Raw genomic sequence first — 72,089 nt, 5'->3', positions numbered from 1 at the left:
TTTGAAGAAAACAGCATTGCTTTTATTTAAGTTTGCACTATATTAATTCATTCAAGGAAATTTGATGTGGGTTAGGGAGGCAAACAGATGACACTGATACGGTTATAGTTAGATCAACTAATGCATATGAAAAGAGATCTTCTGTAGGAAAAATATACAAATATAAACATATAAATTGGTTAAAAAGATAAGACTTAAAAATGCTTTTTTTACAACAGCAATATGGAACTATTTGCATTAACATTTTGAAACCTTTGTTACACCATACTGCTCTTAAACATTTACTGCTATTAGAACAAATGAAAATGATGATTAACACTGAGAGCTCTAACAAGCTCATCAAGCTTTCAGTTCACAATATGTGCATTTAGTTCTACATGCCTGTATCTGTTGAAACCAATTAGGTAAATTGAAAGTCCCATTTTCAAATGTTACTTTTTTTTTTTTAATGCATTTTAAAACATGCACTAATTGCTTAAAAGCTCTCTTTGCAAAAGTACCCGAAACAGATTACTGTTCTATCAGTCTTATGCTATCACGTACCATACCTTTTCTGATTTATTTTTTTGGGAAGTGGAATATTGAGACAATTGTTCTAGCCATATTTACACCTTTGTAGGTAAACAGATTTATTTGATTCTAACTTAAAAATAAGAAAGTCTTTCACATTCTGATTTAAATTTTTGAAGAAGGAACACAAAACTGAATCCATGTTTGCATTGCATATTTGAGACTCTTGCCACACTTAATTTTCACCTTAGAAATAAATCAACAGCAGACTAAATATGTTAAATACACTGAATGTTGGCAATTCATGTCTGGCCTACCTCACACTAAGCCCCACAGGACAAATACATCCCCTCGGTCAAACAATATTAACAAACAGTGAGTAGATAGTAAATTTTTGTCCCCACTTCAAATACCTAAAGGAAAAATGAGTTGATTTTTTTGTTGTTGTTTGTTTGTTTGTTTTCTTAAAAATATGTGCAAGTTATGATAATATTGAAGACAGACAAAATCTTGCTTTTGAGTTCAGGCCACAAAACAGAAACAAAACCAGCAAAAACATATATTTCAAGTATTAACACAGCTTTTATTTTCCTTTCATTCATTGCCTGCCTTAACTCCACAAATAGCAATTTTTAAATTTCAATTGAATTTTAACAGTGTGATGCTTAATTCCTTCACCTTTTTACCTGAATCAAGTTTCTAGTTCTCCATCTTTTTCAGAAGAAAACAGTAGCATGGTGTTAATTAGAGGAATAAGTCAAATCATAAACAGCAACAGACAAACACAGTGCAAAAGAAATTTGGCATCTGGGGTCCAATACACAGTGAAATTTTGTGTAAGGAGTGAGCTTTTAATTTTTAGCAGGTATATGGGCAAACAACCTTTGAACTTTTAGTGTTCCTTTAACAAGAAGCTTTCTCCTTAAGTACACATCAGAAATAAGACATCTCTTGAATGTGTAATTAATAGAACCGGTTGTGGTGATGATTTTTAGTTTCTGTGTAACTGAAAACATTTAGTTACTGTGTAAGAATGTGTGCCTAAATGCAGAATGTTTATAACAAACAATGATGAAGTAGAAATTTATTGCAAGTCCATGCATCTATCCATAGTTACCAGCTTGCTAATGCATTTTAAGGCTTCAATATATATACCCAAACAGCATTCATCTGTACAGTTTACAGATCTGTATTGGACTGTATCAACATCCATGTGCTAGAATAAATTAAAATTAAAAAGCCAGTAAACCATTTTCCATGTTTGAGCAAGACATTTGCTGAATTAGACTAGAAGACTCAGCAATACTGAGTAGTGGTATACATATCCTTGTGGCTACATATTGTAACTTTTAAAATATTTTCTTCTGCTGGATCACCTCTATAGTTTTGTTTGGTTGTTTGATTGGTTTTGTTTGTTTGTTTGTTTTTCGCATATAGCAACAGGAATTGCAAGAATCAATGGTCTATCTTACAGCTGGTCCAAGCTGCTGAACTGCATATACATGATCATAAAAGAACAAATCAAAAATATAACAACATACGAGCTACTATGAAGAAAATTGAGTCTATTCCAGACAAAACCAGTCATGAAAACTGCCAGAAGACTCACCTAAGAGTACCCTTACTGCCTTAATTTAGGAATGAATCTTATGGTGGCTGGTTAGAATCTTAGTCCCTGGTGGAAGAGAGAGAAAGAGACAAAGTCTTCCAGAGAGCAATTAAAACCATCCAAATTAGTCTTCATTCTTAATTCTGGAGAAATTAGTAAAACAGAGACATTGAATAGTAAGTATTAGAACATGTTTTTCTTTCCTCTACCAATAACAACCTTAAGTACATTATTAGAATCTAAATACACAATTTCATTGGCAAAGGAATGTGAGGAGATTAAATGATCTCTGGTTTTGCAAAAGAGAACTAATCAGGGAATTGGGCTAGTGAGAAAAGGAGAACCTTCAACAAACGAACACAGAAGAAAAAACTGTAACAATTACTTTTACTGCACTGATGATCTTTCCTCTTCCAGGTTCCCTAGAAAAATTAGAATATGACTGAAAATTCTGTTGTTATGAAAGAAAATCTAGTTGAGTGGGTTTTGTTTGTCCTTTTTTTTTTTTTTTTTTTGTTAGCAGGATAAAACAAGATCTATTAGGGTGCATATCAGAACACAGAACATGATATTAATAAATGAAAAGAACCAGAAAACTAGTCTAAGGAAGCTGCTTTAAGAATGCTGCAGGCAAACTATGTTGACTTTCTTTATAGAAAAAGAAAGGAGCTTAATGGGTAGGAAAATCCATATTTTCTCTCAGGTTTACAGTTTTTGAACAGACTTTGTTCGTAAAAGCTTAACAAGGCAAATTGTTGGACAAACATATAAATAAAAGCTCTTGTATATTTAATCGTAATTTAGAAATGGAAGATTTATTTCTGAAAAAGATAAATCCCCTTAAAGAACATAATTATATGAGGGGACTAGAGTTTTTTATTGATGTAAGCAAAAAACAGTAAAATCTATTTGGGCAGTGTGATTTAAAAGTTGAAATATTTCATTTTGTTGGAAACAGACTCTAATGTATTCTTAAATACGAGTGAAGAAGGGGACAAAGAAGTGTGATTCAAAACCAAAATGATAGATTTGTATCTGCTCTCTGTCTAACATCTAGTTTCATACGTAGAAGACAAAACAATACAGTAGACTGACTGGAAAAACAACAACAAAAAAAGTATTTTTAAATATTTCTCTTTTATGTTGTTTAACAATTGAAATAAAAATTTATTTACACAAATTCACTTCCAGATGCAATACAGTTTCCATAATGTTACGGAAAAGAGTTTTATTGTGTAGAACTACAAAGGGAAATATTTAATATATTTGGAATTTTACCTCGAAGGCAAGAGGTTATTTTTCTGCCATCTGCCTCTGCCAGAGATGCAAATTGCTACCCAATCTCACGACCTCCTTTTCAATACAAAAAAGCATATCCAGATAAAAGAATCTCTACCTATTGCTCATAGACAGCCTTTAATCCAATTTGCTACATTCATGGAGTCAGTCCATGTCTATTAACTTTGCCATGCGTTCCTAAATTAGCATTCTAGAAACCAAAGCCAAGTTTTGGGTGGTTTAGTTGGATTTTTTTTTTTTTTTTTAAATTTTTATTTGAAAGGCTTTTGTACTTCAGTCTTTAGCTGCCTTTGCAGCCATTAGTGGCTATAAGCCATTAAGGGAAAAACTCTTTTAGTCCATCCTTAACAGAAGTTCTTACTAACTGCTTTAATACCATGGCCAAAATTTATTTGGGGTATGTTGGACCTAATAGATATGGAAATCCATGTTTTATAGAGGGAAACTCAGCTGCCAAGAGCACATTTCTCTTTCTTCTTACTTCCATGTTTAACACCATGGAGTGGTATTTTGGTATACAAGGGCATATGTTCTAATTATTTTCTGAAATTATCTAATGCTGTTTTCCTTCTCCTTTTCTTTAATAGACTTTGTAATTTTTTCTGTGTAAGCATAATTAATGACTATGTGGGACTCATCATCTTTAACAGCTGTTTCTTCTTTGATACTGGGTAACCTCTATAGGCTAATTTCCCTTGTCCAGTTTGAACTACTATATTTAAATTGAGCAGAAATCTGATGTAGCAACTCGTATTTGAATGTTAAATATGACACAGAAAACTCCATGATGAGAGTGCTTAGAGGTTTAAATTTGGTTCATTTAAAAAAAAAAAAATCTTGAAAAGCAAACCAACTCTTTATTCCTTAACAACACATTCCGTGCTAATGGTTAATTCTTAATCACTATCACCATTTATCACTGCATGTAAAAAACAGTTAGCTCTTAACACTTACGTTCTAAATTAACTGTGAGCATACATTGCAACAGGGGTGATGCTAAAGCACTTACAACTGGTTGACAATGTAATACCTTATCTAAAATATGCAACCAAATGTACTGCTGAAAATCAATAGCCTTATTTTCAGATGATGCAAATAAGTGTTCTACCTGTCACTGAAACCACACTAAGCTGACCTAAATCCACTTAGACAACAATGTTATATTACTTTGTACTTTCCATAGCTCCTAACTTGTTTACAGGTCCATTCTGTGATGGTATTTTGTGACAACAGAACAGAATAAACTTGAAAAACAAACAAACAAAGAAAATTGAGAGTGGTTCAGTCACTCCAAGTTTCATAGTGGCATTGTTTTCTAAGCCACCTCCCTGCTATGATATTGTGTCTGGAGCATTAATTGGTGTAAAGATCCCAGACCTCTTTTATGAAATTAAAAATTGACTGGATCCCTGCTCTTCTTTGTTTTCAGTATCTTGTGACAGAATATTGAATAAAATGTAGTGTAGTGGAACCAATTGAACTAATCTGATGTTAGCAGGATTGCATTAATACTGAGAGGCAGGGGTTTTCCCCAAAAACATCTTTTCTGTATTGTCTGAGTTCTATCTTATACCACTGTGTTCATCTAAGAAAGCTGCAGTATCTATGTAGAAGAGAGTATATTTACATATTTCTATTCCCTTATTTCACTGCAAAACGTATTTCAGACTCTCCACATAATTGTGCTCAAGTGCCAAGTTGGTGCATTTAGGGGCAGAGTGGTTTATCACACCATAGTAAAGACTTCATAACATCTTGTGGTCATCAAATAATTCAGGGATCTTAGGTCTCTTGTCTGACCTCCTACTCAAAACTAGATTAGGAAGCTCAGATATTTTCCACTTGGGTCTTGAAAACCTCTGAAGACAGAGATTGTACAACACATTTGATCAACCTGTTCCACTGCTTGAAGCCTCTTATATTTCCATTGAACAATTAAAAGTTTTTTGTCTTTTCTGAACTTTATGCAACTAAAACAAAACAAATGAACAAAAAAAACCCAAACAAACAAACCAAAAAAAAAAACCAAACCAAACCAAACCAAAACAAAAACCCCCACACAATAGTGTTTTAATGCTGCTACTGCAGGAATGTACTCGTGTTCTGAATTACTCTCTCTATTCAATTCTGCATTGAGCAGATCCAAATAAAAGAAAAATTCATTAGAGAGAAAAGGATAATCTGTTCTTGCAAATATTCTTGAATAGCATAGCCTTTGGTTACAGAAACAGAAATTATAGTATCTTTCTTGGATAAATTTACTGTCCATTTAAGTTTCTGCCTTACATGCTGTATTCTCACCTGTGGAAAAACTTATTTCAGAAGTTGTTTTCAGTGTTAGTGGAATTAATTGCCTACTTACAAGATAAAAATTATCAATCTGCCTACGAAGTCTTTAGTCAAATGAACAGTAAAGAGCTCTTAAATCTGTTGTGTGTTACTGCTAGGAGTAAATTGAAGATGTCAGATGAGTTTATTCACTCAAAATATATTCATATAAGTGCTTTGGTTTGTGTTAGGTAAAACAGTAATTTTAAAATATTCTGTTATGAATAGTAGCTGTGCTTTTCTCCATTGCATTAACATTAAAGGTAAAACACCCATCTGCAAAGCTGCATTAATGAACATTTTCATCTGTAGTTTTGACATTTAGCTCGACAGCAGTGCAGAGAAGCTTTTACAAGCTTACTTGAAGTACTTCCATAAATGCATAGCTTTGGTGTCATATGTGTACTTGTGGTTGTCTTATTAACATACACTTTTGTTCCTTTTAATTTAAAATGCATCCTCTACACAATTGAATTTGAAGATCTTTGCCCAACATTCCTTAACTGATTCTGTGACACAAATCACAGTTAATGAATTCATGTGAACAGTGTTCCTACAGATAGAAGAGCATCCTTTAAAAATACTGTAGCTCTAGGTACAGATAAGAAAAACAACTAAGTAATCACATTGAAGATATCTATTGGAATTTCAGATTTCATCTGCACTCTTAGTTGCTTTCATTTGTGAAGTTAAGTCCTCCTTTACACCAAAATCTTTGCTGCATTGATACCTAAGTTGCAAACAGGACAATAGACACAAGCCCAGACAGCCACAACCTCTCCTCCTCTTGGGCTGGCAAAGGCAGAAGGTCACTAGTGCAGCACACACACACACACCACTCATTAGGTTCACAAGCACATGAACATTCATTGATGCCCTGAGTACTGACATGGCCCCTCTGCCCACCCAGCACCCCTGCCCAGATCCCAGCATCTCTTACCCACCCCAAGGGTCCCTGACTCAACAGCTGGTCCAGTGTAACGCTCACTGCAAACATGCAGCACTCACATACTTGTCCAACAGGCACCCTACAGCAGGACTGCCTGCTTGACTAATACCTCAGCCCGTAACCAGGCCCCCCTACTCACTGTTTAGCTTAAAGTTTTATATGGAATACACACACCTTGAGCACACTTGATTTGGGGAAGATATGGACGCTCAAACCCAGCAGCTGGCACCAGACACACAGGCTGTGACCTGCAGTCCTGCTCCCACCTCCTGCACTGGGCCCGTTACTTGCCTGACTCACTCCAGTCCCTTCAGCAGCTAGTTTTAGGACACACACAGTTGCCAGTCCCGTGACTGGGGGTTAACAACCCCCCACACACACACTCCAGTAGCCAATACTGAGACCTCATGGACTCCAGCAGCTGACACCACAGCCAAGGGCACCCACACCCCTAATCTGATGCCAGGCAATGACCTCAGCAGCAGGCCACAGTACCCTCAGCAGACAAACAGAACAGAATGTTGATAGGAATAGGTTCTATTGACAGTTCAAGAACTGTCAGACAAGATAGGATAGGAGGCAAAGTCCGACTGGAAGTCCAAACCACTGAGCAAGTTTATTGTGAAAAGGCAGATATGAGGTTTATCCAGGAAGTCTATCCACAAAAAGGTTAAGGTCAGGCCCAGAGACCACTAGGCAGGTGACTATGGTAGCTAAATGGCAGTCTACAGCTTTAGGTCTGGTTCAACCAGGTATATAGATACGGGATACTAGAGAGGAGTGTTCCTTCAACATACTTCAGCTGAAGAAATTAAACCCAGGACTGAACTTAAAGAGATCTCCTGTGCTCATAGGTAGGGTGTGTGAGTGGGAAGCCCCAGGTGAAGCTGATTACAGTCATTAAGTCTTATTAGTGTACTCAGAGCACTAGCAATAAAGATACTATGGGAGAGCATGTCAAACATATTGCTAAAGTGAGGATCAGTGTCATCCTCTGTTTTCTTATTGTGCACACATGTAGTCAACACACCATAGTATACAATCAAGTTGTTTAGGCATGATTTGTCCTTGGTAATTTCATGCTGTCTGCTAAAAATCACTTTGTTCTTCATGTGTTTGGAAATGGCTTCATAGAAGACTTTTCTATATAACTTTCCCAGGGCTGAGGTCAGGCTGACTGGCTCATACTTCTCTGAATCCTATTTTGTCTCTCCTTGAAGTCAGATTTGACATTTAATTTTTTTCCCCTAATTACTAAGACTTTTCACAGATAATAGAGAGCAACCTCCCAGTGACATAAGCCAACTATTTTAGCATCTCCAAATGTATCACATCTGGTCTCATGGACTTGTGTTTGTTCAGTTAGTTTAAATGATCCATAACTTAATCATAATATACCATGGGAAGTGTTTCACTTCTTCAGACTGTGCCATTGGATATATAAACCAGATCTGTGTACCAGACCTAAAACCTTCCAAAGCGGAAGAATTGTTGTGGAGAAATTACAGTGACTCAAATTATCTAAGGGAATCAAAATGACTACCCTGAACTATTGAGTTGACATGTTTTAAATCTTGAATTTGTCATGAAATTAATTAAGCTTAAGATTTGTGTGTTTATTTCTAACTGATTGCAAAGGAAACCTAGGATATCTAGGCTGTTCTGTTTCAGATGAATATTCTGGCTGCCTTATGGATTAGCAATGCACGATGAGAATTTTCCTGTTCTTTACTTAGGCATGTAAAGTATGGGTCAAATGATATATGACTACCTAAGGCTTTTTATGACTAATTCCCTGTTATAATATAGTCACTATAATGCAAACAATCTTTGTGATTTTCTAATAATGTTCATTTTATGGGGTACTAATGAAAAGCAATAATCTACTTGGTAGAAGTGCAAAGTCAATGGACTTTGAATATATAGAATACTGCACACTAAATAGTCTGAAAAATCATGCCCTACGTTTGTCGAATTGGGTAGTTGAAAATAATGCTTTGGTCTGTCTTCATTCTTCATAAAATGCGGGTATTAATAACTCCTTCACAGTCATGTAGCTACAATATATGCTGCCAAATTATCAGAGTATTCCCATACTGTTTCAAAAAAAATGTTAGAGGGACCACGTGAAAGAATTATTTACAATTTAGAACACTATAGCACAAGGTAAATAAAGTGTACCGTCATACATTGAATATTGGGGAAACAAAATAATTGAGGAACTGCTTATTAAGGGAACATTGTCCATGTCATGGGAGTAATCTGGAAAGTTCATGCAGATATATGCTTTCTTCATATAGTCTTTCTTCATGTTTTCTAAGCAAAGACTCTACATTGTTTGAAATTTGACTCACGTTTGCTGAAATTCTACTGGAAATTCAGCCTCTATAGACAGGAGATCTCAAGGAAATTGCATTTAATTTGAAGGAGAAAACTTGTAAAAACTCTGTTAATAACATGCTTAGTATGAGTACTTGTTATCAAGTTGATGATACAAAGCTAGATAAAATTGTTGAAGTTAAAAGTGTTCAACTACCATCATTCCTGATTAGAAACATACACAGATTTTCTTATTTATTTTGAGTATCTTTAGGGTGCAGTTAGTTTTGCACACCATTCAATTGCATCAATACCGAATTATCTTGTTTTTTCCCCTCAACATGTTTTACTTTATAAGACATGTTTCCTGAAATGGAAGAAGAGATTTCTGAAACTGATTTACTAGTTGTTAGGTCCTTACAGTTGTACAGAACTTTCCTATTGCAATATTTTAGGCATATATTTATGTGTATGGTGGGAAGTTGCAGAGGACCCATTTGGTACAGTGCAAAGTTTGTAGATTTTCCTTTGATATTTTGTCAAGGAACAATAAACAAAGTTTAAGGTCATTTTAGTTTCATGCTTAAAATTCTAATTTAATTAACCTTCCACTCCATTTAATAATTCACTATGTTTCCAGAAAAGTAGTGACTCTTTCATACACACATATTTCTTATGTGCAGTGTTACCAGTCATTGTGTGTAAAAGAGGCAATGAGAAAAATAATTGCGTTAACTGCTTTGTCAGGTAGTGGGAAGCTCAGACTTCATGAGCTTTATTAAACTTCAGTAGTGAGAAAAAAAAAGGTTCTTTTGTTGACTGAAGTTGAAACTCCTCCAGTACTCAGATCCAGAAGTAGGTTTATGTACCAATTAACATCCAAATACACTCTCAGAATGTGTGGTCTAAGTAGATGTATTGTTAGTTTCTTTTAAAATTAAATTTCCTTGTGAAAAACTAACAACATTTAGCCAACTGTAGCTAAATTTTTTTATGCCATTGAAACTATCTTGATTTAACAGACTAGAAGAAGACATATAGTAAGGGTGGGATAATTAGCCTAAAGTAGTCTAGCAAACAAACTGTAAGTCTTGTCTACTGTGGATAGGTTTCTATTAGATAGAGATTTGTTATTGAACTAGCCAGGGCCAAAGGAATTTCAAGGCCACCTTGGAAAGCTGAAAACAGGATCTGCTGTGGAAGTAAAACATTTCAGCAGCTGCAAGGCAGAAACACGACGTAAATCAACAGACTTTTAAATATTGTGCTTAATCACCAAAGGAATCATCAAAGAACAGACTGCAAAAATAGAGGTAAGGGCTGATTTTAGCTTTTGATTCTTATTCAAGCACATCTGCAGCTGCTGCTGATCCTTGCATGTCACTACAAGACAGTTCTGTCGTTTATTTACTCCTAAAGTTTTCAGAGGCAACTCAAGTGCCTGGACAGCTCATGAACATAGATGATATCCAATCAGTTAATGCATGCTTGGAGCGTGGACGCGTGATTAGGAAATAACTGCATATATAAAGAGGCTTGTTTCTGTAATAAATTGGCTTTGCATGATTCACATTGAATCAGAATGCTGAGTCCTTTATTCGCTGAACAGTCTACAGGCACTAGTCCACTGTCCTATGCACTATGAGATAATATTCCTCATAAATATATATTCAATACTTTTCCTTCAATAGTTTGCTACAAGTGCAGATTATTTTTTTTTAATCTTTTTTTTCTTCCCTCAAAATGGAAAAATAAATCTCCTTTACCACTGAATTCCATCTTATTTAATTAGCCTAGTATTTCCTAATGGCTTCTCAAATGAGTAAAATTAGCAGCAACAATGGAATAGCTAAATGGTATTAAAAGGGAAATGACTGAGAAATTAAAAACACATGTAAATAATATAAGGGAGACAGCTGTAATTAAAGACATGTCATGCCTTCCACTACCATACGAATGATCAGGTAAGAGGATTTACCTTGGAAAGTCTTCCAACATTTGAAGACAGGGAAGGAAAAAAAAAAAATGAGAACAACTGAGTTATAAGGACAAAAGAAAGAGGGCAGAAAGTGTGAGAAATGGAACTCTGTGAGGTATAGTAAGAGTGTGATGAGATCTTATTTATGTCTTATTTTTACTGAAAGAGGAATATAAGGAAAAACAAAAATACAATTTTACATGGGTAAGAGATTTTGTTGTTGTTGTTGTTCATAACAGATCTACCTGTCCAACTTCATATCTAAGTTCTCACTTTAATTTTTGATTTTTAGTTTAAAAACATGCACAGTAATAGATTTTCCATCTTTTAACTCACACGAGCCATATATCTCTCTATCAGAATAAACACAGCAACGAAGGGGCACATCAAATCACTTGGCCTTTCCTTCTCATCTATTTTACAACACATTCAGAGTACCTTACCAGAGTTTTATGGAACAGCATGCAAATTGTCACTAGCTGATATGTATGGAAGGGCAAACTGACTGACAGTAAAATCATAACTTGGCTGCCTCCATGAAACTTGTTTATGAATAGAAATGAAAAAAGTACCACAGACAGATGCAATAAACTTATGAGTTGTATGCTGATTCTCCACTGTAAGCAAAATTTATTTGATAGCATATCTTTTTCTTCAGTTCTAAATCTCATATACCTAGCTCATTCAGTGAGGATGAAAATGTCATAAACTCTTTAAGAAAAAAACCTCTGTGTGTGCGTGTGTGTGTTTTTATAGGCATGCTTGTATTCTGAAGTATCAAAATGTGTTTCTCTTTCTGTTCTCATGCTGCTTCAGACTACTGAGTATAAATATCTCCATCTTGAGATAAAAGGAATAAAATAGCAGCTTGTATAGCTAAGAAACCAACAGAATGCTGATAGCTCCATGGAAGCTATACACTCGGAAACCTGAAATTTTGAAACATTTCCTTTAAAACAGCTGATATAAAGAAAGCCTGCATTGTTTTTTTCAATAAAAAAGTAATTTTTGTTCTTCTAGGGAAAGTGAATAGATCACACTTTTATTTTGCCACTGTTATTAGGCTCTGTTATGATACAGAATTTTTTAATAAATAAACATGTTGATTTCCAGACTCTAATGAAAAACTGTTTCTAATACTCTTGTTCATATAGCTGAGAGGCTTTATCTTTTTGGAACAACTTTTATTTATGCCCAGAAACTATTTAAGGAGTAGTGTGAATTAAAAAAAAAAAAAAAAAAAAAAAGGTAGATTTAATAACTTAATTAATAACTTCGTTGGCATCCTTAGGGCAGCAGTGAATATTAATAATACTTATGCAACATATTTCATCTGAAGATCTGGAAGTGCTTTATAGAGGAATGTAAGTCTCACTATCTTCCTCAAAACGAAAAAAAAAACAAAAATAGAGGATTTACAACAAGCTACAGTGCAACTTTGACCAGAATTCAAATATGTAAACTCCGTTCATGGACACCTGTCACAGATAATTCACCTTTTGTTTCAGTTACCAACATAGTAGTCAGATTAAATTCCCATTATAAACAGTAGATTCTGTGTAGATGGAGTAGGTATGTTCAAACGTGTGATTCAGTTACTTAAGTTCAGATGTTGAATATAATTTCTCGTGACACCTTGGTTTATTCAATGTATTCACATGGAGCTGACAGAGGATCCAGCTTATCTATGATCTTCTGGGGCAGCAGCTAGAGACCAGATGGAGCAAATTAGAATATCTGAAACAGCCGTAGGAAACTGTATTTAAGGAATAGACTCCTGCCACAGCTAAATAGATTCAGGAGTGTAATGTAGGGCAACTTAATAACTCACAATGATCATAGTGGAAGATTAGACATTTGACTTGAATATATCTGAAGCTCAAATCTATCCAAATAGGCCCAGTTCCACTTGAAAACTCAGCATTTATCTGACTATCTGCTAAGAGAAATAAAACCTGTTAGTCTTTTACTTTTGTGCAGAATATTTCCCTATACTAGGATTCTCTGTTTTCTGCAAAGGCACTTCGGAGTGTATAAATGACCCAGATAAGCTCATCACGCTGAACTGTGTGGTAAGTGCTCCTTGGAAGTTAACTAAATCTTTAGCTGTCCTAATTCTTCCTTGCTTATGCATATCTCTGGGAAAAAAAAAAAAAAAAAAAAAAAAGAAACAAAATATTATTATACAAGATAGCCCAATCTTCTAATGAACTTTTTACAATATGTCTAAAATAACTCTGAAAAGGGAATGAAATTTATCCAGCTTTATAGATGGTGAATCTAATGCAGAGAGAAGGAAATAACATGTTCAAACAACAAAAGACCTCTCTTTACCAGTGTCACAGAGGCACCCCGAAGTTAGTTTAGGTGGACAACAAGGTCCAAAACAAACTTTTATTATAGTCAGAAAGGTACAGCAAATTAACAGGTAAAGAGCGGGGTTTTAGTACTCCAGTAACGTAAATACAGGTTCAAATATCAGTTGAGAAAATTATTGAGGTGCAGCAAATAATAACAATGGAGATCCACAGTGTGCATACATGTGGCTCACAAAAACAATGTCAGTGCTGTCCCTGACTTCAGGAAACAAATACTTATGCTCATATTTAGTCATGGAATACCCTCACTTTGGCTAGTGAGGAAAAAAAAGAAACACCTGCAAATTCTGCAAGGAAATATTAAGTAGGTTATCACTCACCCACACAGTTTGGTAAGGCAGTCCCAGTCCTGGGATACTACCTTAGGCAGCGATCTTGCCTAAGGGGAGGGCTCTTAACAACAGCATGTGGCCTGCTCTCCGAGAGAACCACACAAAAGGCAGCCTTGGTGGACCCTGTTTTATAGCCGTGTCAGATCTGACTGTGGGCATTCCAGAGGCTTCTCTGCACCCCCACTCTGGCTGTGGGTGCCCTGAAACTTCTTGGTTCCTTAGTGCCTCTGCACCCCCTCCTCTTCTCTCTTAAGGACCCTGGCCAACAGTCTCTGGGATCAAAAAAAAAGAAGCTGTTAACCCCATTGCAGGTGGTGGAGGGGGGATGTGTTGAGGGAGAGCGGATGTGCTTGCACCTTCAATCTAGAAGGAAGGGGGCTGGGATAGAGGGGGGTGTGCAACTGCCACAACCAGTCAAAGGTTCTGTTCCAACTTTGTAAAGGATGTAAGTGAACTGAACAACTAAAGGGAGTCAAAGTCTACATTGGTACCTCATTTTTCTCTTACGAATTCCCACTCATGTTTGTTTTAATGCCAGTCAGAATGTCACGAAGAATCAATAATTGTATTTTTGCTACATCAACCCTGACCAAGATAGTTACCCTTAACTACCTGTGATGGTACTGTATTCCTGATGGAAACCTGAACTTCAACGCACATAAATATATTTAAAAAAAAAAAAAAAGATGTTTCCAAAATAATGAAAATTGTCCACTCTACATCTTTAAGTATCATAGGCTAACAGATCTGTTCTGTAGAGAAAGGACCTCAGGAGGCCTCTAGTCCAACTTTCTGCTCAAAGCCAGGTCGGCTCTGAGGTGAGACCAGGAAGCTCAGGGCTTTTTCCAGTCCACTGTAAAGCACTTTCAGATGAAAAATATTGTCTAAGAACTATTAATATTATTCAGTGCTGCCCTAGGAATGCCAATTAGGTGCTTAATTCTACTATTATGTATGTTTCTGTTGTCTGGGATTTCCTCCAGTATCCAACACCTTTGAAAGATGGTATAAAGATGCTTCACAAGGAATTCTAACAGGTCTCTCAGCATTCTGTGACACATCCCATTGGGTGTCAGGGAACTGTACAGGTCTATTTGTCTCAAGTAACCTCTGACTTAATCTCATCCACTGCTGGTTGTTCTCCTTCTCTGTAGACACTTCAACTAATCACAGAGGCTTGGGAAACCTTCTTGATGAAGAATGAGTTAAAGAAGGCACTGAATACTTCATCCTTCCTGTGCCTACTGTCACTGAATTCACCCACCCCATTCTGTAATGATCCTACTTTTGCTTTGTTTTGTTTTGTTCAACTTTTTGATATTAACATCATGGTAAAAGTTATTCTTGTTATGCTTGATATCCCTTTAAAGTCTGAAGTTTAGCTGAGCTTTAATTTTCCTAATATCATCCCTAATATTTCAAGCAATGTCTTCAATTTTAGCAGGAGTGATATAGAGCAGGACTCCAAGTCTCCCTATTTTTTAAATCACAGTCAGCTACAAAAACATTGGGAACAACCAGTCTAGACCCTTCAAGTCATGTTAGAAGATCTATTCCAAGCCAAGTTGAATATGGGCAAATTGATATCCATTTATATATTACACAAACTATTAGGCTTTCATTGGTGATATTTTAGGTGTTTTTTTTTTTTTTTTTTTTTTTTTTCAGTAAACATGGTGAAGACACAACCTTTTCCATTTTCCCTTACATTTGTATGCAAAAAGAAAATAATTTTCTCTCTCTTTTGAATAGAAAATAAATAACACTTTCATTGAAAGTACATAAATTACTGATGTCTCCATCACTCTACTATGTGTGTTTCATAAAATCTCTGTTGCCTTCATCTTCCAGAGGCAGAAGAGTCGGAAAACGAAAGAAGGAAGCTGGGGAGGAGATTGGTCAGAAGAAGGTGATTTTGGTTTTGTCTGTTTCTTTCATCTAACTCTATTTTTAATTGGTCATTAATTACATTATTTTTCCCCAAGTTGAGTCTCTTTTACTAATGACAACAATTCATAAGCAAACTCCCTCTGTTTATTGCAGCTGTGAAACTTTTCCATCTTATTTTCTCCACTGTCCTGTTGAGGCGGGGGTGTGAGAGAGCAGATGGGTGAGTGTCTGGCAGCCAGCCAGGGTCAACCCAGCACAACATACCAGGTTAGAAAAAATACATGAGATCAGGAATTCTTTAATGTGTTTTGATGCTATTGCAACACTACTTGTAGTAAGAATTAGAATAATGCTGGTAATTTGGCTTTTTAATATTATCAAATCCCTATCAAAATTTTGATTTCTCTTCTTTAGGATGAAGGTAGAAGGAAAAAAGTTGAATAAGAGAGCTAGAGTGGATATAATGTTGTGAGATAATTGTATACAGTATTTAAGTACAAGCTGCAAGCAGTGAGGTAGAGAGAAAAATACAAGACTTGCCTGGTTTTGATGGTTTTCTAAAGTCAGAATAAAAAATACTTTGGAGAATTCTTCCAAAGTTAGACCTAAAACACTGCCTGTCTTTTTTTGTTTGCTTGTTTTTGTTTTCTTCTGATTTCAAATTGATAAGATTTATGTTCTATTATATACTTCTCATTTTGATCTGGATGAGTGGCTAGGGGAAAAAAAAAAAGATACAGGATGGGCAAATAAACCATTACATTCACTTATTCATTGTAACTCAGCTCTAGGATACAAACATTCTTTTTTCCATTTTTTCCAGCTCTCCAATTTTTTCTTTCCTGTTTTGTTTTCTGCTGCAGTGTTAACTTCTAGTTTTCCTTTCACTTTCCTCAGTTTCACTGGATTGAGTGTGTGTGTACCTGTGGGAAAGGGTATCAGGTTTCATATCACTGCATGTATTCTCCTCTTGTTTATATTTAGTAGCTCTTCATATTGATCTGATGAAGTCACAAGGCTAGGACATCTTTTTACACTTGAAACTGTTTGTGAATCTTTTGACTGGAACTCTGTTGCATCACGAATGAAACACATACAGTTCTTAATCCAGCTGAGTCAGGAGGTAATCTTGCATTCATGCCACTCTAACCTCAAAAATCCGAGCTAAAAAAAAAAAAAATGCCAAATCAGATAACGTAAAAAACATAGATATGTCTATGAATAACTACTAGCTAACAGGCCAAATGAGAGGGATGCACGAAGTAAATCAAAACTAACAAAGCCTACACAGGACAGCTTTTAGAAAGAAAACAACAAATGTCCAAACTGACAATCTGAGACATATAACTGGGATTTAATAAAAAATGCTGTTAGTTTTTTTGACATCTAAATGTGTGCTCAGGATATGTATTATAGAATTAACCACTTTACAAACATATGAGGTACATGCTTAACAAGTGAAATAATGAAACAGTCCATACATTATTAAATGAAAAAAGAACTGCATCTTGCATTCATTGGACTTGTGTCAGTGGATATTTGGGATCAACTTTGGAAAGCTACTGTTAACAGTGGACCAACATAAATCACGATTTCAGGAATGATCAAGAGATGATCAGTCTTTTGTGTTAGAAAGATTCTAGTGGGAAAGAGAAATTGCTCTTCTTTGCTTTTCTTTACTGCACTGGGTTTAAATGGTAAGGTTTTGTTAGCAGCTGGTGGGGTGGGGGTGCTGCAGGGGTGGCTTCTGTAAGAAGATGCCAGAGCTGCCCCCATGCCTAATAGCCAGTATCATCTGCCTCCAAACCAGACATGGTGCTGCCAAAGGTAAGCCAACCAGCAACAGTGGTAGCATGTCTGTGATATTTAGGAAAGGGTAAGAATTACTACACAATAGCAACTGGAGAAAAGAGTGAGAATATGTGAGAGAAAAAACTCTACAAACACCAAGGTCAGTGAAGAAGGGGGGGGAAGAGGTGCTTCAGGCTCTAGAGCAGAGATTCCCCTGCAGACTGTGGTGAAGACTGTAGCGAAGCATGTTGTCCCCCTGCAGCCCATGGAGGTTCACAGTAGGGCAGATATCCAGCTACAGTTCACGGAAGATCATACACTGGAGCAGAAGGATGTGGCCTGAAGGAGGCTATGACGCCCTAGGAAGCACCCACTGGAGTAGATTTTCTGGCAGGACTTGTGACCCCATAGAAAGGATCCACACTGAGCATTCCATTCAGGAAGGATTTCACCCTGTGGAAAGAGTCCATGTCAGGGTGGTTCATGAAGAACTGCAACCCCATGGAAAGGACCCACACTGGAGAAATTTGTGGAGGTTTGTCTCCCATGGGATGGACCCCATGCTTGAGCACAGGAAGAGCTTGAAGAGGATGGAGTGGCAGAGACAGTGTGTGATGAACTGACCACAAGCCCCATTCACCGTCTTTTTGAGCTGCTTGCAGGGAGAAGGTAGAGAATTCAGGGGTGAAGAACCCAAGAAGAAGGAAGAGTTTGGGACATTTTAAGAATTGGTTTTATTTCTCATTAGCCTATTCAGACTTCAGATTGAAAATTAATCAACTTAATTAACCTGAGTGGAGTCTGTATTGCCCATAATGATAATTTCTAAATGTTCTCTCTGTCCTTATCTTGACCTACAAGCCTTTCATCATATTTTCTCTACTCTGTCCAGCTGAGGAGGGAGAGTGATAGAGCAGCTTGGTAAGCACCTGCTTGCCAGCCAAGGTCAATCCAACACATTTGCTGAAAAATTCCCATCACCAGTACTGTTCATTTAAACACTTTTTAACCTGTTAAAGTTAGCCAAGTTCCTAAAGATTTCCTCTTTGAACAGATGAAGCCACTACTACCCATTTTGACTGAAGAGGATTAGAAAGAACTTATATAAAAAGATTTTGTTTAAAGATTATTGGTACTGTTTTTGCAATCATATTTTGTGACTTGGAAAGAGAAGGCAACGGTATACATAGTATCAAATCGTCACTTCTGTTCTAAAAGGAGAGAGAACAGAAGGGAGGGATATTTACAAGTATAGAATGGAAGCGAATGATATGTAGAACTATAAGCAAGGGAGTGTGCCAGAGATCAGGGTGTTCTGCTCTTCTGTCCATGAGAGATGGAAAGGAGGGAACTGGTGCTTGTTATTCTTCTAGATGGTATCTAGTGTATTAAACAATGCAACAACTCCCTCAGCAGAAGAAGTAATCCTACTTTGTAATGCCTAGTCAGTCTTTGCTGACACAGAAGTTGGTACATATCACTGCCAAAATGCCAGAGGTGATTGTTGGCATTAGACAACTGGTGGTGAAAGTCCTCCTGCTTCCAGAACTGCACAGGGAAGGGTTTATCTGTCCAGAGCCTACCTTGCTAATATTCTGTGACCTTTAAATTTTATTTAAAAAAAATAAATAAATCTACTAGTTTGATTCTTAGATATCTTTCTGGTTATGTCCTGGAAAATTAATAGATATCTTAATGAAAAATTATAGATACTATAAATAATGATTTAATTTTATCTAGATTAAATTTAAAAAAAAAAAAAGATAAAAGACAGAAAAAAGAAAAAAGGAACTAAAAATAAAAAATTATATTTCTTTTCTTTTTAACTCCATGAGTTGAAAATAATTCTATTACCTAATTTATTGCAACAACATTACTTGAATTAATGTATGCATGTTTGGTAGTCACATTTATGTTGCTTCTTTGGAAATTAATTAATCTTCTTTTATTTATTTATTTATTTATTTCTGTGGCTGTCCTATTTTCTGAGAGAAGATTGTAATCTTTTGAGTATATTATTTTCTTTTTTACATAGTGTGTACAAAATTCTGCTAAATAAAGGTGTAGAGATATGAGTTGAAGAAGCGGATCTGTATTTGCATTGCTTAGCTGCTGGTAAAGTGTCTGAGTCAGTCTGGAATCTGTTATCCATTCCTAAAAGTACATCCATAGTACATCCATACAGCTCAAAAATAGATAAAAATAAAAAGAAGAGATGTCCTTATTCTTGTTCATACATCAGGATCTTAATATATTTATGTATATTCCTGGTAAGGGAGTTATCACTTTTGCTTGTTTCACAGACAAAAAGAGAAAGAATGTTACAAATTTTGTCATACTAATTTGTAATATAAGTGAAGTCACGTCTGGTTTTCAAAGGCTGCTCAGAGGAAGTTAATGGAAAAGAATAAAATGTAGAATAAAATGGCATTAGATTAAATACTGTATTATGGTACAGTGCAATATGTTGTTTGTAAAGACTTCTTGTTTTGTTTTGTATTACTTTGAATTCCTTCTTGGAGTGACAAAAGTTGTAAGACTGCATAGGAGTGTTAAGTGTGATTCTTCAATTAAAACTATAATGATTTATTAAAAAAAATCTGGCATGCTATGGCAAATTCTAAATGATTTTTTCAAAGTTAAAAAACCGAAACCAAAACCAAACCAAAACAAAAAAAACACAACCAAGAAACCTGCCAATGTAGGTAACTTAACTGTGTTAAATCAGTAATGTGACATAGAAATTATACAAAACTATTGCTAGGATAGTATTTTAAATGAAAGTTTAATTACATTTGGGTGCATACTGAGATTTGGTACTCCCTGCAGATGGCTGTGAAAGTCTCATACAGTTCTGGAAAACATAAGTGTTGACCTATGAAAAAAAATATAGATGAAACACAATTCCAGAAGATTGATAAATAAAGTCATCTAATATCATTTGTGATGGCTGATATACAGTTGCTAATGCAGAAGGGCCGTAATGTCTCCTAGGTCCTTTGCTGCATCTGCCGGTACCAGGTGGATGTCTAGTATGCCTCAAACGGCATTAGGTGTGTGTGATTAGGCAAAAGTCACAAATCAGATTTTTTTCCATTGACTTTATCTGTTTTTAATCAAAAGGAGTCATTGCTAATTCTGTGGTTCTGTAATGGAATTAAGCTTTCTGTATGGGGTATCTTTTGTAAGTTTTTGTCTATTTTCATATATTGGAGTCTAAAAATTATGTCTATAAATTAAATAAAAGAAAAAAAAAAAAAAGCAGGGGGAATGGCCAAAAGACATTTCTAAGCATTTTATCCCTCTTCACCTTGGGCTGAATGAATGATTTTTTTTTTTTTTTAAATAATTCTGAATATCATAAGAATAGTTCTGTATTACTCTTTGATTTTTCTTAGTTGTGGAATTTTTTCTTTCTTTTCTTGTGGATAGTTTGCATTTACATCCTTTTGTGTGATGACTGTGCTTTTTTTCCTTCTACTCAATAAGGAAACAGAATTTATTGCAGTTGAACTGACGCTAGATCTTCAGAAACATGAATGTTATTATAATTATGTAATTATGCATAATTGTAATTACACACATGTACTTACAATTATATATCATTTTAATTATACATTATGTAATTGTACATAATTGTAATTATGTAACTATACCAGGGAGTCAGAGATTTTAGGGATGAAAAAGATCTACTGTTTTGGGTTTCCCCTCTACTCTGGTACATGTACAGGGCTGTTGATTATGATATTCCAGTATTCCTTGCTACCTCCTGTTATTCATTTCAAAATGACTTGGAGTCTTAATACCAGCTCTTTTGCCAGTGTTAACAAGCTAATACCTCTAATCTGTGAGTCTATTTTCTCATATTCAGTCTCTTCTCTACTACCTATTCCTATCATAACCATTACAATATTGCTCCGAAATATTAAATAAAGGACATAATATCAGCCTGAATGTTTTATAAATGTTTACACACAAAAATAGCCATGTTTTTCAACTCTTTAGTTCCATGAGTGTTTATGTTCAAAAAATTTATCTCAATTATTTTCTTTTTTTTGCTCACAGTCATGTTCTTCTGTTTGAATTAGGTAGAGACTCAGTCAGCAGAAGTGCAAAACCAAAAAAAGAGTGGCCATCTTTTACAATCAAGAGTAAATTCTTCCCTTTTGTCAGTGCATTTCCATCAATTGAATTCACCTGAACAGATGGAACTGAAGTTACAGTACATCTCTCAGTGTTCAAAATCCTCAAATATTTGCTGATAGTGATAATATTTGACCAAAGTAGAAAAAAAACAGGAGCCAAATCTGTTTATCTTGCTCATGTGAATAATATCACTGAGGTCAATAGGACTAGTAATATGAATAATGAAAATCTCTTGAGTCATGGTCAGAACCACAGACACAAATTGTTTATGCCCTTCCTCCAAGGAGTTTAATCAAGCTTAATATATTTTATATTTGGAAAGATAAGGTTTTTGAACTTTACCTTCCCACAGTAAGTTTGTTTTAGAAATGTCAATATAGTAACAGCATACTTTCCATGGCACAGTGATAAAAAGTTTCAGTTTCCCTTTTTTATGTCAGGTAACTCAATCCTGTTTTCATCAGGCATTTTTACAGCTAATGGCCAGTCTTTGAGTATTTCAAGTGAATTTATTGTTATCACCTTATGCAGTAAGAGAACATTAGCATGATAAAAGATAAATGGTTTCCAAGCTTGTAATTTCCTTCAAACACACTAAAGTCAATGTTCTGTGTGATCACAATTCAACAGGTGAATAGATGTGTTACATTGCTGCAGGAAGGAAAAAAGAAAAGGAAAAATAAAAAGAACTGTTAGGATCTAGATTCAATACAAGTCGTGTGGATTACTAGTAGGTAGAGACAGTCTGAAATGGAACTCACCAGTTCTCACACAAACTGTTCAGGGCTACTTCCCTCTATAGCAGAGTTCTGTCAGCGCACAATGAGTAGTGAGTGTGTTAACAATGAAGAAATGTGTGCAATAACTCGGAGCGTGGTTTCACTCAGTGGCCCTTTCTAATTTAGCAGTATAAATATAAGTAAAAGAACATCAAGCACAATGAGTAGTGTTTTTCAGTATTTGAAAGCTACTGACCCAGCTCCAAAATCGGAATTTGCAAGGATTATTTAGGTCCTCTAAACTCCTGATAGTGTAGATAGAGAAGAGTTGGGACTTTAGAATGGCTTAAAAAAACCCTAGTAGTTGATTACTTAGACTTTTTTTTTTTTGCTGCCATAGGTTGCTACACTTGAGCTTCTGCATTCTTTTCAAGGACTGCAACAAAGCATATTTACCAAGTAAATTTTGTTTATTTTCTTGTTGTGGCCTTAGACACCTGAGTAATTGATTCTTTTTTATATGAATTTAATTTAGAATACAAACAATTTGTTTAGAAACATCTGATGTAGGCAAATCATTGGATGAAGGGTGACGGGCCCGTGATTCCTAGATTTCATCCATATAGAAAAACTTTTAAGAACAGGTGGACCCCACGTACCCAGCTAAACCCAAATACTGAGAAATAAAGAATACAAAATTTTAGAATCCAGAAAATGAAAAGTCAAGCCCTGACCAAGTATATCAATGTGTAGTTTCATTTAAAAAAATCCCCTCAGTAAAAAATCCTGAAGAAAAAATTCCTGATTTCATGCTGGATTGGTTGTGAGAGACAAAAGAGGAGAGGTGGGGTTAGTAGGCAATGTAAGGACTGTGTAGCTCTGAGGTACTTAGAGCCATCTGTCTTTTCAAGAATATAATTTGTCTTTCTGGAAAGGATTTGCCTTCACTAGCTAAGAACAAACTAAACAATTATTGAAATGACCAGAGCACTGAAATAGTGTTGTTTTTATTAGAACATCTCTCCTAGTATTTAGAAGGCTCAATACACTTTAAACTGAGGAGAGATTAGAAGGCAGTTTTTCTCTTCTGGGGAAATTCTGTAATCTTAGTCTGCATTTTTTTTTTCCCCTGATTGAATTCAAAACAATGAGAGCCAGATAAATATAGATAAAGTTAATCTAGAATATTGGATTATTCAAAGAATTGAGATGTAGGCACTGCTTTCTCACTTTCACAAAGTATTAAGCAAGAGACTGTAATTTAAGCAGCTAATTCAGAAAAACAGCAAAACTACTAGTGTTTTTTTTAAAAATTCTACTAGGGAAATGTTTGTGTTTTTTCACCTTTTTTTTTTTTTTTTCTAGAGCCTCTAAGATAGGTCCTGGACTGATACCCAGGATGCCACTTTCAGCTCTGAAATGTCCTGCTTCACAATGCTTCAGGAAAGTAATCCAGATTATGTGAACTAAGGAAACACTATAGTAGAATACCAGTGTTCAATGGTAAATTATGACAAAAGGGTTATTGCTAATTGATTCAAAGAAGAAAGATATTATTTTCAGAAGGTACTATCTACTTTGTATCATCTGTGCTAGTACAGTTAATAACACAATTTCAGAGAAAGAAGCACAGGTTCTGACACCTGTCTAGTGATTTTAACAGCTATTTTTATTACGTGGTGATACAAATGAGTTCAGATTCTGGCACTTAAGTTTTTATTTTAGTGAGTGATATTGTCTCTGTTCAAAGCTATGGAAACTTTGGAACATTAATATGTCTCAACATACACAACTTTATAAATTATTCTGTAAAATATAGAGTGATAATTCTCATTTTATTGTGTAACATTTTTTGTTTTATCCAAGCTACATAGTAATTTACATTATTCAAGAGAGGAGCAGGTGTGGCTTGTATGTGTGATTTTGCTATGCACCTATTCAAAAAAAAAAAAGAAAAAAGAAAAAGAAAAGAGAAAAAATAAAAGAATATTTTTCTACGCTGTGGTTCAATATGTTGAAATAAAAATGATCCTGTTCGAAGTTAGAGATTTTTGGGAGAGTGGTAAATGTTTTAGCATTTCAAGACAGAAAACTACATGAAAATGAATACTTTCAAACACACACATTATGTTGAAATATATAATGTCTTCTCATGAAGGTTAGAAATACAAAGTCATGGAAGCAATTCTTTCAAAGCCTTGACATTTGTCAATGACCTCTTGGAGTCTACACATCAGTGTTTACTGTCAGGAACTACTACAGGTGCTATTGTTAAAAGAACACTAAACTTGGGCATTATGATTGGCACCTTCCCTGACCTGCAAACTCATTTAAAGAATCAAGAACATCTCCTGTAGTAAGGAAGTACCATAAGTATGTGTTTGTGAAATGGGATTGTAAAAGCACTATGTTAATAATGAAGAGAAAGAATATGTCAAGAAGTAGGAGGACAAAAGGGAAATAAAACTGTAAAGCTCTTAACAAGCTTAAAATCTTTATCATTGATTAAAAAAACAAACTAAAACAAAACAAAAACAAAAACAAAACACCACCACCAACAATCAACCAAAACCCAACAAAAACACAATACAAACAAAAAGCTTTTCACCTGTTACTTTTGCAGCTGCAACAAGAATTGTGAGTCATAAGTGCTATATACCGTGTCACAGGTAACCTGGGAGGAAAACAAGGACACTGAGTATGCAGAGGAATGGTTAAGAAAGACAAAGACCTTCTGTAAGTACATAAGTAGGAAAAGGAAGACTAGGGAAAATGCAGGTTTGTTGCTGAATGAGGCAAGGGACCTGATGACACAGGATATGGAAAAAGACTGATGTCCTGAATGGCTTCTTTGCCTCATCCTTCACTAGTAAGACTGCTCTTCAGGAATCATAGGCCCAGGAGAACAGAGCGGGGAGTCTTGAGCAAGGGAGATATACCCCTGGTAGAAAAGGATTAGATCAGGGAATACTTAAGCAAACTGGTCATACATAAATCCATGGGCCCTGATGGGGTGCACCCAGAAGTCCTGAGGGAGGTGGCTGGTGTCACTGCAAGGTCACTCCTGGTATCTTCAAATAATCACAACTATTGGGAAAAGTGCCAGAAGACTCCAAGAAAGCAAATCTCACTTCTATCCTCGAAAAGAGCATATGAAGGACAAGAAGGTGATATGGAGTAGTCAGCGTGAATTCACCAAAGGAAAGTCATGCTTGACCAACCTGATTAGCTTCTGTGATGAAATGACTGGTCTGGTAGATTAAAGAAGAGAGCAGTACATGCTGCCTCCCTTGATTTCAGTAAGGGTTTGACACTGTTTCTCATGTGACCATGGAATCATAGAACCATAAATAGTTTGGGTTGGAAGAGACCTTTAAATGTCATCTAGTCCACCTTCCTTGCCATAAAGAGACATCTTTCACTAGATCAAGTTGCTCTAAGCCACATCCAACCTGACTTTAACATTTCCAATGATGGGGCATCCACAACTTCTCTGGGAAACCTGCTCCAGTGTTCAACCACCCTCACCATAAAAAATGTCTTCCTTATGTGCATTCTAAAACTACCCTCTCTCAGTTTAAAACCATTACTCTGTGTCCTATGACTGCAAGCCCTGGTAAAAAAAAACCTTTGTCCATCTTTCTTTCAAGCCTTGTTTAAGTATTGAAAGGCCACAATGAAGCCTCTCCAGAGCCTTTTCATCTTCAGGTTCAACAACCTTAACTGTCTCAGCCTTTTGTCATAGGAGAAGTATTCCAGCCCTCTGGCTGTTTTAATGGCCCTCTTCTAGACTTGGTCTAACAGGTCGATGTTTCTTATACTGGGAGAACAGAGTAGAGGCAGAGAATCACAGAGGTGAAGGAGGTTATCCTTCACCTCTGTTGAGCATTGATGAGGCCACACCTGCAGTACAGTGTCCAGTTTTTGGATCCCCAGTACAAGAGAGATATGTGACTTCTGGAGAGAGTCCATCTAAGGGCCACAATGATGGTCAAGGGACTGAAGCAACTCTCACATGAGAAAATGCTGAGAGATCTGAGACTATTTAGACTGGAATACAATTTCTATCTGATCAGACTAGAAGCAGTTAATTCCTATTGTTGAAGAAGAGAACACAGAACAGCAGAATGACCACCTCTGCTGATATGAACTCTTCCCAAAAGGGCTCAGGGTGAATTTCATCAATAACACCTGAAAGGAGAGTGCAAAGGGGTCAGAGCCTCTTTTAAGTGGTGCCCAGTGACAGGACCACAGGCAATGAGCATGAACTGAAATACAAGCGGTTACATCTGAACATCAGGAAACACTTTGTTGCTGATGGTGACTGAGCATTCCCACAGGTTGCCCAACAAGGCTGTGGAGTTTTCCTCCTTGGAGATACTCAAAAGCTATCTGGACACGATGCTGAACATCCTGCTCTAGATGGCTCTGCTTGAGCAGGTGCACTGGACCAGGTGATCTCCTGAGGTGCCTGCCAACATCAAGTATTCTGTGACTCTGCAATTGTCAGGGCTGAAGCATCTACCTTGGAGGAGAAGCTGAGGGACCAACACTTGTTCAGCCTGGAGAAGAGATGGGATCTGTGTCACCTAAGAGCAGCCTCCCAGAATCTTTGTGGTGGTCGTGAACAAGAGGGACAGAGGCTCTTTTTGTGCATGACAGGAATGAGTTAACAATCATAAATTGTGACAGCAAAGGTTCAAAGATATAAGAATACACATTTCCACTGTAAGGACAGTCAAACAGTGGAAAAAATTGTCTACAGAGGTTGTGAATTTTATGTCCTTAGAGATTTTCAAAACTGGACAGTACTAGACAACCTAGTAATATACCTGGAAGGTTAAAGGTTCAGGTTTGGATCCTCTCCATCCAAGACTTCATCTGCTATGGTAGTCTCTTAAAGGAAAGGACCTGTCTGAGTTTCAGGAAGCTCCAATCACTGGGGGGAACTGACACGCCTTTATTTCAAATATTGTCCCTAATCATTGTGTCAGCTTCCATGAAGCTTGTGTGTTGCACATCAACCTTTTGTAATTATTTCAGAGTTGGGCATTACTCTAATAAATACTGCAAGGGGCTCCAAGAAACTTCAGGGAAAAAAATGAAGAAAGATTTTATATAACCTCTACAAAATGACCCAACATGGGAATTATTTCAGTACTTAAAAGCTTTATGGGATCTCAAGGTTTCATCTGTGCATTTAAGTTTGTATATAAAAAAATACAACTGCTTAACTTCACTAAAATAAAATATACATATATTTATTATTTGAATATATTAGAGACATAGTCAATCAAACAGTTTTTCTATTTGGTCTGTTTGACCTATATAATGCCAGATGTTTTTACCCCAGTGGCAAGGGTTAGTCATAGCAAGGAGACAAAATGACATAATTAGGACAAAATTATTGTGGCAGTTTGTCCTAGTTCTGTCAATGAGTAAATGAGAATGTTTTAGTATTATTTTTCTTTCATCATGTTAGTAAAATAATTATTTTCATAGCAGGTAATGATATACACACATTTAAATACTGCTTTTGTTCTCTCTTTCACGTAACTGATGAGTATTGTGTAAACAGGAAATTATGCTCATTTCCAGGTGCATATGCTTTAACAGTCATTGAAGTATCTCCAGAACATGGCTTTCTAAAGCAGAGACTATGCATTATGTAATCGAGTAACATAGTGTGCATTCAGAAGCTTTTGTATACACATGGCCACACAGGAAGCTAAATCCCTTAAAGAAAGAAGACAAAGTAAAAGAACTACAAAATAGTGGAGGGAGAGCAGGACAGGATGAAACATTTTACCTAATTTTAAAATCAATGTTTTTTCAAAAAAATTACAGGGGTAAAAATGACTCTGAATAAGGATATGAGAATGGTTAAAATGATAGTTTACCAACAAAAAAGAGACAATTGCCCATGTCAAGATGATTGCTTCTGGGTTTTGTCTGCAAACCCAAGATCTGCTGACATCACTTCAAGGAGTCTTTTCTCATAACTGAGAAAGAGCTGTGAGGAGAAAAGTATAAGGAGAAACAAAACTTACTGAAAAAGAAATAATGTAAAATGAAATAATATTTTGTCTAAAATAACAAAATTGTATGCGTGTTGATTTTGAGGTGACAGTTCCATGGGCATTAATTAATGTGCATACCACTTCATTAAAATATCTTAGGACTTGGGATACTGTTGCAGGAACAACTGTTTTCACATGCACAATCTGTTGTTCTGTGATGTTTCAGTTCACAAGGAATGAACATGGCAAAAGTTTGTTAGCAATAGGTTTGATGGACTGAATCTTTAATAACGTGATTAAGCATGTGAATTGCACTATTTTTTTTTCCATATTCTCCTGAAAAATCACGCTATTTTAACATATGGGTCTGAAATGCAACTTAGCATTACAACTAGAGAGATTAGGGATTATCCTTTAGCTGACTCAATAAAACAGTGTATATCTTTTTCTACAACACAGAGAACTTAAAGTAAAAAGGCTGCCAAGATGAACAGGCATTAGTGCCTTAGGAAATTCACACAAGAGGTTAAAAAACATTTAGAAAAAAGTATTTGATGACCATAACAGTAATAAAGTAGAAAATACTGTTTTCAATCATGTGTTTGGAAAAGTAGTTTAAAATAGGGTAATTAACATCGGGGTTTTTTTGGTCATTTGTCTTCTACAGCCACTCTGTTTGGAAAGAATATTGAAATAGATCTTTTCGACTGTTGCACTGGAGATGCTAAATCCTTGTTCTCTCAAGTATGTTCTGTGAAAAAAAGCAGTAGGAATATTAAAGCAATGAGTTTCTAATGTTTCAAAAGTGGCAGAATAAGTAGCAGGTACATAACAACAATTTTTCAACTACAGATTTCATGCAGTCCTGAACATCAGCCACTTATAAAGGTTACTAATACACTTTGAAACGTTTGCTTCTAATGCTGGACCAATGAAATCTATTAAAATAAAACATTTAACTTAAAATCTTTGTATATTATACTATTTATCTCTTGAAAGTTTCATACAACTTCTTTATCCCTCAGATTTTCAGTTGAGATATATGTCAAACTAAGCAATAACTCAGCTCAGAATAATTCTTCTTGACAGGGTGGTGTCTTGCTGGAAGATTGTTAGGTCTGATAAAAGGAATAGGATATTAAAAAAATAGTAGTTTTTTGGTTGTGTGTGGTGTTTTGTGTGCATTTTGCTTGTTTGTTTAGTTCGTTTATTTTGATTTTGATTGTGTTTGGGGTTTGCTTGTTTGTTTATTTTTTCCCCTGCCTTTCCTTTTCCTATTTTTCTTTGCTTCTGACTGAGGTCTTTTCCTGTCCAACCTGTTTGTTGTCTAAATTTCTTTAGCAGATATCTACATAAGACACACTCTAGTTGTCTTAAATATCACTGAAGGCAAAAGGAAAAAAAAGAAGAGACTGAAGCTGATCTGGACAGAGAAGAAACATTCCTTCCTTTCCATATCATTTAGGAATACTAACCATCAGAGTGAACATGGGGCTGGAAGTGTGTAGTTCTTAGGTCTTCAGGGCTTTTAAATTTATCTTGGATTTTTTTTTTTTTTTTTTAATTTCTGATTTGGATATTTTTATGCAGGGCTTTTGTTGTCTGATTGTTTCCATTTCAAGGAATAGAGAAGAAAAAAATTCTCTCTCTTTTTATTTCTTCTATAAAAACAGATAAAAATCAAACTCATCACTTTTCCTTTGATACTTCCAATTGTTTCCTTTAAGGATTCTCAGTTTTTTTGTCTTTCCTATTTAAAAGATTCTAATATTTTCTGATGATTCTTCCTGTGGTGTCTCACTGTAGTAGACGGGCTCATATCTTTTTCAATACATTTTTTTTCATATACATGTACAGATATTGCCATGGACAATAACAGGAACATCGTTACGTGTTATCCAAGCACAAATCTTAACATTCAAACAAAGGGTACTGTTCACCTCTTTATCATTTGGCAGAAAATGTCATGTCATGTTCTATCCAGTAATCTCTTTCTAACTGTATGTTAATTTCAGATCCTATGCTATACTGTTCTAAGGATTATGAGATTACTTGAAACAGATTACATTTCCTAATGTGATGAAACTGGTTTATTTGCATTTATGGCATCTGTTCAACAAGAAGATTAATTGCATAACTTTGAGAACTTGATTAGTCCTCTTAAATTTAATAGGAGGTTTTTTTAGATTTACTGTACTGGATGAGAGTCATAAAGTATCATCCTGTATCTGTGCTATTTAAAGTAAAGAAAGCAAATGCCAGAACATTGGCATTTCATTATCCTTACTTTTTAATTTTAGCAAAATTTCAGCATGTATTAATTTGAGTCAAATACCACTTCACCAGAAGACACCTGGGTACAGTTCAAGTCTTGATGTGGGCAGGAACCATAAGCACTAAAGTTTGGCAAGACCCACCCCAGTCTGAAGGGCGATAAAGCATAGCTATAGGGTTTGTACTGTGTCATTCACTCTCAGAAGCAGATAACGTATGTAGTAGTATACATATGACTACTGTCGGTTTATGGAAGAATTAAAATATGAATATCTAATTTTAAATACCATAATGTGTGTTGAAATAATATTTTTTCAATTTAAAAGCTATATTGATTTTTCCTTCAATAAACTAAACATAGCAGTAGTTACTCATAACTTTAAAATTGACTATTTTTTTAAAGGAAAATGAGAATAATTTAAATGAAGACAAAGTATGATTTATGTGTCATTAAGATCAATTTTTTATTTTAAAATTTTCATTTTTATGCTGCTTATTATTAATAGTAGGCCCTTTTAATGCTTTTATAAAGGCTTTATAACGTTTATGCTACAAAGTGTATCTTACATTTTGGATATCATTATGCAGGTTCACGAATGAAAAAGCTAGGCATGCTGCTTTGGAAAGATCCATAAAAATTTACTTCTGGGCAAATTTTTCCATAAAATGATTTATTTTTATTATAAGTTCTATTTATAGAATGTAGTACTCTTCTTTTTGGAGACATGTTCAAAAAAACAAGAGGAAATGAGGAATTTTATATAAAATTTCCAGTAAACTACAACAGGAGTTTAATGCCTTTTTTGTAAGAGAACAGTTTCAAGTAATTAAAGCAATTTTGAAATACTTTTCATTTTTTCTACCTGGTGTTTCCTGAAAATTATTTAGTTTAATATTTGTATTGTCTCTATACACTAGATTTAATTACCATTATTTATCTCCAAGTTCATAGCTCCTCTTCTGTTGGTTATCTATCACAAAGGTAACAGTTAGACAAGAAACAGAATCAAATCCAGTGAACTCTCATATCAATCACCTGAAACTCAGATCTAGTCCGATGACCACTTCTAGAGGTTCTTGACAGTGAAAATTATTAATCAGCAAGGGTTCAAGAAGTGATCACTTCTAGTAATTTTTAGGGATTCTGTCAAGAAAGTCTGACACAGTAGAGGCTATGGAAATTACATAAAAATTATGAGTCTGTCTGGGCTAATAATTTAGGATATACTGGCTACATTTTTTAAGAAACTTTGGGAGGGATTTACAGTGCTTGATAAAAACTTTTGCAAAACTTAAATTCTATATGAGTAATGGATTAAGTTAATCACCCATAGAGGTGCATCCAATACAGCTTGAGTGGCTCTACATTGACAAAGGTATATCCACGAGATTTCAGGTATAACATAGAATCAATGGTAGATCCAGGTCTTTCGGAAGAGAAGATGGAGACTAAGATATAGTTCTCAGGATATTTAGGATTGTATGAGATATTTGTGCTTTGAGAAATAATGTAAGACTTAAAAATGGTATTTTACTTACAGAGTAAAGCATTGAAAACAGATATGTAAATGTGAGCTAGGTTAGCTAAGCTCCTATCAGTCATTGGTATTTAACCAGAACAGTCAGTGGACTTACACAACTCTCCCTAAAACAAAATCATGTATCCAGTCTAATATTGAGCTTTCTAGACTGCTGACTGTACTGAAACTATGTCTTGGCTATAATAAGGGGTTAAAAGTCTAGCTTACATGCAGACACCATTGTTGTATGTGCCCTGTATAAATATATATATATATATATACTATATTCTTTATAGATTATAGCTGTTTTCATCTGTGATGTGAACCTCACCATATGTGTCACCTGAAGAGAGAATGGACAAGGTTAAATCATGAGTTGTAACATTTGCATGTTGTGGAAGGAGGCTTTGTGGGACACCAGATGTACTTACTATTGTTAGGTATTGTCATTTCTAAGTTCAAGCATCTTTCACGAAGGACCTATTTTTGCTTTGTACTTTTGAGTGGCTAAGCTATAATTGATTTTTCTTCTCAGAAATTACTATATATTGTTATGAAAATTATTACACTGAGACATGAGCATACATGAGTATATTTTGTTAATGTCTCCATACACTAAATATCACTGTAGTCATCACTTTGGCTGTTTAAACTGAAGAAGATAAACTTTTTTTTGTTTTAACACTTCCAACATACCTTCATTTTGAAAAGACATACAGGCTTTCATCTGAGGATGTCAACCGTTTCACTGGAGCCAAGTAGACAATTATTTATGCAATTAGAAGTATAATTAAACAGAAAGAAATCCCTTTAATATACTAAAGACCATGTTATAAATCAAGTATTCATTTTGAAATCCTGTTGGAATAAATAAAACACATTTTTTCAAAACATATCACGTCAAAAGATTAACTACCAGATTTTTAGTTAACACTTGAATTATGTTGTTTACAGAATCACTGAAAAAATAATGTGTGGTCTAAAACAGTGAAAGGGAAGTGGAAATTATTTTATGAGATATATTAACTTGAAAATGACAAGCTGTCATTATGAAATAAAGAGAGTGTGGTATCATTATGAGCGCACTGAGAGTTGGTCAATGACTTGGAAATTGAAAAGGCATTGCAAAAGTGGAAAGATAGTCACATTACTCAGGATCAGTAAGAAGAAATAAATCATGTAAGTGATGATGAAGCTAGCAAGAGTAAGATTCAAAATTATGTATATCAGTAGAACAGTTAACAAGGTAAGGTGGTATATATAGGTTAATAGATGAGTACAGATACATTACAGAAGAGGAAAGGAAACAAGGTGATAGATAATGAAATGTCTTTGATAGCTTCTTAGATTCTTTTTGCTTCAGTCATCACTAAAAGAAAAAAAAAGGTTACTTTTTGTCATGAACTGCACACAAATAATTTTGACAAGATAAGAATGTAGGCCAGGAGAAAGAAAGAAGAAGAAGCAAAAGTTTTCTGTTATCTCCAGTACAGAAAAGCATAAGGAAATTGACCCTAAAGCAACAGAAATAGTCAAAAGGACATTTGAAGTGAGGCTTGTTATTTTATAGAAAAAGAATATGTATACCGCAAGGACTAAAGAAAAGCAGGACTGGAGGAATTACATATCTGTCAGCCTAATTTTTATCTGGGCAATGACTTGGCAATATATTATTAAAGAATCAACTTTTAAGTATGTAACATTAAAAAAAAAGATAACTTTGTCAAAAAATATGAAATTAATCCAGCTTCATTCCTTATCGGCATAATTATTCTAATCTCCAGTGGGAACTATATATGTAATATAGTTTTTTATTTTCAACAGTTGTCACTGTCACATGTGGTTTCATAACTAAACTTATGAAATGTGGTTTAAGTATAATCACAATATGATAACGCATAAGTGGTTGGAGGGAAAGTAAACATTCTATGTATCAGTGATCACAGTGATATTGTGAAGGCACTTCAACTATATATTGCAAAGGTCTTTTTTCACTGTAGGGACTGATATTTCACATCTCACTTCAGTCTGTATTTCTAGTAAGATATGTTTTTCAGGTATTTTTATTACACATACCAAAAGGAAAAGTGGATTAATACATCTGCTGAAAAATATAGGTAAAACTCTTCTTCTGAAATCAATGAAACTTCACATTCACATCTGGGTAGTTTTGGTATGTTGAGCACCTTGTTAACACGTTATTTTGCTGGGCATTCCTTCAAATAATATTAAAATCATAATTCACTTTTCATTGTAGCCATCAACTGCCACTTATTAATGAAAATAAATAAATTTCATAGTATTTCTGAGTTAACAGTGACTTAAAGATCCAAGTTCTAGAAGAAAAACAAAACAGAAAAACTGTTTTTCTTAATTACAAAAAATAAAGACAATATACATTGAAATATTTGAAGAGGAAAACAACTGAATGCTGATTCTCAATATCACATCTAAGCAACAATTTTATATGTATGCAAATTTTTCTTTCCTCTTTTCTCTCTGAAAGTGTTTAACCAAATATGCCTATGAACATTTTAAAGCTGACAACTGCTAGAACTGTGATGCATTCATTTGCCATAACAACAATGCCTGACATTCAGTCTCAAAAATGGTTAGACCACATTAACTAAATGTGGTCTAGTTTCAGGAATGGCATACAAATAACTTCAGATAACCCTTCAAAGACAGTATTGTGGTTGTTTCTACAGGCATCATGTTGAGAGCCATTGTCTGTCAGCTGGTTTTCCAATAAATCTAAGTAATACACAGTACTCTTTTCATATGGATCTTTGAGGGAAGGGAAGGGAAGGGAAGGGAAGGGAAGGGAAGGGAAGGGAAGGGAAGGGAAGGGAAGGGAAGGGAAGGGAAGGGAAGGGAAGGGAAGGGAAGGGAAGGGAAGGGAAGGGAAGGGAAGAAGCTTATTGCACTTATGAATTAGAGCCACCTTATATACAAATGTACTTCTGAAACGTGATCTTCCATCAAGAATCTTTACCTTAATTGCATTCAAATTAGATATTTTATGCTCTAGAAAAGGTTAATTTAAATTAAATAAATGAAATTAAAACCAGGGGATATATAAACTGTAGATATTGTTGCTTTACAAAACACAGTTTGCCTGAAAAAAAAAACTTGTTGCATTCAGTTTTTAACAACTAGTTCTCAGGGTTGGAGTACAGATTATATACTCCGCAAAGTTTAATATGGGTCACAGAAGCACACTTAAGACATAGATTTTAATGTATTTAAGTATCTACAATACATTTACAATGTAATCAAAAGGATACAGGTATCATAGGTCATTTTATAAAGTTTTACTCTGCATGGTGTGTTTTACTAATGCCTGAGATTCTTTTTTTTTTTTTTCTTTTTTAACCTCAAAACAGGTTTCAGACAGCTGCCAAGGCTGTGTTCCTTTAGTGCTCAGTAATTAATCGTTAGTGATTTGTGTTTATAGCCTGGGACCTTGGCTGTTGTTCTGTGCTTACACTTTCAAGGCCGTATCTGTCGGCTTGTCCTCGCTCTTTCAGGAATCCCTGATACAATCCATATTTCTTCAGCATCCTTTAAGCCATGATTTTATTAGCACAACACAGTCACTCATGCATACAGCTCTAAGGCCACTGGAAATTCCACTGCACAAAATATACGACCTGTTAGAAGACACGCCTGTACAGACAGACAGACAGTCAGTGCTCTGGTAACCGCTTGCAACTACTTCTTTCTAATTACTACAAAACCACTGATTCACTATCAAAACACTTTATCTGTTTTAAACAAAATAGATTGTTGAACACTTCATAGTTTGTTATTGCTGCAAGATTTCCTCATCTAACTTGTTTCATATGAAAAATAAAAGAACATTTGTTTCTCCATTTGTACATAAGAAAGTCAAATGTCAGAATATTTTTTATCTTCCTGTTCTGGATTCTTTGTTTCTCAGGTTCAGTACCAGTTACCACTATAATTCATCATAAGCTATTTATATCTGCTGTAAACTCTTACTGTACCTCACATTTTTCTTTTAGTGTGTATACCTTGCATCACACTGAAATGAAACATGTATTTTTGTTGCCATTTGTTTGTTTGTGGTTTTGGTGGGTTTTTTTACATGATATCACAAGACTTATGAAGTCTTACTTGTACATATTTTTTTCTGATAATTCATCTCTACCTGTGAGTATCAGCAGTACTAAAGAAGAAAAAAGTTTCATAAGTTTCTTGAAACATGAGGATTTCTAATGTTGAAAATGAGACAAGTTGTCCTCATTCCCTTTCCTGAAAGGTAATAGGTGGAAAGGGGAAGTAGACATAGTCTTAGAGTGCTTCACATAGCTGAATTAAATTCTGTTATGGTCAGATTGTTCAACCGCACTATGGTTCACAGCCAGAAGATAATTCCAGAAGAGACAGGCTACTTTATCTGTGGTTGAATAAAACTTCTGATAGACCAAACATGTCTTTTTTTTTCTTTTCTGTTGAAAAGAATAACAGACAGAATAGCAGTAGGTTACTTCCCTGAATTTCCCAGAAGCATCTATGATTACACTGACAGATACACTTTCAGATCCTTGGGCCGGAGGAGGAGGAGCTAGCTGAAAGTAAAACAAACCTGTAAACCAATTTTAACCTTCTACATCAATTTTCTAATTTTGGGTTCGTAATATCAAAGTTTAGATTCCCACTGGTAACTAATTCTTTGCATTCATAATTTAGGTATAATAAATCTCTATTGTCAGTAAATAAAACTAAAGAATTTTAAAGGCCTCATCAGCGTGTTAAAGAGCATCTTTCTGTTTTCATCCACTAAATATAATGTTAAATGCCTCTGCTCAATTTAATGCAGGAACAAGAAGTATGATTAAAACAGGTTTTTCACATGAGGCTTTGCACTATGTGTTTTTTTCTACATGGAGTTTAAAACACTGAACTGCCTTTTGAAGGGAAGACACTTAGAGATAAAAAAAATAGATTTCTGTAGTACCAAAGCTCACCGAAAGTTAGAACACCTATGACCAAACTTGGAAAAAAAAAAATTAAAAATAAAAAAAATCCTTGAAATCTCATCCCAGCAGACAGCCCAGGAACTACTTTTTTGAAACTGGGTCACTGTGAAGTCAAGAACATATCTGAGTTCAGAAAGAGGCACTACTGAAAGAAAACTAAGTTTTCCAATGGGTTCAGCACAAAATTAAGTACATGTAGACCTGAGGTCTCTTTCCTACTCTCAGTTTTTTGCAGTTCATACTTTACATTATTTGGAAAAACAAAACAAAACAAAACAAAAAAACAACCAAACAAAAACCAAAACCAACACACAAACAAAACACAAAGAAGTGATTAGGAATTACATCTGTTCTGACATCTACATAGTTTAATGACAAAATTCCACAAATTAATAATAATATAACTTTGACACTTAATTGCCAGTTTACACAATTCAATATTCCTGTAAATACTCCCCCTACTTGTCTACCAACAATTCTAAAGTTTTATATATGCATTTTTGCTTGCCCATCTCAATCCACCTCCTGCATATCTAAGTAAATATACTAGAGTGTGATCAAGATTTCAGATAGTCATCAATGAAAGATGACAGGTCAGAGAAGTCAGTCCAACACTCCTTTTATCCAGTCTTCCCATCCTAAAAGTGGAATTAGACATTTGTTGTATACCCATCTGAATCAGGATACAACAATGTAATGCAGTCACTGGTTCTTAGACTCCTTGAAAACATATGGGATCCTGAAATGGCTGCCAATAGATGAATGCAAAATAGTTCGCTCTCATGCAGCTAAAAAAACCCTCAAGATTCTTTTGCATATCCTTTACCTATAGAAAATGGTATTAACTAGATTGCATAAAAAGTGCTACTAAGAAGGAGGAACTCCTTACAATGTTCAAAAGAAAACAGAAAAATCTGGATAGAGAAACAGGACTTAGAAACTTCTTCCAGTACAGGACATGTTTAGTAGAGACTTAGGTGAGTTGCTGTGTCTCAGATAATGAGCTCTAGTTGAAGAATACTTCATTGGCAGTATGGTGTAATATTGCCAATATGTAAGTCGTATCTCAACTATTTCTCCAGAAGCATTAACTTTGTAGGCAAAATTAACGGTTTTTGTTTGGTTGGTTTTTTTTTTTTTCCCACTAAACTGCTATCTCCTAAATAAAACCTAACAGAATATGGGAGGCAAGTTTCTCTTTCCTACAATAGCAATGTTTGAGACACAGGAAATTAATGCAGGATTTTTACCTGGAAACACCTCATACAGGAAATGCAGTGAGTTTTTTGAGTAATTAGATGGCTTGTGTTCCTAGCTAGCCAACAATATTCTTTCCATTTTAATTTAGTCCTTTGTCTGATAAATATGTTACTAGGAAATATGTTTGAGTGTAAACTATTATGTTAATCTTGACACTACACTTCAACACATCTCATGATCCACTGTTTCGATTCTGAGTTTCCATAAACACAAAATCATGTAACCTTTAGCATAAATTTAGCACCAGAATAGAAATACTACATTGGAGATATTCCCAAGTTTTATGTTAAATATGTAGATGAATTGTTTCTTTACCTTCGAACACCTGAGAAATAAAGAAAAATCAGATTAATTTCAAACCCAAAGAAAGTTAATGTCAATGACAAATCAGTAGTTGCCTTTTGTATTACTTCTGAGTGACATCACTTCCTTTTAGATCACTTTAAACTAGAAATATAATCACATATTAAATGTAACCTTTGTCACAGGTATCTATCAGCAGATTCAACTACATATTAAGCTGATATGATTTCAAATAACTTATGTTTATTTTCTCTCAAGATAAATACAAATTGAAGAGCCATGACTTTCTACATAATGTCAATAGATGTTGTTTATGAACATTCTTCTTACAGTAATAATAAAAACCCCAGACACATACTGTCTCTGAGACATGTTTCATATTGAGATAACATCATTTCTGATGTTATTGTTCTTATGAAAGAACTTCTGATATACAAAAAGATCATAAAAATGTCCGCAATAAAAATACATGGTCTTACCTGAATTTTCTTAAAAACAGGAAAAAAAGATAAAATGTTTGTAAGCATAAAAATATTGTACATTTTGTAACTTTTAAGATGTTTGTGTTATCCAGGCATTTTTAAAAAGAAATACCTTTGAATAAAGGATGCTACTGTTGAAGTATAAGCTTTTTTGAGCTTGAAGATCATAAATGCCTATATCCCTGTAGCCACTCTCTCTTCTTTGTACTCACTTGAAAATAACTATAGAAGTAAGACCAAAATGAATACATTTCCACTCAGTGTAAATAGAAATTTTACCATGTAACTGTGTTTTTCCAACTTTTTTTTTTTCCCAGGTCACTCTGAAAAATGAATGCCTAGAAAAATATGCTGCAAAATATTGCACTGCCTAAGCCAACAAAAAAAATCCTTTTGAACAGATGGGAGTATTTTCCGAACATTTCAATCAACAAAGATTCCTTTGATGTCATATGTTACATTTAGGATGATGAGTGAAATTAATAATGTTAAAAGGTCGTAATTTCAAACTCCAGCAAGTTGTCATGCTACAAGCAGTACAGATCTCAAAGTGAAGCCATTGCATGCTAGAACAATAAAAAAAAAAGACAATTAATAATTATAAATTCATAGTACGTTGCCACTCGCATTTGATAGAACCCATTTGCATATCCAGCTTTCAAACCTCAAAAACATGCAGCAATGTTTATGAGGAATCATTTTTCTTCTCCTTTGGACAATAAAAAAATTCTCAGTAGATATTTTAGCCCGTGGGAACTTTTGTAGGATAAGACAAGAAATAAGGAATTGTTCTATATAGTAGCATTATCTAGGAAACAAATAGATTTTCCCTCTGTCAAATAGGCATGACTCAGCTCCTCTTGCATGGTTTCATGGGGCATTTGTACCTCTAGACAGGACAAACAGTCAAAAATCTTGAATTATTTCAGCTTTAGAGGTGTTTCAAAGAATTTCGTAGCAGAATTAGTCAGTTTTCAGAATAATGGTGTTATGACAGCTCTGCACAGATCTCTGCTCCCAAGGGACCCAGGGTACTTAGAGCTATCCCCCGCCCTGAAGAGATAATGCATCATTTCACAGAATTAATACTGAGGCTCATGATTTCTGTGAGCATTTTTCAGCACGAGGCAATCAGTCTATTAGTGGCATAGTGCTAGAAATACATGACAACTCATTTTTTGTTAACAAATTTTCATCTATTTCCATAGAAACCATTCTCTCTCTTTCTCTTTCTGTGCTTACAGCTATGAAAAACAAAACAGGAACAAAATTACTATTAACTATACAAAACAAATGGAATAGTCTGGGCATTGCCATCATTTCCATGCAGGGTATGAATTGGAGAGCACAACTTCAAGCATGATCAGTGTGTTTCTGAAGATTTAAAAGCCAGCAGCATCCTCACCTCATGTCGCCAGTTCCAGCAAGAGCAGGGTAAGTGTTTCTCAGGGAGTCAGGGCAGTCTTGGCTGGTTGAGCTGGTTCCTCCCTCCTGTTCCGCCCTTCCCTGTGGGGTGCCCCAGAAGGCAGTCAGTGCCAGTGTGGGGCAGGAAACGCACACCCAGACCTCCAAGTGGGACCCCCAGGCTATGGAGAAAGTAAAGACGGATGTCAGCATCAGCATCGTGAACCACCAAGTAAAGAGGACAAGAAGTCCATCACAAATGTCACACCCCTTCAGGCAGGAAGGCCTGTGTTACTGAAATTTACCGCGCTACTCTAGACCTGGAATGAACATTTCGGTAGTTGAACTAATAAGTCGGACTATTATAGTGTTAAAACATGGAGTGGACTGACAATAGATCCTCAGCTCCACCTATAAAGTGTGCTTAATTTTTTGCCTGTAGTAAGATTTTCAATGTAACAAACCCAAAGACAGCAATGATTTGGGAATAGAAGACCAGGGCACTAGCAAGAGATCATCCTTCACCATAGCAATTGTTCTTTCTCCCTAAATATCTCCACAGTTAATAGTCCACAGATTAGTGAAGTTGAGAATGATTTGTGTTAAGGATGTTAGGACTGTTGCTGTTTTCTTAAGTTGCTCCAGCCTAGGACTTCTCCTGTCCCAGTAGCTGGAGCCCAGCCCTGTGTCCCAGAACTTGGGTGTGAACTACAGACACAGCTGCTGCTTTCCTGTAGCTGATACCACCAGCCAGGGGTGCCCACCCTCAGTCTGACTTCAGTAGGTGGCGCCAAATTTCACTCACACGTACAGGTCTCACCAGCAGCTGACACTGTGTCCTTGCAGCACATAGACACACAGTATATACAATGGAATTATAGTAAGAGATACTTAAGAGAAGATTTAATAAGAAGATATAAGAAGCCAGGACAGACCGTCATGACCAGGTGCAGAGCTCAGTCAGACAAGCATACTGACAAGTGCCGTTTTTCACACAGCTCCTGTCATATCCATTTCTGCCATCCACCCCCTCTCTGTTCCCCATGTTCTCCCTTCCATTGCCTCATCAGTTGGCACAGTCCCACTGACTCCACCAAATATGCAGGTTTGCATCCTCACCTGTTGCAGAGTCCTGATTTGCCTGCCGTTTCTTGATAGCCCATCAAGTAGTGGGACTGACCACTTTTGTTTCTGGCTATTGTCTTTGTTGATTCTAACTGGTCAGGTTTTATGTCTCTGTGTATTTTGTCTCTTTCTCTGTCCTTATTCTCCCAGCTGAAAAAAATAAACATTTTCATGTCCCACATACTTTCACCAATTCGTGCCACCAGAGTTTTGTTCTTATGAGGACCTCCCTTACCATTTTCTGGTCAGGTTTGTCTTTCTCTCCTTGGGTTTATGTATGCCTTGACTGTGTACCCTTAAAGGAACAGATACTGTCCTTCCACATACTTTTACAATTTAATGTCTTCTTGCATTGAGGTAAAAAAAAACAAACAACAACAACAACAAAAACTATTTTAGAATAGTACAAATAAAAAAATAACACAAGCAGAACATTTTAGCAATGAATAAAAAAAAAAATTATAATGATGTTTGCTTTTGCAATAAAAGTGTTTTGAGCTTCAAATCTTAGCTAAATATGTACTATAAAACATTAGGCCATGGTATTGTCTTGAGTTTGTGGTGTAGGGAGAAAGTGTGAAGAAGGACTATCCAAGCAGAAAGAAGCAGAATGGAACAATTAGGAATTCTGACTAGAAGAGTTTCCTGGGTAACACTTCTGAAGCTGATTCACACTCAGTGTCCTGCAGCTTCATCATTTTCTATGACAATAAGATTGCAGGAAATAAGACTCAGACTACCATATGTTCATGTTTGCCAAGATATTTCTTTTTCTTCCTACAAATAAATTCTGTTCAAAAGGAGCTTGAGGACTTCTAATATGTTTTTTAGAAATTGCAATTTTGACAAGGCCACAGGACAACCAGAAATGTCAAACACGTTATAGTACACAGATTGCTGGCACAATATACATGAAATATATCTAATATGTTGGGTGTAAATCAGATCTGCTGCTGATGCCAACAATCTGTATAAATTGAGTAAATCCAGCATGCCCTGAATATGTCAAAACGACTACGCACACACCAACAGAGCAGCACATGCGGGGGGGGGTGGGGAGCAATAGGTTTTTTTTAGATGAATCCAGCTCATAAAAAATGAGTGACACAGAATACAAACACACATTTTGGTAAGTACATGGGACTGATGACTATATTTGCCTTTGTGTTCAGTATTGTCTCTGGCAATACTAGACTTCTAATAGGAGAGACAACCTCAATGGCTGGTATAAGATAATTGCAAAACTTTTAAAATTACTTCTCATAAATAAAAGGAAAAGAAACATTTATTCTGCTTTTTTTCCTGATGATATTTATTTTGTTTATGACTATTTATATAGTCATGTATATTCAAGGAAAAACTTATTTAGAAGAGGAAGTTTCATTCACAGAAGGATTTATTTGGGGATGTCTCAAGAATTTAATATTTTTAGAAACAAATCTTCAATGGATTATCATGATGTTTTTTGCTTAAAACCTAAGCAAACAAAAACAGTTTCACTTGCATGCATACCTTGGGGAGTTTAGCCTATCTCAACATTCTAAACTTATATAAATGACTACCCAGATTCTCACCAACTAAAGAATTACTTATAATCTATTTCAGAAACTTAAAAAAACTGAAGTAGACAAATGCAAAAAGTAAAGCATGTTCCTCGAACATACTTTGTACTGTCTAGCATTCATTAGATAGTTGAATTATCGTGAACATTAAGCTTAAAATCTTTTGACAGAAAGTACTAGAAAACTGCTCTTTTTGTTTCTAATGTTTTCAGAAAAAATAGACATTTCTTGGAAATTATCTAAATCAAAGCAAAGAAAAAACAAACTACCAGAATAATAAATATATTTTAAAAACCCAACCTCAGAGAAAAACAGATTGTTTTAAAAAAAGACAGTCTGATATTAATTGTTGTCACCAAGGACTTTCCCCTAATTTAACATGACTTTGGACAATTTACTGACAAGAAGCCCAAGCTAGGTTGGGTGCACAGACCAATGCTATGGTGATTATTTCACCTTAAACAAAACAGTAGTTTTAAAATAAAGTACTTTGCATTTACTCTGGATTTCTTTTTCTTAATTACAAATAAAAGCAAAAATTACTCACTTTTGCAGTGAAAAGGCTGTTTTTATTTCTAGGCTAGATATATCTTCTATTTAAAAAAGTATATATTGGAGTTCCATTTTGAGAAAGGTATAAGGGAAAGTTAAAAAAAAAAAAAAAAGATCACCATTCTGTTTTGGCTAATTAAGTGTAAGATTTGTTGTATCTGAATAGTTTATATAGTTTATACAAGGTTATCATATAACTGATTTGCACATCCCTACCTTTGTCTAAAACAGATATGGAATAGTTTCACTTCAATAGAATGAGGCATTTTATGGAAAATCACCTTTGATTCCTGAATTGGTTGTTTAATCCTGACTTTCATAAGTTCAGTTCTCCAAAGGAGCTGTTCATTCTTCCTGGGGTTGTATTGCATATTTCAGATTGTTTCCTCTCAGATTCAGATGAAAAGTCCCTGTTACCACTCTGCCTGGCCCCTGCCATCAAGACCTCTTTGTTACTAAACACCTCTTTTTATATCTTCAGCTTTCTGTTCAGGATGGCTATACAGCTTCAATAGCTTGCTTGCATTTAAAGCTTTGATTTTCACAGCTACTAAGATGATTTTTTTTCCTAAACGTGACAGTTTGTTTCTCAATGTAGAGGTTTTGTACTCCTTTTACTGTAACAGTAAGTGAAAGCCAGTTGACATGTTACAGAACACTTCCATCAATTTCACCTTCATCTCCATTTAAAAACTCATTCTTCAATTAAAAAAAAAAAAAGTTACTGAAAGAGTAGTGCCAAATATATATATGGATGCAAATCTCCACATCTAACATTACTTTTCTAAGATAAAGGCATCTAGACATTAAGTCTCTCTGTATTTATGGGTATAGAGATGCACAAAAGAATTAACACTTCTGAGACTCCTTGGGAAAGAAAGGCTTGCCTTTCTTCACAGAAAGGCATCTGCAATTGTTTGTCAAGATGCCCAAGTATGAATAAGTTTCTGACAATTAAAACTAAGTAAAGTTTCTGCCAAAGTTTCTGCCTCCTGTTTTTGTAAATTGGAAATTATTCGTGTGCTTTACAGGATATAATTTAGTCCTTTGCTCTGTAAGTTTAATTTTGCAGATCACACAGCAGCCTACCCACAGACAGACTAAATAAGTAGTTTCAATTTATTCTTTTTATGAAGTATCCGTAGTAATCAGAGAAAAACAATGGGAATTCTGTTTTATATTTTTCTTAGCTATAATTAATGGATACTATGAAGAAAAATCTAGAGCCATCTCCTTTTTCGAAGCCTATTTAAGTGCGAGAAAATGGAAAAGGCAGTGCACTGCAAGGTATTTTATGGAACTATTTGAAGAGGGTTACATTTTCTCTTAGGAATATCTTAATAGATGCAGAGATTGAAGGCAGATAACTTCCATAATGTATTATAAAGCCCTCTTTTTTCTATTTTGATCACAGAACTGAATGTATGGGGACCCACTCCACAACATCCCAGAAGGTGGTCCTAACTCTGGACAGCCATCTGGAGATTTCTGACCACCAGACCATCATTATGTACTTCTTACCCAGAAATTAATGTGAGAAATATGATTTGTACAAAATAAGAGCATGGAGTTTCCCAGAAGATACACGACTGTAAAAAACTAGAAACCCAGGCTGTAGTTTTAATGCACCTCTAGCTGCAATGTTGTGACAGATGCACTCACTTATCTACAACAAACATATAAACAAATGTATTTATGAGGGGATTTGGGAGAGTCTGGAACTAATTTGGGGTTTATCACTGTCGTTCTTTAGTTTTCCACATGCCAAGGAACAATGTCAGAAAAAAAAAAATCAGGACTAGAAGTGTATCAAAGTATGATAAATATTTTCTTTCCCGTCTCACCATGCATTCATTATTGCTTTGAAACAGACTGTACAGATTCATAATATTGTAATATAATCATGTCATATGTTTTACCTCCTGACAGGTTATTCAAAGAATATTCTCTCAGTCTGCAGTAGGGTTTTGGATGTTATGTCCTCTCTGAGGATGAATTTTTTGTTTTCTCAGTGTTTTATATTGTTCAAAGGTCACTTGGACAATGTTTATGGCATGTAGTGAAGCTCTATTTACTTTTCATGTACAAAAATAAATTATACATTCATTTATTTATGTTACATTATAAAGTGTATGTTCCATTGTCTTACAGTAAATTAACTATGAATCTTACTTCCTTGTCTTTTCTTTAATCTTTAATGAAGTTAGCTACCACATTATCACTTATCTCTGCATTTTTTTTGTATCCCCAAACAAAATAATATCCAAGAGAGTCTTTGCAAAATATGCTTTTAATCTTTTCTAATTCCTGTTTTCCTGTTCCTCTATATAGCTAGCACAGTGATGATACTAGGCATGAAAAAAATCTGCAGGCATGTTTCAAAACAACTTCCATGCTATGTGCAGCACAGACTGAGATCTGTCCAACTGGGAAGCAGCTCTGTGGAAAGGGACCTGGGGGTGAGTAGTGTGCTGCTGCAGCAAAGGTGACCAACAGGATACTGGGCTGCATCAGCAAGGGTATCACCAGCAGAGGCAAAGAAGACATCATCCTGCCCTACTCAGTGCTCATCAGGCCACACCTGGAATACTGTGTTCACTTTTGGCCCACACTGTACAATAAAAGATGTGGACATGCCAGAGATGATCCAGAGAAAGGCTACAATGATGATCAAAAGACTGGGAAGCTGCCATACGAGGACAGGCTGAGAGAATTAGGATTGTTCAGCCTTGAGAAAAGAAGGCTTAGGGGAGACCTCATAATCATGTTCTGCATTTAAAGGGTGTTTACAATGGAAAATGAGACTATTTTTACAAGGAGTCACATGAAAAAGATAACAGGTAATGGGTACAAGTTACTCCTGGGGAGATTCTCATTAGACACAAGAGAGAAATTTTTCAATGTAAGAACAATCAGCCATCAGAATAATCTCCCTGGTGAAGTGGTAGATTCCCCAATATTGGACATCTCTAATATTCAGCTAGACAGGGTGCTGGGACAGCTTGTCTAGACTATTCTTTTGCTCAGGAAGTTTGGACCATATAATCCTTGTTGTCCCTTTAAACCCAGTGTTGTGTGATTCAATGTTTCAGTAAACTGATAGCTATTAAACAATCTATTTCAATACTAAGGAAAGAACCTCATGTCTCAAAGACATTTCAGAGGAAGAAGAGATTAGAAAGGGACTTTTAGCTGACAATTAGAAGTGTAGATAGACAAAGTGAGTAAAACCAATGTTAAAAACATTAAATGTTTGATTGTCTATATTGAAAGAAGAGAAGAAAGAAGAGGAAGAAAAGGAAGAGAGAGTTTAAGGACAAAGGAAGAAAGGATAGAGAGGAAGGGACAGAGGTTGAAAAGGAAAGAAGCAAAGAGACTTCAGTGACTCACATGCCAAGATGCCAGCAGCTGCAGAGAAAGAGTATACAGGAGCAGACTAGATTAAATCCGGTTATTGAAGAGATCTGCTAACAGACCTTCATCTTGAACTTCCATAGAGGAGAATGGAAAAAGGCTGTTGGTTCTGTTTGCATCTGTATGAGTTCTATGTTTTCTGACTGTGTTAATCTGTGTACCTGGCTGTGCTTATAAGTAGATGTGTATTGTATAGATGTGTTTGTGTGTGCTCACCAAGAACACTCTAGTACTGGTGGGACTTGGAAACAGGGTGTTGAAAAAGCCCTGGATCCACCCAGTGATCAGATTTGGCAATGTCTAACTAGTCCACTTTCTATTTAATCCTAAATTATATCATGATTGCATTTTTAAATTTACCATAACTCTTTCATGTTCTGTGCCTCACAGAATTGCAAAACAAAAAATAAAACAAAGTGTTATTTTCAATGACTTTAGAACACAAAAGCTGATTTCTGATTTTCTATATATTAAAAAAACCTACAGCTTCTTTTTATAGATTTTCCTTAGGCTCAGTTTTATGTAGAATTCTAGATAATAATTGTAGAAACAGTACTGAAACAGAAATCTGTACAAAAATCCAACAAAGACAAAAAGATTGTACCTTTTGTAGTTGGATATGTACTTCAAAGTATGTTTCAGAAAAGTGAAAATAAGTTAGCATCCAGGTGGTGAACATATAAAGGGTCACGAACAAAAATAACAACAGGAGTTTAAAAATAAGAACAGCAAAAAGTAATGAATAATTAACACAGACTAAACAGAAGTGCTTGAAATGGTTTGTTATGCAAATTTACCTTACAGATTGAAAGCATGTCTCATTAGAGATGTATTAAATAATTCAGTGAAGGTGTTGAGAATTTGAACTGATTCTTAGCTGCATGAACCAAATCTGAAAAACTTTAGATGTCTCTTAAATGGAAAAAAAAAAAAAATCTTAATGCTTAATGCAGGCTGTAGAAATGGGTTGATAGGAACCTAATGAAATTTAAGATGGAGAATTGCAAAGTCTTGTATCCAGGGAGGAACATGTATGGTGGGGGCCATACATCTGGAAATAAACTTCACAGAAAAATACCTGAGGATCTTGGTGGATAACAAGTTGAACCTAAGCCATCAATGTACCCTTGCTGCAAAGAAGGGTAATGGAATCCTGGACTGTATAGGGAGGAGTATTGCCAACAGGCTGTGGGAAACGATCCTTTCCCTCTGCTCAGCGCTGGTGAGGCCATAACCTGGAGTACTGTATCCAGTTCTGGGCTTCCCAGTACAGGAATCTCAAGAGAGATCAGCTAAGGTCCACAAGCATGATGAAGGGACAGGAGTGTCACCCATATAAGGAAAGGCTGAGAGATATGTGACTGTTCAGCCTGGAGAAAAGAAGGTTCATGATGATTTTATCCAGGGTGTTGCTCAACACACTGAAAAATTCAGTATCCGTCTCATGAAGCTAACAAATTCAGTTCACCCTAACTTTAGGTGTCTTTAATAAAGATATCTGTATGTGAGCTAGGTGTATGTAAATCCTCTTTACACTTAACAAAGGTGGATGTAGTGAATGGATTAATCTTGAGATTGTTGACAGTACTGACTGTATTTCAATATTAATATATTGACTATATTGATTATGAAGCCACCTAACTTACCTGTAGATGCAAGTTATTGGTATGAATCTGGAACTAAATGTTGTCGCTAAGTTTTTGTGGAATAACCAGTTGCCTACATTGGGTTTTACTGTAGTTAAAACTTCTGGCCCTTGAAGCATGGAACAAGGCTCACATCCATTTTGTGAGCTACCCATAATCATTTCAAGACATGTCACTTGACGTCCTGTTTGCAAGCTCCCTCTATGGAGAGACAAAGTTATCTCTTATAGTAATTTAAATTTTAGGCATGATAATTGTCTTCTTGAGACACACACATGTTCACACTGACTTGCTGAAGGTGACTAGAGTTCTAACTAGTATTTTTCAGTGTATAGCCTAACTTTAGATAAGTTAAAACCAAACTAGTGATAGCAGATGTACAATTTTGCCTTCCAATTAATATCTATCTTCTCATTTTAGTGTGATATGTGTTAGTAAGGTTAATAGATTTGCTCTGATATTATTTAGGTAGACAAAACTTTGAACTGAAAGTTTTTAGCATAAGTTTACCATTATTTTCTCGGATTAATCTTCTGTTGCAACACAAGTATACTTTACAAAGCAGTGGTAGACAAAATTCAAACATATATTCATAGATTGCAATTTTACTTTAGTTCATTGTAGAAAATTGGTTTTATCCTGGATGTTAATTTAGGAAAAACAAACAAACAAAAATCCCAAGCCAAACCAAAACAAGCCAAACACTAACAACTAAAAAAAACCAACCAAACTTTTTATTCGTTTACTAAACAAACTTAAAAATAGTTTAATGAAGAAAATCACTGAAGCAAGCATGACAATTAAGTACTCTGATTCCCAGTCAGCACTTGGACTGGCACACACTTGAGCAGATGTGAAATTACTTTACACACTGACAGACTCCATGCAAACTGCAGTTGTACAGAACAAAATGGGCACACCCGCTTGTTGAAGAAGACAGGTGATTTTACCGTAAAACACAAAAAAAAGAAACTCCAGTGGAAAGCAAAAGAGATCAAAATAGCTGAAAATTTTAAAAGAAGGAGTAAAATATTGTCTTTGTTAAGTCATTGTCAATTTAAAAACTAATTTTGATTAGACTAGGGCTTATAAATCAGCATACACATGTTAAGTACAGAAAGTATGCATAAAGTTTCTCATTTCCCTTCTTTTTAATGCATGAAGCCCACTCATAGCAAATGCTAAAAGGCTGATGTGAGAATCAGGATTGCACGCACATTCTTTCCATGTGCTTACTAACATGGTAAGTAAAAGAGTTGCTGTATGGTGAAATCAATGGAGAAATCAAGAACGGAAACCTCCTTTTTTCCACTCAAGACTGTTCTCCAGACAGCAGGTATCATGATTTTTATTAGTAACTATTCCCAATACGTTCAAGAATAGTATCATAGAGGGTCTTATTAAGTATCTGTGCTCTTTATTAATCTAACTTAGAATAAACAGTAAGTACAACTCATTATTGAAATTATAAACACTATTTTACTCTGCTTTTGTTTAATCACTAGTTATCAGATCAGTCTGCATTTCTTTATAATGTAGCTTTAAGCACTCTGTCAATTTCAAATTTTTTCTCTCAAGTATATTCCATGACTGGAAAAAAATGGTATTTTATTCAAGACATTTCTACTGTCATGTTTTATATTCTCTGTATCATTAAGTCCCACTTTTTCCATACGTACTATAAGGATAATCATTCCAATGTTTCCTTATCTATTGACATAATACATTAAGAATGACATAGGGGTGAAAGAGGGTTGGACAGCTGAACTAGTTAAAATGCTTCAAATGCTGGTTGAATGAATTACTACAAATACACGTGTCACCATCTGCCTGTTTATTGATCTTATGAGTACAAGTATTATTTTTCTCAAAACCATTTGTTAACAAAGGTAATATTTATTTCTGTATTTATTTGCACACATATTTGCCCCTACCATTATACTTTTAACAAAACATGTTGCTTGCTATTTCAAATAATATCTCTTCAACTCTGGTGTGCAGTTATCTCAGAAAACAAAACAAAACAAAATGCTAAACAAAACAACAACAAAAACCCCAAACAAACAACAAAATTCTCTCACTCTTCCAACTTTCATGTTCAATATTACCAAAGGTTATTCTATATTTGAAGTATCTATGAAGCTTCCTCTTTTCCTTATCTCTCAGTCTGTTATTTTATTCCATTGTTTCTTTTTGGTCGGCCTTTTTTTAACCAGTGCTTGGTTGACAGCTTTGCCCTTGGGCAAGGCTTAGATGAGCTAGTGAATGGGCATGATGCCATCCAAACAGATGTGATGATAGAAAATAATCAGCCAACAGGCCCTCTGTATGTATAAAATAGGTTTGTAAAGGGCAAGATTCTCATCTGAAATATTCAAATAGCTGGTTACACTATGTAGTATTGGGATGAAGGATCTACCATTGTTGATCTAGTTCTGAAATCTACTTAGACATTTTGTTTTCAGAGAAAATAAGAAATAGTTTTTGAAGTCACGTAGACAAGTATCTTATATTGTTAGAAACAAAAAAAAGACAATTTGCTAATAGGGCAAAGGGTTTGCCCTTCTTTTTCTGTAGGTAAGAAATTTCATGCGGTGTGACAAATCTGATTTCTAAACCTGAATTTCCAGTAATAATGAGGTACATAATAGTTAAGCATTAACATTGACTTTCATCTCACTTTAGTTTAGAAATAAAAAAAAATAATATTTTTATTTTAGATTAGTTATACAGAATCTTTTTATATTTAAAGGGAAAAAATAGCTTTCTCCAGATAGCCATTCAACCTAACTATTATAGATGTCTAATATGTAAAAGAATAACTTACTTTCTAGAGTATACTGTAATTTCTCTTCAGTGTTGCTGTAGCCTTGATAAGTAAATGAGGAAAAGCTTTCGGTCACTAACACTATCACTTAACAAACAAACAAACAAACAAACAAACAAATAAAATAGGTTGGTTTAATCATATGAAATAAAACATGAGAACATATGAAATGGCAATCAAATGTAAGTAATCTCATTAAAGATCTGCACACTACTTTCAACAAAGAAAAGCATTAAACTTTACAGTACAGACAAAAAAGGGATACTTGATCTACTTCAAATATTAAATAATTGAAGTTTGAAATGCTAACATTCTTCTTGACTTTTATATGAATTTATTTTATTATTTTTGATGGTAAATAAATACAGCTAGGCATTAATCTGTATTTATTTACCCATCTCTTTATATAAGGAGAGTCAAAAGCAGTCAGCAAGAGCATATTGCTCACAGCTATTTTTAATACCTCCAAGAATGGAGACTCCATAACCTCCCTGAGAAATCAGTTCACATGTTTGACCACTCTCATAGTAAAAACATGGATTATTGCATGTTTCAATAGAATTACAGTATTTCTGTTTGTGCCATTGTCTGTTTTCTTATGACTAGGCACTACTGAAAAAATCAGGTTACTTCCCTCAATTATGTATTTAGACATATTCATAAAATCCCTCTGAGCCTTTTCCAGGTCTAAAGAATCACAGCTGTCTCAGCTTCTTCTCATACAACAGATGCTCCAATTTCTTCTGTGGGCCTTCCCTAGACTCACTTCAGTCTATCTATGTCTCCTTTTTACTGGGGAGCCCAGAACTTGATACAAGACTCCAAATACAATCTCACCAGTCCTAAACAGAGGGTATTATCTCCCTTGACCTGATGGAGGTTCTCTTCCTAATGTAACCTAGATTGCTGTTTGTCCTCTTTGTCACAAAAGAACACTGCTAGCTGATGTTCAACTTTTTGTCTGCCAGGATCCCCATGTCATCACTGCAGAGTTGCTTTCTAGGAAGTCATCTCCAAGCCTGTCCTGGAATATAAGGTTATTCCTCTCCAAGAGCAGGGTTTTGCATTTCCCTTTATTGAGCTTCATTAGATACCTGCCAGTTCATTTCTCCAGCCTATCAAAATCCCTCTGAGGAGTAGTACAAATATCCAGTGTATCAACCACTCTGCCAATTTTTCTGTCATCTACAGATGATCCTTTCTGAGGATGAACTCTGTCCCATCATCCAGATCATTAGTGAAGATGTTATTGACCCATGGGATATACCTCCAGTGACTGGCCTCCAGCTGTTTTTTCACGTTGCTGATGACAGTCATTTGAGCCAGGCAGTTTTCAGTTCACTTCCCACTCCTTTAGCATTGCATCTGTTTGTCAATGAGAATGTTATGGAAGGTACTGTTGAAAGATTTGCTAAAATTGAGGTAACCCATAAGATAATTAATATTCAGTATATAGGCACTTCAGAAAGGCAGCAAGTCATGCTGATTTTCCAGAAAAAGTGTGAGAACTTCCCTCATAATACTGTCCTCACAACACTTATGTGTGTGTATGCTCAAGTCAGTTCCCCTTCAGTCCTGGTTGTTTTTTTTGTTTTGTTTTTTTTTTGATAATTTAAAGATCTCTTTTGTCAATGTCATCCTTCATCCTTTGCCTGCCAAGCTCATCCACTGCTTCCTCACTTGACTGCGAGCTGTTATCTCCTCCCTTGATGTGTCTTGTTCAAAGCTCTCATCACCAGGTTGACCAGGTTGATAAAAATGTTTTTTTCTTCTCTTGTAGACACACAGGTGAATTGAATTGTAAGGATGGACTCATCATCCAGACCACAGACATCTATATTTAGGCTCCCAAATTTACAAACCTACATTAAAGGTTGTTGTCCAGTCTCTCAGTAAGTATTTACCTTAGAGTAGACTGTGTAGTGTTTAGCTTCGGCTGTAACTGACTATGATGACTGTCCCCATTAATTACAGTTAGATTTGAGAGATCTAGATATCATGTAGAAACCTCTATAATCAGTGTCCTCTTTAGGTGTTCCCTAAGCATGCAGTGCCATCTGGAGTGTCCTAAATTATCCTTCTTGACCTCCAGCTACCAGTCCAGAAATGTGTTCGTATATTCTGGATATTCTGCGTCAAATCTTCTCTGATTTCTTAGATGTCCTGGGGATCTTAGTAGATAATAAGAACCTGCCTTAAGGTAACTGGTTAGAGCTGTTAGACACCTAAATCCCACTCTAAATGTTTTTAAGGGGCATAAGAACTAAAGTAAAACATAGAAGTATTATTATCCTTGCACCGAGAAAGGAACTAAGAGAAATAAGTCCTCCACTATTTTGTTTTATGCAGATATTTGCCAGGCACACAGAAGTACAGTTCCAAAGCAGACACAGATCTGAAATTGCTTGCTAAATCATCTGAGGATCTTGAAGCATTCTGTAGCATGGACTGAGGGACACATTAAAAAATACTATACTAGGAATAAGATCTTGTCATAGGCATCTGGCTACAGCAGAGCATGAAATGACTGGAGAATATAAATCCATAAGAAAATGGGTTTTTTAAGCACAGACAACATTTTTGCTTTTTTTAACAGGGAATCGTATAATTCTGTAAAATATTACCAAGCAATGTCATAATAGAAGCACATGTATAAATTTCATTTTTCTTTCTCAAAAAATATTGATCTGATTTATTAATCACTCTATAGTTTAGTACTTGGCTACCATTTTAAAGCCCTAAACCTCTTTGCAGACCTATTTCAGTATTTGGCATTGTCATTTGCTAGTAAATCAGTAGGAAGACAGCTGCAATTATTCCCACTGTTGATATAATCTTAAGACCTGCAGGCATTTACTACTCCTACTTTGCATTTTGCATGAAAATGCAATTTAAAAAAATACTCATTTTCACTGATTCACAGGTATTTCTGCCTGTTACTAGGTAAGATAAATTAATGAAAAAATCAAACCTTATGGTGCAATCATTTCATTTTGTTGCAAACATTTCATTTCACACTAAGGAAATATTTTTATAGTATTTGCTTATTGAGTGAATAGGTGTGCATGGATTCTGTTGACATTTTGTCAGCAAAAGAATTTTTTTCTGCTGCATAAATAAAACTTAGTGAACAAAGTTTGGACCAAAGCTATTAGATCGAACTATTTTCAAGATTTTTTAAATGTTGTATTTCATTAACACAAATCTTTTTTCTTTTTTCTTTTTTTTTTTTTTATTCCCCCAAATATTTTGTCACTGTTTGAACACTCAGGCTGGACTCACTGAAACAAAGAGAGGGAGCAACCTTACCTGAAAATCTAAACCATGATGTTTCAGTGTAATTCTGTCTTAATAACAAAAGCTCCAGTATGAAATGTAAATAAAGTCTGTAACTTTTAATATTGTCATGAAGTTAAACTGTCATTCCTAAACCAGTGATGCCTTCTTCAAAAGCATTTGCTGTAAAATCTATGTCCAGTAACATTTATGAAAAGTTCCCACTTAAAAGACAACTGTTGTTCAGTGGTGTATAAACATCTTTTCAGTCCATTTGGTCTATGAGTTGAGAACACAGTGGAATTTTAGAAAAAGAATGGTAACATTTCCAGCAAATAAAAATGGCTTAATCATAATATTTTATTTGTTATTATTTATTAAGCCCTGTCAATCTTTTAAACCCACATGTTTAACTCACAGAACTGCTGAAGTACTGATAGCAATTAACTAGTTTCTGATTTCAAAACCTTCATCTTCTCAACAGACCTTCTAGATCCCTTCCACATTACATGAAAAGACCCACCAAGGCCATTCAGTTTTTATATTTCTGGTTATAGATTTTAATACCTGACAAGAAGCTAATCCTCCCTCAGCAACAGATTCCATGGCTGCTTAGACAGGTTTAGTATAGACAGATATATCTGCTATTCCTCTTGTGTTACAAGATGAAATCCATATTGCCTACATCTCACAGAGAGCTGCTAAAATTGCTTTTTGTGCATTTTAAGCCTATAGGGTGATTTGTCGCAATAGTAAATAATTTTGACCAGATTCACTGCAGGGTACTTCCTAAGTAGCCCTGATATGATTAAAGTAGTCAAAGTATAGCCCTGGTCTGAACTGAATACAGCTGTCGAAAAAAACAGAGGGAAGGTATTGCAAGCAATACTGTCCTATCCTTTCTCTCTTCATTGGCACCTCAAATTCCTTGTCTCTGAGGTGGAGTGAATTCTTCTAATAAGTATGGGAGGAGTGACTCGGCACTTCACAAACTTTTCTTTAGCCCTTCCTTGCACCCTTGTCCTACCCAAGTAAGGGTCATTTTCTGAGCATCCTTAGAAATATTGATTGCCGCACTACTGGCAGTTCTATATTAGAACAGTAGACCCCAAGGTATCCTTTCCAACTACCTCGCGTTGCCAATATAGGGACAATGTCTAGGGCCAAGAGTCATGGATCTTCTACTTTTTCACTGTTTATGTTAATCATAGGCTTCACCAGATTAATCTTTGCCTCAGCAGAAGAAATGAGGGGGGCATGGGGGCTTAATAGGGAACAATGAAGTGTGAAGGACCAAAAGGTTCACCTCTTTTTATAATCTCTGAGGACTGGCAGCATATCTTCTTACACAGTGTTCCTTTCAGTTTCCATTAATCCTGCAGACTCACTACTTACCCCAATTTAGTCTCTTTGCTCCACATCTTTCCAGAAACTATGGTTATGTTTTCTATTTACAAAATATTCTGTCTGACTTAGAGTGTACCAGATAGCATTTGGGAAGCAAAGGTCAGTGAAGAAGCAAGGGAGGAGGTTCTCCAGATGTCAGAGCTGAGATTCCCTTGCAGCCTGTGGTGAAGACCATGGTGAAGCAGGTTGTCCCCTTGCAGCCCATAGAGGACCATGGTGGAGCAGATATCCACTTGCAGCCCATGAAGAGCCCTATGCCAGAGCAGGTGGATAAGCCCTGGAAAGAGCTACAACTGGTGGGGACCCCATGCTGGAGCAGACTCCTGGCAGGAGCTGTGGCCTGTGGAGAAGAGCAGGTTATCTGACAAGAGCTGTGTCCTGTGGGGGACCCATGCTGGAGCAGTTCTTGAAGAATCACAGCCCATGAGAAGGACCAATATTGATGAAGTTCATGAAGGACTGTATCCTATGATAGAAACACCACGCTGGAGCAGGAGAATGAAGTAGGGAGGAAGAAGCAGAGGAGACACAGCATTATTAACTGACTGCAACCCCTGTTCCCCATCTCCCTGCACTGCTGAAAGAACGAGGACGTAGAAAAGTTATGAGGTAAGATATCAAGAAGATATCAAGAGAGAAAAGGAAAAAAAAAAAAAAAGAAAGAAAAAAGCTTCCACTGCCAGCATGTGGGCATACTAGAACTTAAAAGTCCTTGTCTCCCACATGTCCAAAAAACTTAATGGAGATCTAATGGAGCATGTCTTAACTTGTTCAGATTAGGACTAGTGTGCAACTGAAAATACCCTCACTATGGGTTGTTGACATTGCTAGTTCATGGATCATGACCTTGAAAGCTGAAGTGTTTCTGAATTTTATAGTATAAATTTAGCTAACCACTTATATACGTCCTTCCTTTTGGCAACAGGAGAGACCTCTTCCTCCTGAGTATTTCAGCACACATCTAGCTTTTAGGATTGGTTTGACCGTTTTCAGTTCAGTGCTTTATCTTGATTTCAGGGTTTCAATGAGTCTGTCTTGTCTTTGTCATTAAAGATTTGTTGAACAGGACTATGAATTCAACATCATTTGTACATCTAAAGCTTCCCCTTTGGTTGTCTCACTGACGTCTCGCATACTGTGAATTTTCCTATTTTGACTCCCTGTAAAAAAGCTTTTTCTACTTTAATCCCTAAAATGAACAAATTTGATAACATCTCCATCTATCTTCTCTGTTGGCCTGTAATCACCTGGTCATCTTCTCATCTGCTCTTATAGCTGCCACTAATTCTAAGCTTATCTGCTTGGAAATGCCACTCATTCTTAAGTTGTTGGACTTTCTGTATTCTTTTGTTTGAAATGTAATCTAAAGCCTACTTGAGTCCTTTGGAGTTATTGTAGTGGGTTATCTAATGGGTGATATTTTCCAGAATCTGTGCTATCACAAGAATATGATCTATAATATGCTTCACTCTTTTGTAAAAATCACTGATAGGTACTTCATTCACCTCCCTAGCATCCTTGTAATTGCCAGCAGAATTAACAAGTTAATATTCAATAATTCTTTCACTTGTCCTTCTCTCACTTCTTGTACATTGGCTTTCTTATTTACTTATGCTTGCTCTTTTCTGGAATTGGTGTTAAACATTTTTCGGACGTAGTATTTTTTACTTTTCTCATATTTTCTTTCATGATTGTGGAAGTGTCTTATTTTTTAGTCACCTTCCTGGATTAATATTTATCAAGCTTTGTACTGGTATTTTTCCTTTTTCTTACAGAGTTCCAAGATTTGCTTGCCCTCATTTACTTGAGGGACATCTCTCCTGGGAGAAAGTTGTTTGGGCTTATTTTAGCTACTGTGCCTGCACACTGAACAGCTTTTCAAAATCTTCTTTCTATGACTTACTCATTTCATATCCTTAGTAATTTCTCAACACTTGTATCTCACTGACAACATCTTCAATTCAGATCTTTCAGTCACTTACCTTATCACATAGGGCCTGTGTCACATCTGTGCTCCCATATTCTTCCACTGCTTTACATTCTTTGCTTATGACTTAGTCTTGTTTTCGATTTCTCTGTTGGATCTTTGGTCAGAATATTGTGTTCTGCTTTCAGACTTACCTCTTCCATTTTATTCCTGTTTAATTTCTTCTAATTGTTCATAAGTTTATGTTTCGTCTATTATCTTCTATTCATCTCTTTAACTTAGAATAATGTTACACTGGTTGCTCCTCTGATATTTCAGTTGTCCAGTTGTCTCATGTTATTTCTCTATATGTATTCATTTCTATAAGTAATTTCATATAATAAATCAAACTACTTTCATTTTACTTAAATTGGACAACTTGATCCAGATAGGAGAAAAACGTTGGCAAACTGAAAGAGTTTAGCAAATGGCTACAAAGATAGCTGGTGGATTGGATAGGGACAGCGAGAACTCTGGGTTTATTCATCCTGAAGAAGAGAACTAATACCCATCTCCCGTCCATGGAAGGGGAAATTGCTTGTCTTTAGTTTCCTAATGAGACATAACAGAGAAAAAAATTGTCAAACTCTTCTGAAAGGTGTGCATTAGAAGGGTAATAGGCAACAGGCACTAGATACAGCAACATTTCTAGACAGATATAAAGAATAAAAATCACAGTGATAGTCGTTAGAAAGTGGAACGGGCTGCACAGAGAGGTTGTGGAATCTCCATCCCTTGAAAAATGGGTACTAAGCAATCTGATACAATCTGACACACATCTGTACCTCCAGAGGTCTCTCCAAATTTAATTTATTCCACATTTATGCAAAGTACAGTTCTGGAATGTAATTATTACTTAATTTTTTTAATCTAGAATCACAGCCTCAGCTCTCTCTAATGTGTCTTAAAAGAGAGAATAAACAGCACCAATCAGAGTACTATCAATACCAAACACAGACAAGGAAGTTGAGCAAATAGACCCAATCTGCTTTCCTTCAATTTTCATGAGGCTGTCATACTCTCCCTGGCTACTACACAGCACCACAGTTTTTTCTTATTAAGGAGCCAAATCAATCAGTTGTAGTCTATATGTGAGGAAGAATAGATGAAAGGGGTTAATGGTATTGTACTGGAATTTAAGAATTCTCAGTTTTGGAGTAGTGGATAGAGGCTGGCGAAAATCAGGATGTGACTTATACAGTTCTGGGTATAATTCTCTGATAAATCTACATTAATTAAAGAGCAGTCCCAAGAATATAGCCTACAAGGACAACAGAATGTCTTTTGAAGCTGAATTGTTTTCCTAAAAACAAGCACACAAACCATACATAGGGATAGTATACTACAACCTGGAAAACATACATAACCTCCAGTCTGTATCGCTTTATGTTCTACATTATACTGAAGGATAATGATAATCTTGAAATTGTATAATTAATTGCTAGAGCTGGGTAAATACCATCGCTCCAGGAGCTTATCCAGTCTTTTAAAGTAGCAATTTAGAGGAATGTACTAGTAGGTCATTGAGTTAATCCTCCAGTGAAAGATATTACCAAAATGGGTACATGTACACCTATTTTTCTTGCTTTAGTGCTATATTTTTATTATGTACAAATCTAAGGAGAAAGCATGGCTATGATCAATTCAGTAATAGATTTTTTGCCTCTTGGAAATATTTGCATGACTAGATACGTACCATTTTTAAAGGATAATTTTATTCTACTTTGCATACTTCAGAAACAGCAACCAAGTTACACTATATCAAGATTGCAAAAATAGTTTTATTGTCATAATGTGGGATAAGATTTTTTTTAAAGCTTTGTATTTTTCACTTACTTTCAAATATCTACCTGTGATTACGTTATAGTGGATCTATATGCAGATGAAATTACTTCAGTTTTTATATGCTACAGATATACAGAATTTTATAGTATTATCTGCTAAAACATTATCACTGGGATTAAAAACATTCTCAAACATTTTTTAACCTGGAAACTTCTGTACATTAATTACAAAAAGCACAACTGCAGAGGCTAGATATAGCTCAAAGCAGTATAGTATGGAAAACAAAACGAACAGCCTTTTTGCATTATACAGCAACTGTACTTTGTTATCTAGGTGTTATTACCTGCTGCAGGTCTGGTGCACGCTGTGTTTAGTTAACATATGAAAAAAAATTTGTGAAATTCCAAGTGGCCTGTCTTAAAATGTCAGTTCTCAGATCTTTTAACGCTTTGTACATCCTAAAGCAGAAAGGTTCATTGCACCCATGTGAACATTCGTATTGAAATAAGTAAGCCAACTGAAAAGACACAGAATGACCAAATATAGGCACCTCTATGCGTTAGATTACAAGTTTTTCCATGCCTAAACACAGAGCTAAAAATAACTCTTCAGCAGGACAATCAAATATTATATTCCCTTTCTCCCCTTTTGTCTCTCTTACATGCAATCCTATTATTTTCCTTATTTAAACCTTAACAACTATAGAGAAATTGATTTTTTTAAGTGTTAAGTCAGGTTATTTAAACAATGTCACACATGCCTTGTGTTAAGTAGGTTTCAGGCTTCTGACAGATTTCTGGTTTGTGCATCCAAAAATGAGTGCCTTATAGGCATTATAATCCACCTTGGCATATATGGAAGTGTGCATGACAATTATTATGACTGAGGCTGAAAAGAATGAAGGATTACCCTGCATATAAAATATAAATTCAAATGCCAAAGGGACAAATGTGCTCAACCTACGTGTATTTTTGACAACATTCTGCAAAGAATGGTTAGCTCTTTCATTTTATCAAATAAATTTCTTTGTTACTGATATTTTTCCCTCTTCTATAAATGTATACTTCTGCTATGGTTAATTGCTTGAGAAAAGAAACACTTGGGCTATGTATGAAAGTCCTACAGTTACTGCAAATTATGGTTGGCTGATAAACTCAACAGAAATGCTCATACTAGAGGCATCAATTGCATTAAATATAGACAATGTGGTCTGGATTTTACAGTGTTCACAAAGAGTATACAATTGTTCAGAACATGTTATAGATGTTGGAGATCAGTATTTGCATACAAATTATTTTTTGTATGGGTTAAGAGCAGGGTGAGACTGGATTTTTGTAAGGCAGTGCTTGAAACCTCTGATGATATAATAAATGTTTCCTTGGAGACTGACATTTTTCCTCTTTTTTAACTGACCCAAATCTGTGATAGATTCATAGATTTTAGTGACTTTATGAAACATAGAAATAACAGAACATTAGAGTGTTCTTTGGAGAGTATTAAAAAAAACTTAATTGTTGGGGAATGGCAGAGAAAGAAGAAAGAGGAATAAGGAAAAAGGAAGGAGAAAGAAAAGAAGCGTCTGCAGGATGAAGTTACATTCAGCTTGTGATCAAAAAATAACTTTTTTTTCTATGCATCATCATCTATAACAGGAATGACTAATGAAGGGTAGATCCAAAGAACAGTTTTAATTAGCAGGTGAACCAAGTTTGGGGTATCGCATCTATGTGACAGGGCAAGGGGAAGGAGAAGAGGAAAGGAGAAAGAAGGGAGAAGAAACAGCGAGGAGAGAAAGGTGCAGGGCAGGGCAGGGAAGGGGTGTGAGTGGAGGAGGGGAAATAGCTTGAAATTATATTTATTCATAGTGTTCCTTTAAGAAAAGTTGAAGATGAACAAGAAAATAAATGAAAAGTAGAGTGCAGTGGAACTACACTGAAAGTTAGAAGGTTAATGAAGAGGCTCATCCAAAGAACACAATACAGTTAAAATTAGTAAGTAAAAGGGAAATATGCCTAGGAAAAAGGAAAGAGGTTACAAAGGCCAGTGGTAAACAGTATTTTAGTTTCCCTATTTAAGAATTTTAAGTTAAACATAGGGAAAAAATAATCAGTGTTGAGATAGTGACTTAAGCACGTGAGGAAGAACAAACGAGGTTAAAGCCACCATTCTGCTTTTTCCTCAGAAGGATGACCAGGTGGTCTGGTTTTGTCTGGGATAGGATTCATTCTCTTCACGGTTTTCTTCATATATTTTGGGTTAGTGCTGAAAACAGTGTTGGTAACACAGGGTTGTTTTAGTTATTGCTGAGCAGTGCTTACACAGAGGCAAGGCCATTGTAAATTCATTGATGACACAAAATTGGGAGGAGTTGTTGACACTCTCGAGGGCAGAGAGGCCCTGCAGAGGGATCTGGAGAAATTCAAGAGCTGGGCAATTTGCAGCTGCATGAAGTGTAACAAGGGCAAGTGCTGGAGTTTGCACCTGAGACATAGCAACGCTGGCTGTATCTTCAGACCGGGGGACGAGATGTTAGAGAGCAGCTCTGCGTAGAGGGATCTGGGGGTTCTGGTCAATGGCAAGTTGAACATGAGCCAACAGCGTGCCCTGGCAGCCAAGAGGGTCAATTGTGTTCTGGGGTGCATCAAGCACGGCATTGCCAGCTGGGAGAGGGAGGTGATTGTCCTGCTCTGCTCTGCTCTACTCTCCTTGTAAAAGGAGAATAGAAAAGGATAAAAAGAGAAAAATCTCTCAAGTTCATTTGAGAGTAGGTTTATGTGTGTTTACATTCATATAATTAATGTTATGTGTTTCCTATAAACACAGTATAATGTCATAAAGGTAATTGAGTCCTATGATCTACAGTCAGTTTTGTTCCAAATGGAATCAGTGGGAACCTACTTCTTATTTATTCTCAGTAATTTTTACTTTTGTATCTCTTTCTGTAGTGTATATTCACACATTAAAGGATTTTCACAGTATTGATAAAATGTCAAAGAACTTGAGGATTAATCAATCTATTCTTTTCATTGAAAATAAGGTTGGTCTTGCATCTGGAATGCATTGTGTGTACTGATAGCATTATGTCTTTGTCACTAAATTTCTTGTGGTGTTTCTAGTTTTTTGACAGGATAACTTCATTTGTAAGAAAATGAATATTAAAAGCCCTTTAAAATCTCTTCATGAAAACTCTGCATGGAGCAAAATCACTCAACACCGTCTCAAAACAGAAGCCGTATTCAAGTCTGTGTCTATTTATCCTAACCCATTGACTTCTCAATGAAAACTTTATTGAAATGCAAAAGAGAAGAAATCAGTGAAATCATTGATAGTAGAGGGTATAAGAAAAGACTTTGCACATAACTTAAACAAGTTCCAAAATCATGGCTGATTCATTGCCTTGCTCATCAAACAGAATTAGTAGCTAGAATTGTGATGAAAGACAGGATTTGATCAACCAATTTTAGAGTTTTAAGAGAAATTGTGTAAAGTGTGTGCAGTCGATCAGTAGCAAAACGAAAGGGAGATGCATGAAGGTACATGAGGCATCATCAGAGCTACTTTCACATCAGCAGAACTTTCATTGCATGATGAGCTGTCAGCAGTGCTTAGAGGGCTCAGTAATCCTTATTGAGGACAAGCAGTTCTGAACAGTACACTTCCTGTCCGCCTCAGCTCTCTCTTACAATATATATATAAATTCGCACTGATGAGATCACAGTTGGAAAAGAACCATGTATCTTATTTTTAAAATGATGTTTCTTGATTTACGTCAAACTTGTCTTCATAAAAAATGCTCTGTGACAAGTTGAGTTTTGTTTTTGGGTTTCTCTCTTCTGCAAGAAACCTTTTCAGCAAACCAAGGGAACATCTGTCTTCATTCAAGAGCTAGGTTTGCTTTGGTGCTCTATTTTTCTGCTTTACCAAAATCCGTGTGCGAATGGCTATTGCATCATACTCTTGAGATTTCTAGTGTCACATTTGCACATATACACTATCAACTACAACACTGAAATTGTTATGACATTTTGATATGATAGTTCATATCTTAGTAGATTTTAAAAAATAGTAATAGTGTTCTTCTTTCAGTTGTCTCAACTACCCTTTTAACTATTAGCTATCAGGCACATTCACTGAATCATGACAGTAGAGAAGTATTTAAAATTTGTACTGTGGATCAGAGAGTAATTCAGAAAAGGCGAAAGCTCTTCTGCAGTCACAGAAGGTAAAAGCTCTTAGCTATGTGCCTGTCTTTTCCAGAAAAAAAAAAAAAAAAAAAAAAAAAAAAATCCGGAAGCTGAGATAGAGCACTGTGCATTTAGTGGTTTTACAGGGAAATAAGCAATTCTGATGTTTTGGCATGTTGCTTGGTTTTAATATGTATCTACACAAAGTCTGAGTCAAACATTTATTCTGAACTGGTTTTTTTTAATTCTCACTTTGTATAAGAATAGCAGATAGTACATAATAAATCTCAAGACCTGATTTCAAGAAGGTTTGGTGTTTGAATACTTCATCTAGCCTCAAGGACATGGGTAATGTTTTCATACAAAAGTCATTTCAAGAGTACAAGAGGAAAAAAAAAAAAAAAGAAAGACCACTTAGACAATTATTCTTTAAAATACCCACCTAAAAGATGGTGTTTTATTTGTCTCTCATTTGTTGAGTAATGATCTAATCACTTTGCAATCTAGTTTCCTTTAATTTATTTCTACATAGTGAAATTTCTGTATCTAAAAGATGAATCATAATCCATACTGTCGAATTTGGTTACTAGTCATGTGTTTTTCCCTCTGAAGTATGAGACATCCTTACATCCTAAGGCTTCTCAGAGAAAACAATGAGATATTTAATTGTAAAAATAATTAAATAAAAACATTTTTTATTTTCACAACATTTCTGTTAGTAAAGCTAATTAGATTGTATTTTTGAATGCTATCTCTTAGCATGGTCAGCAGGTGGAAGGGGGTGATTTTCCTTATCTATTTTGCTGTCATGAGACCCTGTCTGAATTACTGTGTCCAGCTCTGTAGCTCTTAGCACAAGGAAGACATAGACATCTTAGAGCAGGTACAGAGCAGGACCATTAAAATGATCAGAGAGCTGGAACATATCTCTTATGGCAAAGGACTGAGAGAGTTGAGATTGTTCATCCTGGAGAAGAGAAGGCTCATGAACACCTTATTGCAGTTTTTCAACAGTTTAAAGGGGGTTAAAAGAAAGGGTCTCCAGTGGCAGGACAAGGAACAATGATTTTAAACCAAATGAGGATAGGTTCAGATTGGACATAAGGAAGAAACTTTTATGATGAGGGTGATGAGACACTGAAACAGGTTGCCCAGAGAAATTGTAGATGCCCCATCATTGCAGGTATTCAAGGTCAGGTTGGATGGGACTTGGAGCAACCTGATCTAGTGAAAGATGTCCTTGCCCATGGCAAGGAGATTGGACTAGATGATCTCTAAAGGTCCCTTGCAGCTCAAGTAATTTTAGGATTCTATGATCTTTTTTGTTGATATAATATGGTGACTATTTTATTGAAGATGAGCAAGGTGAAATCCCTCAGCCTTATATTTAGACACCTGTAGGTGAAGTTGTCATACCAGGTCACATTATAATCAAGGAAGAAAATAGTTGCCTTTCTGACTATGATTCATAGATCTTATTTTGATATATATATGAAGTCAGTCAAATTCACAAATTATTTTTTTCAAGTGTCTAAATAAGAAAGGACAAAAATATCAGAGCTATTGCTAACAAATGCCCAAGAAAACCTTATTAACAAAATCAATTTGATATAAAGGCAGACCAAAAATACACTTTCAAGTAAGCATGATGTTGTGGTTAAATGAAAAAATATGGTTCAATAAACAGATTTGTTTTTAACTCTTTCACAGAATCACAGAATTGTAGAATGGTTGAGGTTAGATGTGAGCTCTGGAGGTCATCTTGTCCAAATCCATACTCAAACAGGGTCATCTACGGCCAGTTGTGCAGAACCATATCCGGACAGCTTTAGAGTACCTCCAAGGCCAGTGTTTCTACAACCCTTCTGGGGAATCTGTAGTGCTCTTCAGTCACCTTGACCATACAGATATTTTTACTTATGCTCAAATGGAAACACTGAGAGGTTGCAGATTATTACCTTGTAATAATATTCACTTTAAAGGGATGCTGAATAGTGATTGCTTATTAAAAACATTAATGACTCTTAAAGTGTTTAAACATTACAGCAAATACTTTGTTAATTACTTATGAGAGACTAAATAACACGTGTACATAGAAGCTGAAGTATCACCTTAGCAAGACACTTAATAAAATTTCAAATATTATCAGTGGGTTACTTTTATGAAATTGAGTGAATCTTGGTGAATAAATTGTTTAAAAATTAAATATAAAAGAAAGGTTTATTTTTTAAAGGTTATGTGCACTGAAAATTCAGTGGCTTGTTGAACATTTTGAAAAATTCATAAATTGACTGAAAATAATTTTACTATTTCAAATTAGATTACATAATAGCTTATATTTTTCAATGATCTTATGTACTTGTTGTTGTTGTTGTTTATCCTGAGTTAAAATACTTAAACATATTTTTAAGCATGATGTGTGGTCAAATTTAAACACACGCTTCAGGAATTTGCTGGACCTTAATCTATAAACAGATTTGTGAAAAAGAATAATTGAAAACCATATAGTTAAGAATATTAGTTTTGTTGTGTATTACTGTTGAGTAGTCTCTTTTTCATACTATTCTCACTATTATCTTTACTTAATAAAAACCATATGTTCAAATTATTAAAATTCAATTACACCTTTGCAGATTTTTTTTCAAAGCACAACAGCAGACAAATCTTTCTAGGTAAAGATATATATGGAACAGTAATAAGTTAAAAAAGTATCGTTTTGTCAAATGAGACATACTGCTAAGCTTTTTAAACAGCCATGTACTACATAAAATATAGAAATAAAAAAAAATAGAGAAATAAAAGTTGTTAAAGAATTATTTTTATTATTTGGTAAAGTTTTAGCATCAAATCCACTGAAATTTGCTCAAGGTTTACTTAAAATTACAATCAGTGCTGTCTCAAAATTAGGGAAGAAAAAAAGGGAATGCAACTTGTTTATGCCCAAACTTGATTAATGTTTCATCTGGGGACAACGTTTACTCGTTTATTTCAACTCAGAAATCATAATGGAAGTCTGTAGTAGTTTTCGTTTGCTAGAGGACTGTTACCAGTCTATCTGATGGTTGAATACCAGTCAGTTGTTAAGAACCCACTGACTTCCTTTCATGAAGAAGTAAGGTGTAAAAAACCCTAGGGCTTTCTACAGACATTATAGATGAGAGTCATCTGACCAAATAAAAAGTCTGTAAGTTGTGCTTCTGCTTCTGAGTTAATTACTTTAGATTTCCTTCACAGACGTTGAAGAAAAGCAGGCATTTTTATGGAACAAAACTAATCCAAGAAAACATGTATAAAACACAATTCCAATGTGTATTGGTTCTGTGGTAAGAGAACAAACTTTTTTTTTTTTTGTTCACAGAGAAAATAAAAAAAAAGAGAACACAACACCCAGAGATAAGGAAAGAAAATCTGTTTCTTTTGGCAGCAACTCAACTACAAGTTTACTTAAAGTGTCCATGGAGTTATGAAGTTACAGTAAATAATTTTTCAAGTTGTCTGTTTTCCATCATCATCTTTTACACCTACAGTAATCCATTCTTTCTTCTCTACGTCACTTGCTGGAGATACAGTTCAGGGAATTTTATTGGGTGGTATGTATAGATGAAAAGATCATGGAGGACATGCATATGACAACTTTATAACAGTCTGCTTAACAAAACTAATGGCTTCAATAGGTTAATTCCCTCTGACTCTACTTCTTTACTACTGGTATTTTCTACAGTGTCTCTCAATAATTCCTCATCATATTAGCTGGATAATACAGATTTATCTAGCATCTTATTTAGAAACAGGAACAGTAAAACAATATGTATGAAAACATTAAAGATAATTGTTAAATATTCGTAGTCAGAGATCACAGTGCTTCTTTGAAAAATGTTGTTGTGTTCACTCCAAAATACAGTAATTGATGTGATGGAAAGGTGACATGTCACAGTGAACCAAAACCATGTGTGACTTCTTGTTCATCAAGCTATTTTTCTTGACTATAGTTTTGCTTAAAATAGAAAGCAGATATACCAGACTTGAAAAAAAGCCATCTTCTTTATCCCTTTATCATCATATACCCATTTTTCCTTCCTTCTAGTAGTATTTTTAACCCTCAGACTTCACACATTTAGTGATTCTGGCAGTGGGAGGTTAAATATGTTAGTGTTCTGACCTAGAAGATAAAGGATCACTTGAAGGTGTTATTTGCAACAGTGATTTCTTTTTTGAAAAATCTATGGTTTAAAATGAAAACTGAGCAAGTTTATTTTAAATCTAATACACAAAACCTGAACTAATGTTTTTGTAAGCCTGTCTCCTGTTTAGGAGGACTTTCCTTATCTTTCTTCATGTATCTGGCCATCTACTACATCTCTAGTCACCCAAGTTCCTGCTGTGGCTAACAAAGGTAAATGCTTCTGAGGTTAAAACAGAGTGGGATAGGAATGCTACAGAGGGAAAAGACTTGTCACCTGAAAGCACCCCTTTTCTTCGCAGATGTTTACGTAACTAACAGCACAGTCCAAGCTTTGGTGATAGGAGAACAATTCCATGTTTCTGTATTCCTCTCAAAACAAAGGATCAGTTTTATAATACATTATTTGTATAAAGTCCGTCTTCTGGAAGAAATTGAGACAATTGCTTGTGAAGAGGAGTAGAATGTGTTTGCTTGAATAAGAAAAATATATGAAACTGGATAATAAAGTGGATTTACGTGGCTTTTTGTTCTTTAAGCAACATAGTATATTAATAGCACTCAGTGCCACTATGTCTGATGATTAAAAGAAACCAAAGCTTTATCCTAACTGACCTATAAAAATAATTGATCTGGGAAACAAGTGCTGCTTATGTTTTTACTGAGAATATTTGCAGAGTTTTCACTATCAGACCTTAGTTTCCCCTGGACTAAACAGTTTCCCTTTTATGAATTCCCTTTTCTTTCTGAAATGCATTTGTTACAGAAAAAGTGGTGTCACCTCTGAGTATCTTCTATTATTTCTTGATAATACTTGAATAAAAATATCCATGAAACAGTACTTTTGGTACACTTCTTTAAAGGAAGACAGACATTAATACAGCATTTTATTATAAGAATCCGTTTTCCTGATGATAAGCATATAGAAATCTCATTCAGATCTGGAGAGCATCATTACAAATGAGAGGGATGGCTGTGATGTAAAAATATCCTTTTTATATAAGAAGTATTCAAAAGATCACAAATCTGCACATCAAAGTCAGGAAGACAAAATAGAGAGTAAAATTAACATCAAATGATATCTGTATACTAAAAATACATTTTATTCAAATATTTTTTATTTTGTTACTTCTATGCCTTAAAAAGGGATTAAAAGTATCAGTATTTGTATAAACTAATGTAAAAAAAAAAGTCTGAAATGAATTTTATTAATATTCTTTACTAAAAGTTTCAAAATCAGAGTTTAAGACACAAGGAGGAACAATTGACTAAAACACGGAATATGTAAGTTCTGGTTAACCATATAACGTCTTAAAAACCAGAAATGTATATTATTTATAGATTAACTAATTTTTTTATTCCATTCTTCTTAAAATTATCTCTAAATATGTTTGTTTTGTATGCAATACTATATATGTTAAGATGTAGTATTTTTAGGACAGGAAGCTTCTGTGTATTGTGACGTGTATGTATGATATTCAGATGTATTTATGGACATAATTTATTTTTTGGTTTTGGATTATCGCATGAGTAGGAAAACAACCACACTGTAAACCAAAGCCCTCAGAATGAAGGGGGGCAGAATTATACATCCTTTAAGTGAGATATCACTAAAATCAAAGTATATTTTATTTCCAGTACTCTTGGTTAGATGATCAGATGATTCTTGATTGCAATCAAATACACACAGCCAGGACTTGGAATGTACATGATTTTTAACTCTGATTGGTACATCTCAGCTTGATAGTTTGCAGATTAAACATTCACAGAACAAAATGTAAGTGAAGTTGGAATGTCAACCTTTTGACTCCCACTTAACACTAATGACAAAATTTTGGCTTCATGGAAACACATTTAACTTGCAGGGAAATTAATGAGCTAATACCAGTGTTTGGAACCAAATAGTCTGATTAATGGTTTCTGTAGTTTGTATATCATAGCTCCGAAATACTTCAAGTAAATATTTGAAAACATAAAACATGTCTGAGTTATGTGCCAACTCCACATAAACTGAATATACTACAGTATGCTGCAATTTTTCATGTTCTTATCACCCAACACATTACAGCATTACAAAATTATACTGTAAGTATTTCATGAAATATTTTCGTTCATCACTCCTACTGACAATGTTTGATCAAAGTTGGAAAGAGTAACCAGTTGTGAGTAAATTAGGTATTTTTTGTCTGTACTTTATTAATAATCCGAATTTATTTATTAATTTTCAATGCAGACAGTTTAATTTAGAATTATAGAATTATTTGAAAGAAAATATAAGGAAGTAATTAGCGGATTAGCTTCTCAAGAGAAACATTTAAATTACCTCTAAGTAGATCATGTTGTAATTTCTCTAATAAAAATATTTAATTATAAACTATCAGTCAAATTCAGGAGGCCTTTGTGTGTAACACAGGGTCTCTGAAGACTGTTTAGACTTTATGACTTCAGGATCCACTGCATCTGTATTCTGACAGATAAAAGATTTCACTTGTGATTAAAGGTACAGGATCAAACAACACTTTTCCCCATACAATTAGTTCAATTTAGATTAATTTATTTCAATTGCATCTTTGAAATTCCAGACATAATTAATTAAAAAATTGCTTATGGAAATAAATGTGTGTGAAATCAGAAAGATGTTTTTGATGACTGATATGAAATAAAAACAGAATACAAGTGACACAAACAAACAAAAAAGACAACTGATGATGAAACCTATAGTAGGAACCAAGTACGCTAGGTTATTTCTGCCACCTGAGACATTTTCGCACAATGCCTTAAACAATAAATGTTTTAAATGTGGTGAAAGAGGGAGGTCAGAGGTGTTAAGCTGAAGCATTTCTTATGGTAGTCATTTGAGGACCTTAGCAGCAACTTACTCACAAAGTATAGTTTCCCCTTTCTAATGGGAAATCAGTTCCTCACTTTTTCTTCCTTTGGGATGTTGGGATGATGGAATAGAAATACAGTGGCAAGGAGACAGGCACAGTAAGGCAGTATTTGCAAGGGATTTGATGGCATGCTTTGTTTTGTATACACCCTTATTGGAAATATTTTAATCCTAGCACCACTGAAGAATTCTGAAGTACTTATAGTCTAAAAAAAATCCCTTTCATAATTTTTGTCTAACTCATTGTCCTATGATCTCTCTTAACAGTGTCCTTTTTGATACTTTCATTGGAGATATTCAGTTACTGATTAGGAATTTGATAGGTCTACTAAAAGAATGTTAGGATACATTTGAAACTCAGCAACTAGTACATTATTTTCTTTTTCTTTAAGAGAGAGAATATAAAAATCAACTATTAAAAATACAGGGTTACTTTTTTTCTTTAGTTTAATATCTACACAAATAGTCAAAGAAAACCCACACACTTTAACAATTTCTGGTTCATCTTTGTCATACATTTGTTTTATATCTCTATCAGTCATGACTCACTTCACTGATAATGTGTGATTCTTCTGTGTTTTCCATCTTGCATAAAGTTACACATATTGACTGTGGGTGTTTAAAGAATACTCATACTCCTTTCAGTTTTCAGCTGTTACCCACATGGTGTTCCTGAACTTTCCACATGCTGCAGCTAGTTTACTGAGGAGGCACTGCATTTTTCCACTTAAAAATGTTTTGAAAATCAGTGATAGATA

This window comes from Patagioenas fasciata, chromosome 1 (genome assembly GCF_037038585.1).
Source record: "Patagioenas fasciata isolate bPatFas1 chromosome 1, bPatFas1.hap1, whole genome shotgun sequence".
NCBI classification, from domain to species: domain Eukaryota; kingdom Metazoa; phylum Chordata; class Aves; order Columbiformes; family Columbidae; genus Patagioenas; species Patagioenas fasciata.
This window is presented reverse-complemented; position numbering follows the sequence as displayed.